The following is a 72,089-nucleotide window of genomic DNA, read 5'->3' as shown; positions in this document are numbered from 1 at the left end:
TGAAGGGCCCATGGGGGCACGGGCTGGTATCTTTCAACTAGGCCCAGGTTGGCAGGTTTAATTCTGAGGTGCATTAGCAAGTCCACTTACCCAGAGATCTATGCCAGGTCCTCTAATCTAAGTTTCTTTTGTTCTAATAATAGAGATGACTTTCTGATCTCCAACAGCCTGTTGTCCCCTTGTATTTCATTGTATCATGTGTCTCCCACCAGGATGTTCATTTCTGGGACATGCCAAGCTATTTCTTCCTCTGAGCCACCACATCTGCTAGCTCCTCTGCCTTCGCTGATTTAAACCATAGTCCCACAACTTTGTATGACTGGTGCCTCACTTTTTTGTTCTCAAACATTACCACCTCTGCGAGGCCTTCCTGGATTATTCTAACTAGAACAGGCCCATATCTGCTTGTTTTCTAAATCAATCACAGCTCCCTGTTTATTGTATTTATGGCACTAATCACAGTTTAAAGTCAGCTCTCTGTATCTGTGGGTGCATCCATGAATTCAACCCACTACAGAAAAGAAATATTTGGGAAAAAAATAAAAGAATATTTGCATCTGTACTGAACATGTACAGACATTATTTCCTTGTCATTATTCCCTAAACAATATAGTATAACACCTGTTTACATAGTATTTACGTTGCATTAGATATTATAAGTAATATAGAGGTAATTTAAAATATACAGGAGGATGTGCATAGGTATATGCAAATACTACATCATTTTATATAAGTGACTTGAGCATCCACAGATTTTGGTGTCCAAAGGGGTCCTGAAACCAATTAAACACAGATCATGAGGGCCAATCACATATTCTCATCTATTTACTAGTTTATTGTATTATATCTTCCTTCTTTAATGGAAGTTACAAGGGAGCAAATACTTTATCTTGTTCTTTATTTCCAGCACCTACCAGAATGTCTTGCACACAGTAAGTATGCAATAAATATTTATCAACTCAATTAGTGAAGTTAAAGTTTTCTTTTATTTATTTATTTATTTAAAGTTCTGGGGTACATGTGCAGAACGTGCAGGTTTGTTGCATACGTATACACGTGCCATGGTGGTTTGCTGCGTCCATCACCCCATCATCTACATTAGGTATTTCACCTAAGGCTAACCCTCCCCTAGCCCCCCACTTCCTGCTGTCCTTCCACTTGCTCCCCCATCCCCCAACAGGCCCCAGTGTGTGATATTCCCCTCCCTGTGTCCATGTGTTCTCATTGTTCACCCACTTATGAGGATGAGTTCATGTCCTTTGCAGGGATATGGATAAAGCTGGAAACTGTCATTCTCAGCAAACTGACACAAGAACAGAAGTTAATGTTTTCTACAAAAGAAACTTAATTCAGGTTTTATTTATTTGTTTGTTTGTTTATTTTGGGACAGGGTCTTGCTCTATCACCTAGGCTGACGTGCAGTGCTGTAATCTCGGCTCACTGCAACCTCCTTCTCCCAGGCTCAAGCAGCGCTCCTACCTCAGCCTCCTGGAACTACAGCAGTGTGCCACAACTCCTTGCTCATTTTTATACCTTTTTATAGGGATGAGTTTTTGCCATGTTGGCCAGTCTGGTTTCAAACTGCTGAGCTCAAGTGATCCGCCTGCCTTGGTCTTCCAAAGTGCTGGGATTACAGGTGTGAATCACAGCAACTGGCTTAATTCAGGTTTTGAAGTATGGAATAGTTCACCAGTTGACTCCTGGTCAACAGTAAACTGACAGCACTGGGGCTTCCCTTACCAGCCTGGCAGGTGTACCTGGTTCTTACTTGGGATATTCTGCATTATCTCCCTCCTCCTAAGTCCTCATTGCAGACCATATTTAGCTTCTGGATGCTTCTGCACCCAGCCAGCATTTTGGTTGTTATTTGCTGTTTCATTCCATTAAAGTCTATCTTTTGGATTTTTTTCCTATTTCACTCCTTCCCCCCGCCCCCATTTTCACTCTACATTCAGTCTTGCTTTGTAATACTCTGTCTCAAGAGAATCTATACCATTGCCTTTCAACTTCTCCTCCAATCTGGAGATCATTTTTCCCTTAGTGTTTCTCCTTCATGGCTTCACAGCACTTTATATTTAAAAATTAATATCTATATACCTTTAAAGATTTTAAAAAGTCATGAAGACGCTACATGAAATCATGAAGCTACTACATTTATATTTTATTAGAAATAATCTTCATCTGCAGTCTAAGTGGCATCCCTGGAATTTCTAACAATAGTTCTAGAAAGATTCTATGCTATCCCTTGAAGGGCTTTTGAGTCAAATTCTGTAGTTGGAAGCTAGAAAATGGGTCGAAGGGCTCCCTCTGGAACTAGAAGTCTCTATAATCCTCCACCTTAGATGTTCCAGTCAGGACAAGGACAAGGCAAATCACAGCAGATTTTGTTTATATGAGATTTTGAATTCAGCCCAACTAAATGTGACCTATAAGGCTCCTAGGTAGTTAACAGTCATTTTTAGACTTTTTTGAAACTACTGTGAGATGTACAGTTTATAGAGATTTACTCATCATGACTCATATATATATATATATATATATATATATATATATATGACTGAGTATGTGTGTGTTTGTGTGTACGCACATGGGTGTGTAAAACTGACTTAAGGCAGAGTTGTAAATGCCCTTGAAAATAGAAAATTGGATATTCAACTGAAAGCAGGGCTCCAAATTAGAATATACTTCATTGTGGGTGTTTTCTTTTGTCTTTCTTTCCTAAGAGGAGTGGTCTAGGGATATCAGTAAACTTTCAGGTTAACAGTAGACTTTCTTGGATTTCAGAAAAATCTCATTCTTCTTACCCTTAGCTGCCTTGGATGGACATGGGCAACCCAGAAATTTAACTGGGTGCTTGTATGGAATATTCTGATTTGAAATGCAAATGGGCCCACATGGGATAGCTAGTAATGCTTAGAAAGTTCTAAACTACTTGTTGAGTTCATGCCCTACACCTGGAGAAAATGTGCCGCAAGGCAAATATGAAGATTTTTGTATATGTGTTGTTCAGAAAGCAAAGTACACAGAGATTGGCTGTGTTGTCTTTTCCTATTCTGCCTTGATTTTAATCTCTTTATCCTGATATCTTGTGAACTGAGCGTAGTTCTGTTATGTCCTATATTACAAATAGGCAAAAACAATATACATACACACATATATATTGTCTTGTGTATTTATGCATACTATATGCACATATGCATATATATGTATAACATATATGTATATGTATGTGGGTATATATGTATGAATATATGAGATAATATATGTTGAGAGATTATCTTATAATAAATGCCTAGATTCAATAAAATGTCCCTATTGTGACAATTTGATCTGAAAAAAATACTTTAAATCTCCCATTTATTAAGACTTACTCTACTGGTTATAAATGTTTAAAAATGTTCTGTCATAAGAGATACAAGCCTTATGGAAAACAATTATTGAAAAGAGAATGTATGTCTGATGATATGCATAAACTAAAGCTGTTGCTACAGGCGACCTGAGCCACTGATTGCAAATAAAGTATTGATCAGAAAGAAAGAAATTGGAAGGACTTCTCAAGAAAAAAAAAATGGATGGCAGAGAAAACTGTTGTAATTGCAGGGGAAGTGGTCTTGAGACTCAGTTATATGACTTTTTCTGCTCCCTCTGTGTCATCCTAGCTTATAAGAGAAAAGACACAGGGCTTTCAGAAAGAACAGAGCTGAGACTCAGGGATTTAAACGACAAATGAAATCTGTTCCTCTAATTCAAAAGGAAGTTGGGTTTCTGGTAATACATAACTAGAGATACAATCAGGACTCAAGATTCTGACATTCAACCACTCTTCTCTGGAAAACTTCCAAGGAACGAGATCCTAAGTACCCCTGTGTCTAAAATAGAAGTTGGGTAAGCCATGTACTCCAGGCCTTCTCAGAGCAGTCCTAGGCCTCTTTAACTGAAATCATGTGAAAGAGAGGACCTCAAAGGAAATATCATCCCTAGAGACATAAAGAAAATATCTCAGCATCTGAACACAATAAATCCCCTGGACTTTGGTCCATTAATAGCATCTCTTCTTCACTATGAGATGGGGTGGGGTAAGTGTGGGTAAGAAGGAGCAGAGAGAACATTTGGATGTCCCTGAGCCTTGCATCCCATAGCTCAAAGCTCCAAATGGGGCATGTGGATTAGTGACAATTGGGATGAAGGAAAAGAAGATTCTGGATCCCTGGCGAGGAAGGAAAACCCCCAGAGTGGCTGCTGTGGCAAAAAGTCTCCAAAGTGATGTGACAGTGCAGTGGAGCCATGCAAAGATGGATTTGGAGTTCATAACAAAGGAGGAGGTAATTTTAATCAAGGCATGAGGATAAGATGAGAATTATATTAGCATAATTTGTGAGAAATGTTCTATAATAGCTAGTAATTTCTGATTAGGTGCATCGTCAATGAATTAGGAGTTGATAATATAAGGTTTCTGCATAAAAGTAGCAATAAATATATGCTTACTTTCATCTAAGGAAAAATTACTAAGGTGTAAGTAGTGTTTTCAAAGTTTCTGGCACATGGTAGTTCTACTAAATATATGTCGAATTAATTAATTATTGAATAAGCTATGGGCCACATTTTTTAACTTCATGGCTGTATCTTGCATACTGCCATCTAGTGGCAGCTTCCCTAATTGTAAGCAAAGTACCAAATGAAAAGAAACTCAATTTTGCAGTATTAGTACATATCATTGAGAAGGGGTTTGTCTGTTTTGTTTTGTTTTCATTTGCGTAAGATTTTTTTTTACCAAGGAATATACCAACAATAGATTGTATATGTGTTTTTATTGTTATCCTAGATGATTCAGGGGAGCCACAAACTTTTCAGAAGTCTTAACTTTTTCACTTGGAATTTATCTTAACCTTTGGAGCATTTTCTGAGTTAAACTGTGAAACAGTAGAACTCTTCTATTGTTTCCAATGTCTCTTGACTCATAAGTCACAGGAGAACTGATGAGTTAACATTCTAAACATTTCAAAAGAGTTTAAGGAAATGTTCTTTCTACAGCAGCAGGAGATGAATGCAAAGGTCCAGTGGGCTTTGTGAGCCACCTCCTCACTGACAATGATGGACTCTGTTTCTATCTAGGAAGAGAACATAGTGGGCTGACACAGACTTCCTAGTTTTTACTCTAATGAATGCTATTTTCATTTGCTTTAGAGAGCAGTCCCCAAGAAGACTAGTGACAAGATGTTCACTGGCTTCCTTTGTCCCTGACAGGTTCAAAAGTGCTGTGCAGGTGGCAAATTAGACTTGGCTTCCCATTAATTTATAGGAAGAGACTTTCTTTCCTGCTGTTCAGATTTTCTTTGGATCCTTTAGCACACATGAGGTTTCTTGGAATTATTTTTATATTTATTATTGCTGCTGCCAATGCTGTAGGCAATATCTTTGAGAAAATGATGAAAGGCTAATATCAATTAGAAGCCTCTCTGAATAAATGTCTTAAAATAGCAAGAAACTTGAGATTACTCTTGGTGGGCTGAGAAGCACATCAATTGATATAAATTCTGATTTGGGGTAGCTCTGGGTCTGGGTAAAAAAATTTTCTGTGATTATCTTTAAAGATAATAGAGAAAACAATACTATTGATGATAATTATGATATGCTATCACTTTTCAAACTCCTACAGTGTGCAGGCAGCATGCACAGTGTTTCACATACATTTGGTCATTTAACCTACAGACCAACCCTAAGAGGTGATTATTGTTTGAGCACTGGAGAAGTAAGGGATTGGCCCAACTTCACACAGCTTGCAAGTGGTAGAAACATCATTCCTCTTCAGTTTATAATGGAAGAACTACAACCAAGGAAACCACAAGCATAAGAGTGTATATTTTTTCCTTCCTATGACATCCAAGCAAACAGAAACGAAGACTGATATGGTAAAACAAGGATTTAAACCCAAGGAGGACTACTAAAGGGAGAAAAAGAAAATGTGTCTTCTCGAAAGCCTGGCAGTCTTTTCCAAGAAAGTCGGGAAGTAGTTTTTTTTTTTTTTATTTTAATAAGTCAGCCCTAAATGTTTTGTGGAATAAAAGCATGAGAGTGAAGCAGAATGATATATGTAAGTGTTGAACATTATGATGGCTTTGTGATGTGTTAGCAAGGCTAAGCAAACCTATATTCCCCAGAATCTCCTTTCTGGCATGCTTCTGGTTAAGGCAGGCTACAGGGGAGATTCTTTCAAGAGACTTGAAGTATCAAAGGGGGACAGCAGCCAATCGGTAACACATACAACCTTCTCCCAGTTATTCAATCAAATGCTATTCTAGGTGCTACTACAAAGAAATTTCATGGGTACAATTAAAGTCCCAAATCAGTTGAGTTTGAGTTGATCAAAAGAAAGATTATTGTGGGTGGTCCTGACTCAATCAGGTAGACACCCTTTCAAGAGTGACTAAGACTTCTTTGAGTATGAAAGATTCCAAGCAACAGAGGAGAAAGAAATTATAAAGTATTTCTACATTCTGGGCTTCCACACTCACTTCGTTGTCACAGATCTGCTGATTGACCTCATTGGCATGATGCAACAGTCGGAGCTGTAATTGTTCTCTTTTCTCTCAGGATCCTTCCTTCATGACTGTTTACCCTGTGGGCCTGGGGCTTACACACACACACACACACACACACACACACACACACTTCCCATTGGTTCTGCTCCTCTGGTTGTACTCTGATACAAACGCTGTAGGAGGGTGAAACCACCACGCATTTAAAAATCAGCCTGTCTTCCAGCCAAGTGAGCTTATATAAGAGATTGTTTTTTTTTTTTTTTTTTTAACAGTAGGAGGGGGCACCAACTGGTACAGCATTCTAGGCAAAATCACATGCAAGAAAATTTAATATGAAGTCATATCCAACTGTGAAGAAGAGAGAGCTCTTTTAATGGAGAAACACATTTTATTAGTCAGCTTGGGCTTCTATGACAAAATACCACAGGCTGGATAGCTTAAACAACATAAATTTATTTTCTCACAGTTCTGAAGGCTGGAAGTTCAAGATCAAGGTGCCGGCAGAGTTGGTTTCTGCTGAGGCCTCTCTTCCTGGCTTGCAGATAGCTGCCTTCTCACTGTATCTTTATATGGCCTTTTTCCCTGTGTGTGAGTGGAAAGCGAAAGAGGTCTGGAATCTCTCCCTCTTCTTATAAGGACACCAGTCCTGTTGGATTAGAGCTCCATCCTCATGATCTCATTTGTCCCTAATTTCCTCTCTAGTGGTCCTATTTCCAAATATAATCACATTGGGGATTACAGCTTCAATCTATGAATTGGAGTGACAGGACATAATTCATTTTGTAACACATACCTAGTAAACCAAAGGAAGAAAATTATTCCTAAAATTAGGGAAGTTGAAGGGTGGACCATTTCTACCAAGAATTAGCTAGTTACTGGTAGAAAGAAATCTTCTGCCCTTCAGGTGGCCACTGGATACTGCAGCACGTTTTTGACCCACTCTCCCTCCTGCTGTCTGCTTCCCACCAACCACGTAGAATGTCCTTGTCTTCTCTTGACCAGATTATACATCAATATTGACCTCTTCATTGTTTTTTAAAGAAAAAAGTTTATGCTTTGTTAATAGATTTTACTGAAGAATCATAAAAAAAATAGAAAAGAGAGTTTACATTGCACATCCCACAGCAAAGTATTTCACACTTTTGCAACCCATATAGCTTCTCGTATTTCCACTACAGTCTCCCTCCAGAATCCTACACCCCAAGTCTGTCTTTGGCTCTTTTATTGTCCCAAGTAATTCTGCCCCTAACCTGAATACTCCGTCAGGCTACTGCTATTTAGTGTAACATACATTTGTCGTCCCATCCCACAAACCCAGGTGATATATCAAACCACACACAGTGGTCTTCCTCAGAGGAGTTCTAGTGAGGCATGCCTTTCTTCATCTTGCTGCAAGAAAAGCGGAACTACTAGAGGAATCTGATGCCCATGCAAGACAAGCAGGTGCACCAGCCAACAGCACACTGCCAAGAGGATGACCATGGCACACCGGCTCTTTAGTCATCGGCGGACGGTGGGCTGATTTGGGTAGGGGACGAAGACAGAGGGAGAGGTAGGCTTCAAGTCACTATAGACAAGCAGATATTATTTCCCAAAGACCAAACTGAATTCCTCAAGAAAGAAGAAATGGAGCAAACCAACTTTCATTATGGTCTCCTGCTCCTAATCATGAAAGAAAAACAGGCACCCTCTCGCAGCCTGTTGGGACAGTTGGGCTCACGGAAGGTAGTGCAGGTCCCTCTGAAGGAACTCTCCCTGCTGCTCATAAAATGGCTAATTTAACACAGCATCAAATTAATAATGGAACATAGCTTTGCCACAGCCTTGAAGGCCTCACATTCATCAGCTGCTCTGTTGGAATGTGACCTCCCTGTGCTCTTCTCTCATCTCATTACATAAGCACCTCTTTCTGGGACTCACCTGTGCAACTCTTATACTCGGGTGCCTGAAAAATGTGTTTGTGATTCGGTTTGGGGAGGCAACATGGTGCAACAGGGAGAGTTTGGGGATAATATGTGTGAATATGCTTTGTTAAGGGTGAAGATTACACATAAAGGTAAACATTTCTTTAAGAGTCAGGAGACCAGAGTATTAGTGCCTTCTGCATGCGTGACTTTCAGCAAGTAATTTTACCTCTTGAGAATTTAGTTTTCCTCTTTATACAATTATACTGTTCAACTAGATGCCTTCTAACATCCAATCTGGATCGATAACGGCCATCTTTATAATGATGACTGGATATTTATCACATGCTCAATATCCCTTATAACTCTTCTACAGGCACCATCTTGTATTTTTCACAACAATCCTATGGAAGTATTTTTTTCATCCTAATCTCTACTTTTCTAACCCAGGTAATTGCCTCTAGTGCCTACACCCAGCCACTATGCTGTATTGCCACTTTGAGTGTATTTTAATAATGTGTTCTATAAGGAACAAAAACAAACAAACGACCCCCCCGAGATTGCCAACAAAATATGCAGTATTCAGCTGTTGATTTTTTTCAGTGGTGATGGCAGATTTCTCCTACTTCATTTATGTTCTTATCCAGGAGTCTTATGACCAGCATGGAAGAGCTGGCCCAGAATTAGCAGAACAAACCAAGGGAGAAACAGACGAAGTTGACTGACTGTGCCGGGATTGAACCTATGACCTTGGGCTCTTTGTCAGTTGGAAATATTTCACTTCCCAAGTTTTTGACAGGTATTTACATGTGCTGTGGCTAGAGAACAAGGTTTTAACATCACTGGCAGGGTCTATATTGACTGCCTGTGCATGGGCAAGTGCCATTTTGCCACCTTGGGAGCCTTCAGAGGGGGAAACGCAAGATTTAAAAGCGGTAACCTTTCCCTTAGTATTTAGAGATGGCTCAGAGCATCAGCTTTAGGTTAGTTCTGATTTCTACTGCCCAGAAAAGTCACCATGCCACAAGTGGCCTTCCCCTTCTCCCTGCTAACCCCAAACCTACTCAGCCTTCCAGAACAGCTATCTACCTTGGGCTCCCTGACCTCATGTAGCATTATCAACTCTGCCCTAAAGTTCAGTGCCCAGTTATGAGTTTGTCCTGCTGTTTCATGACTGCTTCACATGCCTTTAAGTCTTATGTGTACCAACAGGGACCCTGGAGAAAATGAAGGATTCTTTTTTAGTTCTTCTAAAGTACTCAGGTCAGTGGTAAACTGAACTCATGTTTCTGTTACCACTAGCCAAAGTCTTGCTGAATTGGGTTGAAAGAAGGAATTGCATGTAGGGTCCCCCTCCTGAAGAAAAGCCCTCAGGATCCAGGGATCTTTGTAGAAATGAGAACCCCTGACCATGATTTGCATGTGGACTCTTTTGGGCCTAACCTCTTATCTGGCATGTCCACCATTGACATTCTTCTGACTGTGAACATCAACAAAAGTTTCTAAGGAATACATTTCTGGGAAGGACACCATGAACTGCTATCGACAGCCTTCAATACCTCAATTCCAATTAGACTGGTGGAAAGCCAAGCAGAAAGTCAGGTTTCCATGGGAATCGTGCTAGGGAATCAGGTCTAAGGAGGGAGAGTCAGTTCTTAGAGAACGAGAACACAGGAGGTGAGGATGGCAGAGTAAGGAAGGCAGGAAGACCATGAAAAGGGCAGCAAGGCAGCCCATGGAGATGTCCTGTGATGAGGCCAGCCTTTTGGGAGGCCTCCCAAGTGTATTTCTGTGAATACAAGAAAGCAGGAAGGATACCTGCACAAATAATATCGCATCAATTTTCAGTCTAAGGAAGCTCAGGACTCTCCTAGTGTTGCCCTTATCTGATTTAACATTCTAGGAAGCAATAGAGTAAGGATGATTTTTATTGATATCTTATTTTGAAGAAACTGCCTTTGAATTATCTATCTCTTTCTGTAAAATATTATAACCATGGTTCTCAATAAAGACTTACTGGGTTGAAGGGGCGTGTGAGCATCTCCCCTTCATGAGGCTTCTTATGGGGGTAGTGGAATGTCTAATTTGCCTAACCAACTATGTATACTCAGACTCTCTCCTGAGTATGTATGTTCTCAGGTCAGGGTAGGACGGAAGAGAGAGCCTTTATTGTTTCCATCAGAGCATGTGCGAGGTTGACTGTGAAACAAATAGAGGCAATTCTGAGCCAAAGGGCCATCACTGGCCAAGGCGTCTGCAAATCACATTTGTTTTTTTGGCTGCAAGGGAAAGGGTTTGGCTATCTCTGCCTTGTCTTCCTCTACTACCTTGATCCCCGGGGCCAGAGGAAGGTGTTGCTATTGATGTGTTTCCCAGACATGGCTTGTTGTTTCTTTCTGTAGATTTTTATGCATTGGCAGCCAAAAACCTTGAGTGAGGAAATGATGCTTTAGGAACAAAAAAAGCTCTTTTGTGTGTGACATTTAGGACATCAGACAAAAGGATCTTTCCAGACAAAGTTGGCTGGCGATGGGAAGAGTGGTGTCTATGGGTCAAAAAGCACAGTGTCTGTACATATTTCCTGCCGACAAGCACTTACTCTGCATGCCAACCCCACGTGCTGATGTCATTCCATCCATCTCCACTGGGGTTTAGGTCTTTGCTGAATAACTAATTGCATCATGAAGGTCCTTTGGTAAAGCTAGGAAGAAAGAGTACACTGGCCTCAACACCTTCTCAAATGATTTTATGTTTTTTGTTGGCTGTTTCATTTTTTTTTCTACAAAGTAAAAAAGAAAGAACCAAAGTAAACAAACACCAACTAGCTGTCCATTTTTGACTGGATTCAAAACTTAGAATTTGTTTGCATATTGAATCTAGTCCTACTGCATTAAGTTTAATAAACTTTCAACAAGGCAACAATTTCCCTCTAGAGCCAAGACTCCCAGTCCCCTATAGTACCAGAAGTGTCACAGAATAAGGGAGCAAATATTAGCCAAGTCCTAAGAGAGGAGCACCTTGTCAAAGTGGCTTGACTGTGTTCAGAGACCTTTGCTTCTTTCTGTTAACACTGTCATATCTCCCACACTATTTCATTTTGTTTTTTTTCTATGGACATTCTATGATTTTTTTTTATATCAAGAGAAAGTATACACATGAATCATCTCCTTAGGCCCAAACTGGAATTACCTTTGAGGGATTTGGAAGAAGAAACACAATTTTGTGGGGATGGGAAGCGAAGGTCAGAGGAGAAAGCAGTTTTCTCCCCTCTACTGAGTCTTTCTTATAAAGTCGGGGAGGGGTGGGTAGAAGCTGCAAACAGGTGAAAAAAATGTGAACTTGTGTAACCAACCCTCTTCCCCAACATACTAGGCAGCTATAAATCCTGATTGACTAATGAGTCAAAGGAGTCAATCGCTTTCATTGATTTGCATAAATAGAATATCATTACGATTGGTGATTTTTTTAAATATCCTTTTAGTTTTTATGTGCTTCATAACTTTAGATTTGTAAAAAACTGAAATGTAGGGCAGCAAGAGGAAATTGAAAATATGTTTCCATTTTTAAGTGAAATCAATGTGAATCTTTAATAATATTTATTCCAATATGTCACACGGGAACAAAAGAATCTCTTTAGAGTTCCTCTGTGATGCTGTCCTCGGGATCCGTAACTCAGAACTGCTTCAGCCTAAAAATATTTCATAACTCTGATGCTAAAAGGACAGAGAATAGTCTGAGGTAGCTAATTCTAAAGAAAGATATGTGAATTTCTTTCAATTATAGAGACTGTTATTACATGAGGGAAAGTGGTGATTGCATGTTCTCTATTCCTAATTATAATAAAATGAAAAAAAAAAACTAAAGAAATGCTGTAGTTAGATATAAGGAAGAACTTCCTAACAGTGAGGCTTGTTAAGAATGAGAGTATTTTCTAATCTCTCTTTGAGAACAGATTTTTAGCTTGGAAGATACCAATTGACTAGAGGTTGCTTATGGGAAGTTTCAACTTAGTGTAAGGGAAATAGCTCTTCCAACCTACAAAGTCTAAGTAACACACACACACACACACACACACACACACACACACACATAAAATAGCACAAGTGTTCACAAACTTTGATGTCAGGAGAGTTTTTCAAAAATATAGATCCCACGGCCCATTTCCAGAAATAGTTATACGGTAGATTTGGGGTGATATCTGGAAATCTGCATTAATTTTTGAAGTATGTCAAACCTTGCAAAGCACAAATGTCATGTTAAGGCCTCTGACCAAGGTGCCAGCAGGCTGGGCTCCTCCCCGTCTCTGTCACTAATTCATTAAAGGATCTTGTCAAGCTGCAGCTTCCTTGCCTAAAAAATCGATGTAAAACCTCTTGCTCTGCCTACTCCGCTTGGTCCTTCTATCCTATTAGATAAATCTGTGAAAGGTTCTTCAAAGTAGAAAAGCACTTTGCAAATCTGATGGCATATTCTTTTTATCAAATTTTACATCCCTCATTAATCATTCTCCCAAATTAATCAGAGAAGGTCTTTTCTTCTTCCAGCTAAATTTGCCCATGGAATTTCAAATCCACAGATATTACTTAGGAGCCTGCCCTATGTGCAGACCTGCAGGACCTAGTTCTGCTACTTTCCACCTCTGTGATCCTGGGCAAATGATTCAAATTACCTGAGTTTCTGCATCCTCATTTATGAAATGGGGATGCTTTTATCTGCCTCCCGGTTGAGTGATGATAGAACCTGCAAAGTCCCTGCTGCTTTTCATGAGCCTGATTCTTCTAACCCCCAAATTCCTTTCTCTTCTTCAGGCACAGTTTTCTTCCCCTACAATTGAAAATGATCACCTTGCAATGGACAGTATTTGGAAAAAGTCAAGTTAGTAGTTTGCCCAGAATGAAAAGAAGTAAGTTTCTGACTTTCTCCAAAAGCTCAACAGAGTTCTCATTAAAAAAAATAACATACATATTTACAGAAATGAGACAGCCAGGCCTGCCCCTGGGTGTTTGGTGAGGGCCACAGAATTCCCTTGGGGCTTCTGCAAATTCAGCTTTACTGAGAACTCAAGGCCCCTCAGCAAACAGAACTCATGGAATTTCTGGAGGAAAGCATAGTGATGATAAAAAAGCAAACAAAGACCTATTCAGTGGGGTCTTTTCTGGCCTCAGCTCTGGCATGTTTTTTGCACTCATTCTGCTAACAAGAGACTGAGGAGAGTAATAGCTTGTTGGATCTGCAGAGTACATGAGAGAACAACTGCCTCATGTTTTGGGTAGGACTTTAAGAAAGAAAGATATGGAACATTTCACCTACGAAAATCTCTGACATCAATAGAAAGTAGTTATGGCAGGTGCCTTTGGGAACATAGGTTTTCTTTTTTTCTTGGCAAGTCCTTGTTTAAAACATGTCAGTGTATCTGTAACCTGGTACCTAACTTCAGTTCTCAAAGAGTATATAACACCCAATCAGAAATTTCCAACGACTTCTCTTTTATTGCAGACAAGTTCAACACAATGGGGGAAATGTCCTTGAACCCTCAACCAAAGAGAGTCTTCATTGGAAATGGTGGCATGGGCACCTGACAATCAGCTGAGTGTCTGCACTATTGTTTTAGTGCCATCCTCATACCCCAAATGCTTAGTGGCAGAAGTGATGCTGTGGCAGAGGCTGGCCAGTCACTTCCCTAAGTCTGGGGTGTGACACGTCATCAGACTCAAGTCCCAACTCCCAAGAGTATCTCATAAGGCCTTTCCTGATGTGCTACTGGCCGGCCTCCCCATCATGTCCTCTTGCTCTCCCCACCCCCACAACTCACTGCATCAGATGCGGCTCTGTGTGCTCACAGGAGGGGCCCTGCACTGTCCTCTGCACACACTCCCCTGGTCAATGCTTACCTTCCTTTCAAATCTAACCTCTCACTTCACTTTCTTCCAGAAACCCCTGATTCCTTTCCCTCCAACAGGATAGGAACCTTCCCTCTGTGCTCCATCGAAGCACTTAACTCACAGATGTGTTTGTTTATATACATGTCTTCTCCCTTATGAAACTGGGGTCTCTTGAAGGTAAAATTTATGCCCTATCCATCTCTATTTCTAGCTCTAGCACTTATTCAAAAGGACTCAATAAATGTTAACTGATTAATTAAATGGATGAATTAATGGATGGATGAATGAATGAACGAATCCTTTTAAATTGCTCCAAGAAAGGAAAGATCCTAGCCTCTCTACTCCCATCTTCTCACAACTCTACATTTTGGGAGGTGGAGCTGTTTCATTTTGTTATTTTTAGATCTAAGATCATTGAAGTGAGGAGTATTGCTAAGAAATAATCCTTTGTGTTGATCTGAGCTAAATACTCTAATCCCATTCCCCACTGGCCTGGCCATCTTCCTTTGAAGGCTTTTAAATCTGCTAAGAACCTGACTTCAGCTGCCTGGGCAAAGTGGAAGGGCAGAAGGCTGGATCCTGCTCAGGCTGGTGGCAAAGCCCGGTTTCTAGGTTTCAGCATTGAAAGGAGGGAATGCCAACCTGGTATCTGTTGGCAGTTTACAAAATGGTCATTAAAATGGAGAGAAAAATGTCATAGGGAAAAGAATCCCGTAGGAGATTAAAGTGGAAAACATTGAGAGACAGTGAAAGTCAAGGAGCTTGTTTGAGGTTTACAGGAGAGGCATTCTCTTGGGTAGTGTCTTCAAGAGTTGTCAGGGAAAATGACTCTGGCCCACAGCCATTGGTTGAGGGGCCGGAAACCCCTTCACTAGCCTTCCCTGACACCAAACCCACCCTCCAACTTGTTCTAATACTTGCAGCAATCCAACAAACACTTTATGGTGCATTTGGCATTGTGTAAGCATTATGGGCCACATAGAAAAAGTAAGATACACAGTTGTGTACCCAAGTGGTTTACGATCTCACAGAGGAAACAAGGTTGATTCGTGTGCAAGCAAGCACGAAAACAAAAGAACATAATACAAGATGGCACAGCTTAGGAAGGACTCTAGACGGTGGTTCTTTGCTGCCTATTAGAATTGTTTGGGGGAACTTTTAAAAGTCTTGAGCCCAGGCCATACCCATATCAATGAAATCAGCATCTGTAGAAGTGGGACCCAGATATTAATATGCTTTAGTTTCCCGGATGATTTCAATGTACAAGTTTGAGAAACTATGCTAAAGAAAGAGCATTTAGCTCTAACCGAAAAAATCTGGGCTGTCTACTCATTAACTCTGTGACCTTGGGTTAGCCAATGAACACCTCTGGGACTGGCTACTCCAGAGATTTTTGCAAGGCCTGTGAAGACAATTTATATCCCAATGCTCAGCATAATGATGGACACAAATAAGGTATCCCTTAAAAATGCATTTATTTGAATAATATGTAGAAAGTTATTTAATAAGCCTGTAAATGTAGTTATTAATAATGGCACTATTTGTAAAAACATGCTAATATCAGTAATTATGGCCATGGTGATCCAAGCAAGTGCCAAGGTATACAGCAAAGACAGTGCTGGTGTTTAACTTGGTGGCTGTACATAATGGTGCTCCATACATATTTGTTAAATCTGTAAGCGCCTTGCGTGGATTGGAAGAATCAAGAACAGAGCTTTTTAGCTCACCTACTCTATTGCTGTGGTCTCTGTCCATCTGTCCATGCACCACTGAGATGCCAAGCCAATAAGCCCTATGGCAGAGGTTCAGAAAACTGCAAAGGAAGCAAGAGAGAGAGAGAGAGGGAGAAATAGAAAGAGGAGGGAGAAGAGGAGGAGGGAGTGTGGAAGGAGGAGGTAAGAAGTAGTCTTAGAAGGGAAGGAAGAGGAGGGTTTTGACGATGATGGGGAAGAGATATGGGAGTGGTTGGGGGTGTGGAGAGTGAAGAGTTGGTGAAACACTGGATGGGCCCAACAGTTCAGGGAAATGAGATGACAATAAACGTTTTGTCTTATGGTAATTCGGAAATCCCAGCAGATAAGGGCAGAGGAGAGAGTGGGTTGGACTTGTAAAAGGGGGCCGCTCAACAGTAAGAATGCAGAGAACAGGAATATATAGCCCACCAAAAGCATGTCAGGTTTTACTTTTCTGACACTTTGAAAGTCTGAAGGTTGTTAAATTGCCTCCCATTCCTGAAAAAGCCCAGGCAAGCAGCTCCCTCTGGGACTTGCATTAACCCTAGTGCTCCACTGCCAGAAACACGAGCTCATTCCACTCGTGCGTCTGCAGTCCTAGCAAGCACGATCAAACTTTATGAGGCTTGTTACAAGCAAATTACATGGGAAACTGCAAAGGATTAGAGGGAGGGAGATGGCAGTTGGGGGGCCGCGTACACTGCTGAGAAAGGGGAGCTGGGTAGCGATGCTGGGCACAGCCCAGACTTGGAATGCATGAGAGCCCATCACTGAGCAGCTGGCAGCTCCTGCCTCCAGGGCCCAATTTTCCAAGTGATGACTTGAGTGTTTACACCTGCACTGGCTGCTACCGACTCCCTCCCTCCACAGAGTTAATGGGGCAGACAGAACCCAGGAACGCTTTTGGCCACAGCAACAATTTCTCTTCTCCTTGGCCCCACCTTCTCTACTGGCAGAGAAGGTTCCTCTCCAGCTCTGGTGTGGGCTTCGCCTCCCAGGCAGCCCTGTTGCTGAGGTGTGCAGCTGCTCCAGGCAAGGTAGCCTCACAGAGGACGGCTCCGAGGTACAAAAGAATCCCAGCACTTTTTTGCCTTAGGTGAGTAGCTAACCTCCTTCCCCCTTACCTTCCTCCTTCCTTTCCCAATGTATAGACCTCAAAACTATTTAAGATTTAGCTTTTTTTCCTATGAAACCCAGTCTTGGATGATTTTCATTATTACAGTATTATTATTATTTTGCATTCCCCAGTGCTTTCTACTGGAAACAAACTGGTGATGGAGTAACTGGGAATATTCCAGGATCTGGGATTCCCGTGGCTTGGGGTAGCTCCTACAGAGAGAAGCAAAAAACGCATACAGATTATTTTCCTTGAACAGCTACTTTCCCATAGCAATTGCTGCTGGGTGGGCTCATAACCAGGATTCCCCTCTCATTTGTGTATGCACAAGCATGCGCGTGCACACACACACACACACACACACGTGAATCTTGCTGAAACAGAACCAAATTACAGTGCCCAGATAGGTCTCATGCTTTGGGGACAATTTGAGAGACAGATGCAGGCTGAGTTCTACCTGAGCTGAGGTTTGGACAGATGCCTTAGACCAATTGGAATGCAGGAAACCAAAGAAGCAAAGGAAAGATGCTGTGTGAATGTTATTATATAAATTTTCTCTCCCAGCATAGCTCGGGGTGGTTAGATGCTGTTTCCATCCAATGGGAGCCCTGTAAGCTCTCCCATTAATGCTGGAAAAACATTCACTTAACAGGCTTGTCCAAACAATTCCCTTTTAAATTCAGACATGATGAACTCCAGGGGGAAAGCAGAGCCCCAGGGCTGTCTGCCTCAATACCATCACTCCCGACAGGGCACAGAGCCACATGGTTCACCTCAATAGTCCATAAAAAAGCCCGATGGAGAAACTGTGTTTATGGTCAGGTTACCGAACAGGCGGTGAGCCATTAATGCCTTCCCAGTCTCCCTGTCCTTCAATTTTCCATCCCTCCCAACACTCACACAGGACACACACACAAACCCAACTCTATCCCCTGCCTTCTCTTAAATGCTCTTCCACAAGCTCCTTCCATGACACCCACTTGGCTCCCTGCTGATGCTCCCCTGCCTTTCCAATGACCCCCTCAGAGTGCAACTTGCAGGAGAAACCAGCCTCCCACACCTATCCACCACTCACACCCCCTGTCAGATCATGGCGGCACCCACAGCCTCTTTCTTCTTTCCATTCACATTCTTTCTAAACACATTGATTTTCCATGTTATCTCTCCAGTCTTGAACCTGATCCCATCTTCCTTCAAAAAAAGAAAAAAAAAAAAAAAAGAAAACATCCCTGCTTCTGTCCCTTCTCCTGATCCTAGCCTCCACCATTGCTCACATCTCTCTCCACCCTCAGTGGCCAAATCAGTGGCCCCCATCCTTTCTGGCACTCAAAGAAAGCTTGTTCATGAGGCTTTCTTATAACTACTTTCTTGTTCTGTCTCTCAATATATTCCCGTCCTTCCAACTGAACTAGATTCCCCTGAGTTAAAACCTGACTTTGGATTATGTAACAAGTTCCTTTGGGAATATATGAGGACTCAGCCAGTCACTTAGAAGTAAAGCAAACTGCCAAAATAAAAATATACATATATTTCAAAAAGTGGCTAGTTTACACAGGAATCTAATTAAGGAAGGAGCTAGCTGGTAGAAAGTTGTGGGGAGAAAGACAGTTCTAGCCTGGGCAACGTTAGTTTCTTGTCAAACAGTCATTTTGCAAGCGCTAATGGAATAGAAAATGTCATTGGGGAAAACACACATCTGTGAATACCTACTATGTGCTTCAGGTGGCAGAGGGCTGTGTGAAATATGGTAATATTCACTGTAGCTATACAAAACATATTTCACAGTGTAATTAATTAGCCAGTCTATCGATACCATATGATACAAAATACTGACTATTATGATCAAGTTTAAAAGCATTGCATATCACACTGATTAATACAAATTTAATTATTCAAATATGGCTGTGCTGATAGTTCCTTTGTCAAATATGGAAATCAGTGCAACATATTTTATAAATATTTCCATCTATAACTTTTTTTGTGATATTTCAAAAAGTTGGATGTAATCCTCATGTGATGGTGCACATAAAAATCTTGTGTACTTTGAGTTCAACTAGGGTAGACTGGCTTCCAAAGAGAGCAGCAAAAGACGTGCATGGAGTTGTGCAGGTGGCTGAGGGGCAAAACAGGGCAGGGGAGAAAATGGGAAAGGTCTTTCTCTACCTGCCTTTGCAGCTGTGGCCCTGGATTTATCAGAAAACAGACACAATAACAAATAATTGCTAAGTGCTTCTGGTTGGGGTGGTTTAGACTGCTAACCCAAATTTACAGGCCAGTGTTTAAAACGCTATCTAGAGCAGGGGTCAGCAGATAGTAAATCTGTCAGGAAGGGGCAGACAGTAAATATTTTTGGCTTTGTGGGCCATATGGTCTGTGTTGCAATTGCTCAACTTGGCTGCAGCAGCATGAAAGCAGCCATAGGCAATCACCAGTGGGCGTGGCTGTGTTCCAATAAAACTTTATTTATGGACACTGACGTTTGAATTTCATATAATTTTCACATGCCACAACATAGTCTTCTTTAGATTTTTTTCAGCATTTTAAAAGCAAAACCCATTCTTAGCTCATCGACCATACAAGAACAGGCCGTGGGCTGAATTTAACTCATGAGCTGTAGTTGGCTGACCCCCGATTCTGTTTTACTGTAGGCATCTACTGATTCTATGAATTCTTTCTTGACCTGCTTTTCCCTCTTTGCCCCCTCCACCTCCTTTCTCTCTTTCCTTTCTGCACCTCCCAGCTTCTACCTGTGAACGCCTCCAATAGATTTCGAAGGCTTACCGATATACCAGATGCACCCTCTCTGTGGTTAGAGTCCATGGTTTTTGCGTGTGTTGTTTTGTTGTTGTTTAGAGTGGGAATTTCTGTTACTGCCTCAAGAAAATGCCATTACGAAAATGCCTTTCTAGACACCCTCATCAAAGAAGCTGCCTCTTGCATCCAGAAAAATTCTTTGTTCCTATTCGGAAACAACAGTCCCAACCAGCAAAGTAGGAAAAGAGAAACTTCACGTAACTGATGTTTTAGCATTGGTGACGTTTCTTACCTTTTTCTACAATACAATCAGAGCCAACATTCTGAGGAGTTTGTGGATGGAGAAAGAGACCGGGTTAGGAATTTGAAGCCCTGAATAGGGTATCACAAAACATAGGGACTAACAACCACCTTCCTTCACATACCCATTCCCTGCTGGGGCCCCCCAGAATTTGCTTCAACATCCACTCTGTGCTTGGGAGTGGGAGGTGTCTTAGTTTCATGCGGCTACAACAGAATACCTGAGACTAGGTAATGTATAAAGAACAGAAATTATCGGCTCACAGTTTTGAAGTCTGGGAACTCTAAGATCAAGGTGCTGACACCAGGTGGAGGCCTTCTTGCTGCATCATCCCATGGCAGAAGGGCAACAGTACCAGAAAGGGAACCCACTCCTGTGAGTCCTTTCCATAATGACATTACTCTGTTCACTACCTAAACAGTTTCCGTTAGTTCCCACCTTCCAACACTTCCACATTGAGTATTAAGTTTCCAAGACGTGAATGCGGGGGGACACATTCAAATCACAGCGGGAGGCAACAGGCAGTCATTCAGAGGTTAGCTATATTTCCATCTCTATGTTTCTCCCCCCACAGCTCAGAGTCAGATTTGGAAGTGGATCTCTAAGTGTGTTAAATAAGAACATTGCATGGAGTTTAATTTTGCCTCAGGTCAGCCCTGACTTCTATAGGCTATCAACATTTACGAAAGCTAAATGACATCCAAGAGGCCAAGCAAAGTGTTATATGATCCCCAATTTACCGACAGGGACACTGAGGTTCAAAATCAGTGAGTAGTATACCCACAACTGGAACGTGAGATCCAGCTGCAGCAGAAAATCAAAATGACTCCTCTGTATTTATCAGTCTTTTTTCTCTATTACAACAGTCTGGTACGAGTATGTGTGATTTCATTTGTCCTTGGTGGATATTCTTAGGCTTCTACAGCCATAATACTTGCCAAAATGAAACTGCTTTGGCTAACTTAACATCATACTCTAAGCATCACCCACACTGACCCCCAGATCCTAGGGGTGGGAGAAATTAGACTAGATCTAAAACAACCAAAGCTGTAAACTACAAATAAGGGCATATTGTACGCGAAAAATGCAAAGTGTTATTTTCTGTGCTCTTCTTCTCCCTGTGAACCATGATCCCTGCTTGCACAGAAACCAATCAGCAAGGGGAGGTTTATGAGAGCTGGTGAAAGTTTGAACAGGTCCGTGCATTTTAAATTTATCTGCATAGTCTAATATGCAACCCCACACTCTATCTCCAACTAGTTATTTTTAACCATGACAGCAGTATAGCTACAGTAATGGGGAGCCTGAAAGGGCTAGACCAATCACCTATTTCCTCTTTTCCCGGCAAGCAGACAAGCAAAGCATCTTTTCTTTTCCTAGAGAACTTAATTCCTCTGGGGGCCTAGAATCCATATCAGTGTTAAATAAATTGGTCAGGTCTACGAGAACAGTTGGAAAACAACAGTACCATGCTACTTTGCATTGTAATAGGAAAAGGGTCAGCATGGATTTTCTAAAAGTTCACATTACATGGGCAAAAGGCAGGAGTCAAGATAGAAGGTAAAATTGATATATGGAAAGGGATTATGAGCAGCCAGTGTCTAGTTACTCTGAATCAAAACAACGTGTTCATGCAAAGAGTAGCTTGGACTGCTGAGGACTCCATTTAGAGTATGTAATTATATTTCTCCAAAGCATGATTTATATGTTAAGCAAAGGTTCTAAATGTTCCATGAATCAAGCTATCAAAAGCCAACTGTTGACCTTGTGTGTTATCCTTTAGAAAGAGCCAGAACATATGGTTGGTGTGGAAGCCCAGAATCTAGGACACTGGAAAAGAGGGATGGATACACTCATCACGGCTTGAAAGACAGACCTTGCAAGGTAACCTGAACAAAACTGTGCCTAACCAACTCTTTAAAGATATAGCTGTTACATTTAAGTCCCAAAGGAAAATACTTCATAAGCTCCTCCTGGTAACTATTTCAATTGATTCCAACTTTCAGAGCCAGTAATAAAGAATATGTTGCAGTCAGAGTCATCCAGCACCCTGACCCCAGGAGGAATGTATTATTGATTACTGCAGATGTGCCCACTTTCATAAATTCACGTATTCTTTCAGCAAACATTTGTTTTAATATCCACTCTGTGCTGGGCTCTATAATAGGGACTAGGAAACAAAAATAACAACCAAAAAAAGAAAACATGATTCCTGCTATTCCTGTAAGTTAGCTTACAACCTCATAAAGAAACAGATATAAAAAGAAACAATTAAGAAATGCATCTAGTTCAGCTAACAAGGCAAAAAAAGCACAAGTGCAGCCTGGACAACAAAGTGATACCCCACCTCTGTTCTCTTATAAGGACACATGCACATGAATGTTCATTGTAGCACTGTTTACAATAGCAAAGACTTGGAACCAATCCAAATGCCCATCCATGATAGACCGGACAGGGAAAATGTGGCACATATACACCATGGAATACTACGCAGCCATAAAAAACCATGAGTTCATGTCCTTTGTAGGGACATGGATAAACCTGGAAACCATCATTCTCAGCAAACTGACACAAGAACAGAAAATCAAACACCACATGTTCTCACTCATAGGCAGGTGTTGAACAATGAGAACACATGGACACAGGGAGGGGATCATCACACACTGGGGTCTGTAGGGGTGGACTAGGGGAGGGACAGCAGGGGGTAGGAAGTTGGGGAGGGATAACATGGGGAGAAATGCCAGATATAGGTGATGGGGATGGAGGCAGCAAACCACATTTCCATATATGTACCTATGCAACAATCCTGCATGTTCTTCACTTGTACCCCAGAACCTAAAATGCAATAAAATATATAATATATATATATATTTAAAAAATTTAAAAAAAACAATTATAGTACAATTAGTTAACATCTTAAAAAGAAAAGATGTATGACAGATACAGTTACTATTTTCGGCAAGCATCTAGGTGGTTTGGGGCCATATTAGTTACATTATTTACATGCAATAAAGACAAAGTGAGAGCCAGGGACAAGTGTCTTAATATTTCTGAGAAGCTCAGGGAAGAATCCTTAGAGGGGATGACATTTAACTTCTCAGAGGAGATGGCATGCAGGGCTGGGAGTATCTCATACAGAGGAGAGTGCATATCCGAAGGCATGGAGACATGAAAAAATATGGGGCATACAAGCAAATGCTAGTAAATAAGAGGCTTCTTGAGGAACTCAGCAAAATGAGACACCCAATAAATAGCACCTCCCACTAAGGAGATGACAAGTGATTCTACAGCCCTCTGCCCTGATTGCTCTTCTCCATCGGGAGGCATTGACAGCCCCGTCCACCTTGAGCCGATCTGTGTGCCACCTCCCCACACCGTGTTCTGCATTCTTCCCACACTGATCATCCCAGTAGGAGTGACAGCCTGCACTCCAGTTTTCCAGCCAGTGACCAGACCCAGGCCAAGCAGCACTGCCATATCGGCCTCCAGGGTAGACCCTGCCCCACAGCCAGCCAGGAGAAAAGACCCTCCAAGGTCCAAAGTTCCGAGCATGTTTCACTGCACAATTTTGTTCAAGTTACCTTACAAGGTCTGTCTTTTAAGCTGTCTGCCTTACTCCTAGATACTTATGATTTCTGCTGACTAGAAACATAGCATTTTGAGATATGGTCTGTCACAGTGGAAATAACACTGGATTAGAAGAAAGAAGATCTGGAGATCTCTGAGGGTCTACGGTCAGCCATGGTACTTCCATCAGGTTTCTTAATCTCTCTGGACCTCAGTTTCCACATCGTTAGGATTCGAGTAGGTGACTTCTGAGGTCCTTTCCAGCTGTTTCTCTGAATTATTGCTACTCAGGGGACATAATGGGTAGAAGCTGCTACCAAAACTACGATTCAGCCAGACTGTGTGTCATGGAAGATTATTCTAGAATATGAGCTGGCAAACTGCAGCCCGTGGGCTGCATCCAGCCTGCAGGCCATTTCTATATAGCCCACAAGCTAAAAATGGTTTCTACATTTTTAAAAGGATTATAAATAAAACAACATGTGACAGACTTTATGTAGCTCACAAAGTCGAGCATGTTTACTATCTGGCCCTTTACAGAAGAAAAATTGCTAACCCCTGTTCTTGAACACTCGGAAACTGATCAGATTGGAGGCCTTAGCTATTTGATACTCTGCCACAAAACATTGTTTACTAATTCTGCTTAGGCAGACTAAAGAAGCTTGTCACATTCTTCTCATTGAGAGGTGAGCCTGTATCTCTTCCTCTTAGCGCTGGGTAGGCTCCGAGACTGCTTTGCTCTATGGAATACTGGGAAGTGGTATTCAACCAGCTTGGAGGCTCAGGCCTTGAGAAATGGGCAGTTTCTCCACCCTGTCTCCTGGAATACTCTGTCTGAGAGCCTTGAGTTGCATTCCCAAAATGGAGATAGACATGTAATGTGAAGCCTTCTTGGATGCTTCCAGACCAGCTTGTCTGCCAGCTGAATACCTCAAAGGACCTCAGTCAGCACCACTGGTGGAACAGAAGAATTGTCCGGTTAAGTTCTGTACAAATTTCTGACCACAAAATGTTTGTTGGTTTGAGCCTTTAAGTTTTGGGTAGTTTGTTACACAGTAATGGATAACTGGGCAGGATCAGAGTGTGAGGCGCATGTGAAATAGATGCTAGGCACTCCTCTGTCTGTCGTGGGTGGAGTCCTAGTTCTGGATTTTACTGTCTCTACATAATTCATATTATCAAACAAGATTGGGAATGCATCTTCATCCTGGCTTAGTTCTTATCGCATGATTTTCCAGGATGTGCAAGGGATTGTGGAAAAAGCACCTAAATTCTTCCATGGCACCTCCTAGGAAATCTAGGCACAGCCGGAATCTGCTCACAGCCCACGCCCTAGTGCTATTCACCCCCCAAATATGAAGCTGCTTCTTCAAAAAGAACACTCCCAGAGATACTGTAGAGGCCAGGTTGATAGTGAGATACTTGAAGACAAGGGTTTGGTGGCATTCATCATATCCCTAGTACCTAGCATAGCACATAGCCAGTCACAAAGTAGTTCCTCACTACATGTTTATGATTGCAAATAAATAATGATAATTGCCATAAATTTACTTCACACCAGCATAGTACTAAATGTTTTGTATGGATTTTCTCATTTACTCTTCACAATAATCCCAACAGGTAGATGCCATTAGCCTTATGTTAGAAATAGCAAAACCGAAGTTCAGGGAATGAATCTGTACAAGGTAGCTGCTAGAGTAGGTATTGTTTGACCTGAGTGCTCTTAACCACTCCAGCTGTGAGTGCTCTCACAGGTGAGGTATCCATAGTCCCTGCCTTTGAAGGGCTTGGAATCTGGGGGAGTTAGAGTGTAACCACACACCTGGAAACATTTTGCAGAGCAGATTATGTAAATGTTTCAGCTCTGTCAGCAGAGTTCTGTAGGGATCTTTGAGAGCTATATTAGTTTACTATTGCTGCATAGCAAATAACTATAGATTCAATGGCTTAAAATAAATCCATTTATTAGCTCAGTTTTTTAGGTCCAAAGTCCAAGCACAGTAGGACTGGATTCTTTGTTCACGGTCACCAAGGCTAAAATCGGGGTGTTGGTCAGGCTACTTTCTTATCTGGAGCTTAAGGTCTTCTTCCTAGCTCATGTGATTGTGGCAGAATTCTGTTCTTTGTGGTTGGAGAGCCAAGGCCTCTGTTTCCTTGTCAGCTCCAGCTGGGGGCTGCTGTCAGCCCCTAGAAGTCACCCATATCCCTCATCCAATGGGTCCTCTATCTTCAAAGCCAGCAATGGAGAACATCCCTGGGGTCAAATCCCTCTCACACTTCAGAAAGAACCCACTCTCATTTAAGGGCTCACCTGGTTAGGTCAGCCTCAGCCAGGATATTCTCCTTAAGGTCAACTGATCTCACAGGTTTATTATATTTGCAAAATTCCTTCGTGGCAGCACGTAGATTAGCATTTGCCTGGATAATTGGGAGAAGGTGCGTGTGCCCCAGGAGGTGGGAATCTCGCAGTCCATCTTAGAACTCTGCCTACCAGGAAAGCACAGAGCAAGGGCTGACTGATAAATAGAAGCTGCTCCACGGGTCTGTCCTCTTGCAGAGACTTTATCTGCTTCTCTATTCAGAGGCCCCAGTGGAGAGGGATTCGTTCTGGAACCTTAAGGCAGATGATTATACGATGCTTCTTAATCTGTGAGTGGGGTTTGGAGAGGAGGGGTGGGAGGCCCATAAAACAATGACTCTGCATGTTAATGTGCTCGTACAAAGGTAGAGAGGCTGCAAATTGTGATACCCCATGCTGATTCCCCATCTTTCTCCTCTTAATAAGGTCTCTGTGGAGAGGATTTGCCCCAGAGGGTGCGAGCTGGGCAGGGTCTGGGTCTGTCTTTCCCCACAGCCCTGGGTTCTCTGCAGAATCGGCTGCGTTTGCATTTGGAGTTGATTACTGAATAATGAATTATCATTCCTTTTTCATATTCTAGCCCTTTTCAGAAGTGTGCTTCTACTTTTCTACTTATTGGGTCTCAAAAATGGAAAGAAAAAAAGATTCTTCTCTTAGAGGGGGCGGGAAACAGCATCTAAACAATCCCGTTTTGGTCCTGCAGTTGATAGTAATAATTGTTTTAATTAATTCAGTTTCTGATTTGGAGTAATTTAACTTCTTCCATGACTGGACAATAACATGTCTAATGAAGTGAGCTTCACTAGGTAATACCAGGCAAGGCCACTTGGTCAGATCAAACACGTTCTTGCCCTCTCCAAGGGCTGCTTCGTCCCTGCTGGGCAATGGTGAAGACATGAAGGGGCATCTGGAAATGGGGGTTCAATTCAAGGAGAATAGAGCCAGCCCTATGTCAGAGAACAGAGGCTTGCTCCAAAGCCCTCGTGGGGTCGTGCTGGAGAGCTGCCCTGCACATTACAAGTTGTGGGAGTTCTAAAATACAAGATTGGTTTTCCTGGGAAGGAGACTGCGTCCAGGCTGCCTCTCACATCCACTGTGAAAGGGGAGGTCAGTGCATTAGGGCAGGTGGCTGCAGATGAGAAAGGACAATGTCGCTGTGTTAGTCAGCTGTATTCAGCTCACTAACAAAGTAGGGAAACAACAGAAATGTATCTTCTCACCATTCTGAAGGCTGGAAGTCTAAGATCAAGGTGCCAGACGTGTTGGTGTCTGGTGAGGTCTCTCCCTGGCTTGCAGAGGGCTGCCCTCTTCCTGCATCCTCACAGGTTGGCCCACGGTCTATGTGTTGTTTATTATTTCTGAATCTCTTCTTTTTGTAAGGACCCCAGCCGTATTGGATTGGGGCCCATCCATATCACTTCATTTTACCATAATCACCTCTTTACAGCCCCTGCCTCCAAATACAGTAACACTCTGTGGCAGAGGGTTCGGACTTCATGTGTGACTTTTTTGGGGGGCAGGCAGGGGGACACAGTTCAGCCCCTAGCAGTCATCCCCACAGGCACTGGAATGGGGAAACCTAGAGTTCTTGGATGGCAATGCAAGCAGAAACAGCCTGGAGGTGGCTTCATTAAAATTGACCCCTGGCCCAGTGTCAGGCCTTAAGTTACCACATTCCAAAGTGCCTGGGGGGAGAAACTTGGCAGCTGCGGACTCTGTGCTGTGGCAGCCTAAGCAGACCCTCGTCACCAGCTAATGACAAGTAGGAAAGGAGAGTGGAGCCTCTGCTGCTCGGATTTTAGTGTGTTTGTGGAAGGGTGTGTCTGTGTGTGTGAGTACATGTGTGAACAAGTGAGCATGCGTGTAGGAGAGTGTAAGGAAGAGAGTGTGTTGCATGTGCATAAGAGTGTGTGTGAAAGTCACTGTGTACATGAGTGTTGTGTGAGTGAGTGAATATAGGTGTTGTGTGAATGCGTGTGAATGTTGTGTGTGCTATGTGAGTGAGTGTGTTGTATGAATGTGTGAATGTGTATGTGCTATTCGAGTGAATGAGTGTGAGTGTTGTGTGTGGTATGTGAGTGAATAAGTGTGTGTGCATTGTGTCTACTATGTGAGTGTGAATATTGTGTGTGAATGTGTGTGTTGTATGAGCATGTGTGCTATGTGAGTTTGTGAGTGAATGAGTGTGTGTATCGTGTGAATGAATATGTGTGTGAGTGTTGTGAGTGAACGTGTGTGTTGTGCGAGTGTTGCATGAGTGAGTTTGTGTAAGTGTGTGAATGCGTGCTGTGTATGTGTGTGTTGTGTGGTTCACTGTGTGTGTGTGTGTTGCTAGAAGGAATCATGACAGTGACCAGGTTGCCTGAGTCACCTTTCCACCTTGACCACAGATTACTGGGGAGAGCAGGAGGCAGGGCGAGGCATCTGCAATTAGAAGAACCCAGGTATTCGTGTGAGAGAGAAACAGAAAAAAAAAAGCCTTCAGTCCCAGAGAGGGAAAGAAATGCACAAATCAGATGCTAATATTCAGGTAGAAGCTGCAGGAATTTGATATCGCAGGCAGTTTGCAAAATCATTTCTTTATTTTAGATAAACATTTGCTCAGACTCTACTGCTCACAGACCATAGGTTCTTCTGAATCCCTCTCACTGGAGGGCCATTACCAGGTTTTTCAAACATTAATGAGTACTTTCTAGATCTCTTGCTTCTCTCAAATGTATTCATCTCAAGTGTATCCCTCTTTTCCCTTGTCCTGAAATTTTATAAAATTCCCCAGGAGAAGGAATGGCTTTTACTCAACACATAATTCTTTTTTTTTTTTTTTTGAGACGGAGTTTCGCTCTTGTTACCCAGGCTGGAGTGCAATGGCGCGATCTCGGCTCACCGCAACCTCTGCCTCCTGGGTTCAGGCAATTCTCCTGCCTCAGCCTCCTAAGTAGCTGGGATTACAGGCACGTGCCACCATGCCCAGCTAATTTTTTGTAGTTTTAGTAGAGACGGGGTTTCACCGTGTTGACCAGGATGGTCTCGATCTCTTGACCTCGTGATCCACCCACCTCGGCCTCCCAAAGTGCTGGGATTACAGGCTTGAGCCACCGCGCCCGGCCCACATAATTCTTTAGATTCCTCCTCCAGGTGGGCTTGGGTTTTCACCTTGGCACTCATCACTGGGTAACATAGCATGTTTCTAGCATTCACCTTGTTTACTCTCTGGCTCCTCTACCACCATGCATGCTCCATAAGGACAGATAATTATCCCCCACAGTGTTTCACTGGTATATCTCTAGGGCCTTAAATACTGCCTGACACAGAATAGATGATTTAGAAATATTTGTTCAGTGAATGAGTGCATTTCATGAAAATCTAATGTGCTCTAGATATTCTGCTAAGGGCTACAGAGAAGAAAATAAATGAGATCTAGACACTTTCTTCAATTCCCTGGTGGGTAGTAGGATCAGACCTGCATGCAAATTATGAGAGTCCAGGTGATAAAGGGCCCACAGAGGTCTATGAGGTCTATGGAGAGTGATGTGGGAAGGGGAGGGGTGTGCTTTGCATTGAGCCAAGTAGAGAGGAACTTAGGGAAGATGTCACAGTAAGCTGGTACTTTCAGGACAAGTTGAGCTTTCCTGGCAAACAGCACTTGCAGGTGCAGGAGTGAAGGAAGGGGCAGTCCAGGTAAGGGCATGGGTGTGTGAAGGTGCAGATGTGGAAACAGCATGGCATCAGCAAGAAGCTGAGCAATCTAGTGTGCAGGACTTTTAGTGTATAGATCAAAAAGGAGAAGAGAGGAGACCAGAATATCAGGGGTGTGTGCCAGCTAGGGATTGGGAATTTTGTCTCATAGGAGCATTGGAAGATTTGTTCTTAATATTTCAAGCCTATTAGTAACATGATCAAATTGGCAATTGTGGTAGAATAAAGGAGAGATGGGAAGGGAAGAGACTAGAGGCTGAAATGAGTTCGGAAAGCCCTGCAATTGGCTTGGAAGGGCAGGGAGGGGAGAAGTGGGCATGAAGCCAACACTGAAAAAGCAGAAGTGACTGATCCAGTGACTAAAAAAGGCAACGGAGAGAAGAAGCCAGTGGGGGTCAGGAGGAATCGGCACCTCCAGCTTGGGCAACTGGGCTAACAGTGGCACCATCCATTCACATTCAGAATAGACAAAAATGGGAGGTGTAACAGGATGTAATTCCAAGGAAATGTGAACCATGTGGGCCTTTAAGAAGTAGTTCCTGTCCTTGGAGTCTGCAGAAGCCTTGGGATTGTCATCATCCTCAAAATGAACCAGCAAGAATATCATTTTCTACCTCAGTCATCCTTTCCTGCCTCTCAGTCCACCTTCCTCTGTGCACACCAAACTGCTCCTTCTGCGCTGCCTTTTCAAGCTGTGCTTGTTTTCCTGTGGATCATGTGTACCCTTACTATAAAGCTTGCATTATCTCCACATTTTGTTGCCTCAAAACTGAACACAAGCCTAGCCAAGGCACCAAGGAGATACCGCTAGTTGTCTATTGACTTGAACTGCACAGAGTAAAAGACTCAAAGGAGAGAAAGCCTTTTTGTAGTTTTTGTATATTTTTAGAACTTTCTTAGCTTGATAGCTGTTGGGAAGTTTAGAAACACCAAACAAAAAACAAACAAAAAAACCAGAAATAAATAAAAGCAGGGCTTCTTCTGCTTGGAAGAGACCTTGCCCCTCTCTTTTTTTTGGCATACTTAGCTGTCATTATTAGAACCCTGCTTTTCAGGAAAATGGTAGTACCCAGAGGTTTAAAAATTATTGGGAAGGTGGGGAGATGAGATGAGGTGGGGAGATCACTCTTCTGTGTCAGACAGGGGCTCTGGGAAAGCACAAGTAACAATGAGACCTTGAGATCAGGGGACAGGGTTGGGCAGCTTCTTTGAAGAGTGGGCAGGCAAGCTCAGCCCTGGCAACACCTGGGCACATGACTCTTTCCTAAGTCATAGGAAGCTCCCACTGAGAGAGAGACTGTCTTCTCAGATGGTCCATTACTGCAGGATTACAACTGTAAGAATTAGCCAGACCCCTTATGAGAGGGACCAGATTGAAGACAATATGCTGCTTAGTTTCCCTAGTTCTCTTCCGTTGCAAACAAGGCTCTAAAAATGCTCTGCAGAACTAAGTCATGAATCATGCAGGAGAGGGCAGGAAAGTCCAGGATGAAGGAGAAGCTGCTGTCAATTAGTACATGAGAAGTTGCTACCAAAGGAAAAAACACCACAGAATGGGGACTCAATAAAAGGTCCTGTAGCAGGAGCATGGATGTGTACAGAGAGATGAGGGAAAGAAGTCTAAGGACTGAAAACATTAGGGAAGGAGCAATAAAGGTTGCCAGAACATTGTCCTGTGAATTGTGAAGTAGTCCTAACAAAGGTCCGGGAACATGGTGGATTCACGTACCTGGGTGGGCACATGGAGAGTTATTTGCAGACATAGATCGAGCTAGTTTCCAGCGTCACCACCCCCCACCGCCCTCCCTTCTGGCACTGAGGTCATTGGCATCCCAGAGATAAGCAGTGGTCTTAGTCTTCTGACTTGGTGTCACAAAGGCAAAACTCTAGAGGCCTCATGCAGGCTATGTAAGTGAGTGAACCCAACTAGGTACAGGAAAAATCATCCACCTGAATCTCACTACTGATAGAAACATGGATACAGACAAATATGTCTTGACCATCGGGGAATCTGCAGGGTGAGGGAATGATAAAAGGCACTGACAATCAACCATAGTGTCAGAAGACAATGGGGTGTGGTGGGCGAGGTGATAAACAAGGCTGTTCGTGCCAGGGTAATCGTAGGATCACTCTCCTACAACACATCATCAGCATTGGAGGCTGCATGTCCAGTGCCTGTTACATCTGATTTTCGACAGAAGCTACACTAATTTTTATATGATGGCTGCCAACTTACAAACATTCAGATTTTTAAATGATACAATTGATATACTTAGGCACGTTGCATTCAGCCTGCAAATAGTCAACTTAAAATCCCTGCTCCGGTCCAATCTTCTCATTTTGTATATGGGGAAACAGGCCCATAGAGATATCTTGCCCTCTGTTACATTGTGAATTGGGGCAAGACCTAGAGCCCTGATCTCCCCAAACCCAGGCCTCCTGCATCTCCTACTGTTCCAGGTTGTTTCTCTGGGTTCCTCAGCCTTACTTCCCACTCTCAGAATCTGTTTTGGCCTCATATGCTGCCCCCTGGCCGTCAATAACATCACTGTGTTACCCCACTCAGCATTTTGTACACCACACATGTTTTTCACCTGCCCCCCAAAAATCAACAAAAAACTTATTTAATCCTTCAGGACCTGTAGTGGGTTGAGTTATTCACATTCCCATAAACATGTTCACATCCTAATCGCAGGACCTGTGAACGCTATTTTTTTTTTTTTAAAGTCATTGCAGATGTAAGTAAGTTAAAGATGTCGAGATGAGGACATCATTCTGATTTAAATGAGTGGGTCCTAAACGAGTGGTGTCCTTACAAGAGGAAGGCAGAGGAAGGGCACACAGACAGAAGAGGAGGAAGTAATGTGACCCTGGACACAGAGATTGCAGTGATGTGAGCATAAGTCAAGTCAGCAGCCACCAAATGTGGAATAGGAAAATAATGGATTTTCCCTTAGGGCCTCCAGAGGAGGCACAAACCTGCCAACATGTTGATTTCGACTTCTGGCCTCCAAAACTGTGTAAGAACTAACTGTGGAGTTTTAAGCCACCAGGTTTGTTGTGATTTGTTACGGAAGCCACAGGAAACTAATACAGAACCCTTTCTTCTGCTAAGGGATAGAAATTTCCTGTGTGAGTAGTAACAGTGGTAACTACCAGGCATTTAATCTATACCAGGTCCTTATGTTTTCTACAATCCTCATACCATTTGTTAAAAATAAATGTTATCTCCGTCCTCACCCCTCTGTCCACCTGTTACAAAAACAGGGAAACAGATACCTAGAAGCCACATAGCTCGTAAGCAGTAGAGTCAAGATTTGAACCCCGGATTCTTTATTCTCATTACATTACCCATAGGGAACTCCCTCAAGTAGGCTTATATAACATAACAGTGAACTTACAAAGCTCCAAGAGTGGCTGTTGTGGTAGAAGTTTCCATTCTAACAGGTCAATGTAGACATTTTTGTTTGACAATGATTGTATTTCTAAGATGTAATATGTTAAACTAAATTATGCCAATTAATATTAACAGAAAGAGACAGTCATGGTTGGTGCACAGCTCTGTGTCTGGGGTTTGTGGCTGAGGCAGTGCTCTGCTAATGCACATGACTTTCAGGTGCAGGCCTTGCTGGGCTGTGTCCTAAGGTGAATCAACGTGAAAAAAAGCCCTGACTGCTCATGCACTGATATCTTTATCTTTTCAGATGCCTGGGAACCACCACCATCACATCTGGAAAAAAGTGACTTCACACTACAGCAGAGGAAAACCATGGGTTGGCCAAAAACGGAACAGAATTTATAAGGGAAAAGGAAGGTTCTGGAGTAATATGGTAAGTAGTTTCTAACCCAGAAAAATAAGACTTAAGCATGGATTTTAAATGTTAAGCTTGAGTAGGTAGATAATTAAAGTTAATCTCTTTAAGCCTCAATTTGCAAATCTGTAAAATGTAAGAACAGAAATAATGTGTACATATTATATGGAACAGTTTCGGGCACATATCTGGTTCTCAGTGAATAGTGCATATTAAATTATTGATGCCGTTGCTATTGTCTTGGGCTTATTCTCTGCCTTATTATACAAAATTTTGACTAAAATATTCTGTAAGAGAATATCACCAAAACCATCCCATCACCAATTTAATTTTTCTTTTTATAGTTATATAAAGAATTGCAGTCCCACACCAGAAATAAGCACCCTTTCAAGTTATCCTTTAAAATAACTTGTTGCAAGCATATATAAATTCACTCCACGTATAATATTTTTTCAATTGACTTAGAGTCTGTGAAATGAGACTTGTTAGAGGAAAAAAAATCTATAAAGGCTGCACTCATTCATCCCCCAGATATTTATGGAGGAACATCTCCAGAATCAATGCAAAGTGCATAATTGCCTTAAGAGCTATGGGTAAAATGCCATGGGATTATAAATGGAAAAACACAGAGAAGTTGGTTAATTAAAAAAATTAAGTGTAAATTCAGAAGGGAGAGAATCACCTCAATACATGAGGTTGGGGAGGGAACAAGACAAATAACAGCCGGAAAAGCACAACACACAGGGAGGCTCTGTGAAGGCAGCTGACTTCTGGTTGGATCCTATAGGAGAGGTCATGTTTCAGTGTGCTGAACAAGAGCTTTCTAATCAAAACAGATAGAGACAACAAAATTCTAGATGTCTGGGGGAAGCAGCAAAGGAGTCTGCTTAATGGGGTAAAGGGTAAATAAAAGTGAGTGTTTGATTTGATATTGGAAAGGTAAGTAGGAGAGGCTTCAAATATAACCTGAGCGTTGTGACCCTTAGTTGTTAGATTATGGGTGTCCTTAACAACCTAAGTCAATGAGAGATGTGGTCAGAAATGGGCATTTTGCAATTTAAGTGTGTAGTCTATGTTGGTGGGAATGGAGGCAGAGAGGATGGCTAGGGGACCATTTTAACAACCCAGGTGAGAAGAGGATGAACGTTTAAGTTGGGCCGATAAGAAGGGAGTGAAAGAAAGGGAGTTAGCTGAGAGACCACCAAATGATTAGATGTGCCAGGCCAAGGGGGAGAAAGTCAAGGATGACTCAAAAGTTTTAAGTCTAAATGTCTGAGAAAATCTTCCCATGGCAACCTGAAAAAAGAGCATAGAACAAAGGCAAACTTTTCGGGAATAACTGATATGCTTAGTTTGGGATGCGTGAAGATGCTTATCATGGAAATTAAAAAAAAGTTGAATGTAGAGAAAGTTTGGCCCTGAAGATTGAGAAGGATAAAGCTCTACATAAGATAATAGTAAATAGCCTTGAGTAAGCTTGAGATTACTAAGGAAGAACATAAAGTAAAAGAAAAGAAGGAGACATAGACAGATTCTTGAGGGCAGCATCTAATTTCATGTGGGTAGAAGTAAAATGTCATGCTGAGAAAGGAAGAACATAAAATCATTCCAAGGGCTATGTATTAGTCAAGGTTCTCCAGTGAAACAGAACCAATAGAAAAAGAAAGAAAATGAAAGAGAGAGAGAAAGAAAGAAAGACAAAAAAGAAAGGAGAGAGAAGAAGGGAGGGAGGGAGAGAAGGATAAAGGAGAAAGGTAGGAAGGAGAGAAGAAAGGGGGAAAAGGAGGAAGGAAGACAGGAAGAAAGGGAAGAAAAGAAAGGAGAAAAGAAGGAAGGGGAGAAGGAAGGAAGGGAAGGAGGAAGGAAAAGATAAGAAAGGGGGGAAGGAAGGAAGGAAGTTAGTTATTAGGGGAAATAACATACAGGATTATGAGGCCGAGAAGTCTCACACAGCCCATCTGCAAGCTGGAGACCCAGGGAAGCCACTAGGATGGCTCAGTCCAAGTCCAAAGGCCTGAGAACCAGGAGAGAAGACAGTGTAACTTCAGTCTGAGGCTGAAAGCATGAGAACTGGGGGCACTGCTCATATAAATCGCAGAGTCCAAAGACCATAGAACCTGGAGTTCTGGTGTCCAAAGACAGGAGAAGAAGGGTGTCTTAGTTCCAGAAGCGAAAGAGATCATTCATCTTCCTCTCCCTTTCTGTTCTATCTGGGTCCTCAGCTCATTGGATGGTACCTACCAAGCTGGGTAAGAGTGGATCTTTCTTACTCAGTTCATTGATTCAAATGCCAGTCTCTTCCAGAAACACCCTCACAGACAAACTCAGAAATAATGCTTTAACAGCATTTATGATGTTTCAGATACAGGATATGACTTGCTGTTAATTAGTTGCTCCTAGATGGCAACTTCCAGCCTATAGCAAATCTATATGCTCAGTGTTGTTGTCTTAATAAAACACATTAACAGAGTAACATTAACATGGCTGCCAGAAGATGCAATGCCTTGATGAAGTCCTCAGAAGATTTTATGGAGTGAAGCAATCAGATAAAGAGAAGTAGTGCCTTTGCCCTTAAAAAAATTTCAGTGGAATGTTTACATTAATTTCATGTTTAAAAATTATTAAAAATGGAACTACATGCACAAAATATAATCTCATTTATGAAAATGACTGCCTAAAATCCTATTTCAGAAGCATTTTTCAATACATGGAAGTTGTTTGTGAGCATCTGAGTCACATTAGGATATTCTTGTTAAAATTACCATAGTCTGTAGAGAAAATTAACTTTCTGAAATATTACATAGGTACAAAAATTACAGGCTTTTTTAAAGTGAACATTCAATTTTCTAAAATATATTGTTGGGTTTTCCTAAAACTGTATTGTGTATTTAAATAAAATGTGCATTATACATATAATATATATAAATTTAAACTACACATTTTATTTAAGACATGGTATAATAATTGTATATTACATATCTGACATATCAATTTCCTTACATATGCATCTTTCTCTCTGGCTCTTTGAAATGAAAACGTTCAATAGTGTTTTATTAACATGTCTCTAAGAAGAGAGAGGCAGAGGCAACTGTCTTCCCTGACAATCAGCTACCCTCACAGTATCTTTTCATCATGAAATTGCATTTAGGAAAAGAAGAAGCCATTGGGGTAGGTGAGTGAATGTTACAAGAAACCAAGTGAGGAGGCAAAATAAAGTCAGAACCCAATTATCATTTTGAGGAGCAAGTATAAGGCCAGCTTCAATTTTTGTTAATAATCAAGTATTATTTAAACCTCATGCATTATTCTGGATATATAGATGTGGCTTGGAATTCTCCCTTTCCTTATGCCTCACCAAAGAATCGAAAATATATGTCAGCTTCCCCAAACCACAGTGGGGTTGGCAAAGAGGCAGCAATCCTGCAGAAGGACCCCAAGAGAGTCAGGTTGACAGTGAGTCATTGTGCCATCTGCATTTGAATGGTCCTCTCTGCAGACTTCCATATTGTAGAACTATTAACAGTCAACAGCCTATGTAAAAGGTACTTACTGTGCCTTTAAAACTTTTTAAACTGCTAAGAACCACTTACACATTTGGGAAGAATTCCATTTGCAGAGACCAAGCTATTACATTAGCTGAGTGAACAATGCATTTTAAGGATTAGATGTTAATGAGACCAGGTAAAATTTGGTCATTTGAGTAGCTGACCAGGCTTGTGAATGCTGGGACTCTGTACAAAAGGAAATTCCTAACTGGGTCATTGATTTGCATAATTGAAGTAATTACCTTGGTCCTCTGCTTCACTCTTGTCTAGAAAACTCACCAGACCAGGAGGAGTGTCTGTTTGTCAATCAGAATGATGACTCACCTTCACCCTTCCTGTGCCCTGGCAGCACTCCCTGGTTATCTGGCTACCTACATGGTAGTAAGAGTGTGCCCGGTATGTTTGATCATTGAGGACTTTTCTCTTAGGTTCAGTTGAGGGAAAGATAGCATCAGACTCATTATTTTTCACAGTCTGGATTTCTTGAATTTAGCTCAGAGAGAGTATGATGAGAAGGCCAAGAAAGTGGATGAGGCAGAAGTTAGGAGAACAGGTATCTGATCTCAGCCTTGTGGTTAACTACTTGCATAACTCTGATCAATCATGTCATCTCTCCAGCCCTCAGAACACCCCCAGTTAGAATGACAAAGGAACCAGGGTCATTCTAGAGAAAGGGGTCTGGGTCAGGTTAGGCAAAATCACTTCCTCACTGTCACCTAGGTACACTATGAGCTCACTAGCCCCAAAACATGCATATAATTACTTCGATGTTCCATGTTATTTGTGCCCTAGGCCTTTCCCTTCTGGGTGGGAAGAAATATTAAAATCATGAGTTCCAGGCAAAAAGCAAATATAAACTTCCCTATGGCTGTGTGGCCCTTGGTGGCTGGATTGGGGAACTAATCAAGAGGGATGCTTTTGTACAGGTTACTTTGGGGCAACCAGACTTTAAACCAAACTTTGCAACACTAAATAAATAGGAGACCCCAAGAAATTTCAAGGAAGAGTAGAAAACTCTGCAGAGGAAAATGAATATGGCCCAAAGTTCTCAATCTGCTATAATTTCTAACTTTTTTTTTTAAGTCTCAAGACAAAGAAAGTGATGCATAGCAACTGTCAAAAAAAAAAAAAAAAAAAACACACCCTCCATTTTCTTCTCCATTTCTTCTTTCTGAGCATAGGCGGCGGTTCAAATTACTAATTTTAGAGTAGGCTGATGAGGAAAATAATGTAAGTTAACTCAATTAACTAGATGTTATAACATAGTGCAAATGTGACCATGGACACAGTGGAGAAAGAGTGATCACCATGGAGATGCTAGCATCCTCAGGTTCCAGAAATTTGTTGTAAAATTGTTATCAGCATGTACAATGCATAAAAAGATTTAAGGAGAGATTAAGTCAGTGGACATAAGGGCTAAGTGTACTGATGTGTAGTTAGAACAATGACATGTATGTTGTCAAAACCATGTATGTTCAAGTAATGATATGGCCTTTATACCCTAGCACGTTATTACCAGTGAAGAATAAATCACACAGGTTCCAAGAAAGGAAAACAAGGAGAACATACCAGGCAGGCTTGGGCTTAAGCATTTTTCTCTGATAATTACTATGTTATTTAACTTTTAAGTTTCAATTTCTTTATCTCTATAAAATGGGAATTCAGTATAATGTCTACCTCATAAGTTGTGAGGATTTAATGAAATAATGCATGGAAAGCACTTAGCTTTAGTAAACTTTAGTAAGAGCTCAATTACTCATAGCTTTCATTAGTATTACCATTCTGTTTTCATGGAAATACGTATCAAGAAATCAAGTCAAGCTATGGGCAGTGCGATTGGTTTAGGCAAACTTATACTTCTTAACCCAGAGTCATGAACACATAAGTGGAACATAGATGTTGGTAAATGTTGTTCTGTGGGTTGGTAATAACTTTAGTAGAATCCATAGCTCTTTTGTGCAAAGCACAATAATTTAGTGTGTTTGAGCAGCCTACAGCACATTTTGGCAAATTAGTATCCATTTTGGCCTATTACATTGCTAAATGTTCTAATGAAAGTGTGTTGGTTGTTAGTCCTATGCGTTGGGTGAGTCTCTTTTGAGACAGAGAGCTTTGTTTAGTGTACAGCCAGAATTAGTTTTCTCCAACATCTTCCATATGAATGCAAATGCTTTCCAAGGAGAAGAGAACAGGATAAATACCTCAACACAATCTACTGGAGCTGCTAGAAAGGCAATTCAGTGTCCAAACTGTGTACATGGAGTTCTGAAAAGAAGAAAAAAGGGAGGTTCCTCTCCTGTTTTCCTTCTAGTAAGATGGAAGGAATGGCGAATTCTCTTCTCAGGGACAGTGTTGTGACACCAAAATGTTGTTCAGCCAACACTGTGAGCAGAGGTCTTGGAGGGGAGACCATAATACTCAAGTATTTCATAAAAAGGAGGCTTATGACAAGTTAAAGAACATTTTGCAGATTCTAAATGCATTTAGACTATTATTACTTATTTCAGAGATCAGAATTCATTAAAGTTAAATGAGTAGTTAACGGGCTACTTTGTGGCTTATCCTTGTATCATCATTAAATTTGAGTGGGTACGTGCATTCCCTTAAGTAAGCTGGAAGGCAAGATGGTTTCAGTTGTTTTTGTATTTATTGTTGTTTCATTAGTAGCTGATAAATTATTCCTAATGAATTATCAAAGGCACTAATTACATCTAGGCTCCTCTTTTCCACTAACTAGAACAAGTGTAGAAGATTTCACATTTTCTAGAAAGCTTGTTTCATTTTTGTTTTTTAAATCATTTCTTCTGTCCTAACTTTACCTCTCCTATCTCCAATGGAGGTTAGATGAGAATGGAGCTGGTGAATGAGCAGAAGAGAAGGTTGGAAGAGTACAGTGGTGATGACAGCCCTCTGCTCCTCTTTCTCCAGCAGAAAAAGCCCCAGTAAGTAAATCAAATCAACACCACACCTCCTGTTCCTTTGTCCTTTCATATACAGCTGTTTAAATTAGCTTTAAGTTCCCTGAGGGTAGGAATAGGTTTATTTTCAAACTGTGTTCAGGATCTAGCACCTTGCTTAATCAATGTTAAATAGTAACAGTGAATTTTAATTGGCCTACTTTCAGAGCATCAGATTAAATTATTGTGCTAATTAATTGGTTGATCTCATATTTCACTTATATTGTCAGGTTATTATTTTTTCCTTTAGGGCTCAAGATGCCACTGACAGTTCAAATACTTCTTCATTAATTACCACATCTTAGATCTCACATAATTTTATTATAATTATTTTGATATCATATTTATTGAGCACCAGCTTGTATTCAGAGCAGTTACGAACAGAGGATTGGTTGTAGTTCCTTCCACTATATGCACATCAGTTCATTGCTTAAAATCCGATGGAAGGTGTACTTGGCTTGGCAGAGCAGAGACTTCAATTAGGTTTAATTGGTCAGACATTAAACTAGTTTCATGTAAGTGATCAATAGACATTTTACAACATTGGATCAAGTTTCTTTTTCACCAGCCAAATGTTTCCTGTTAATTGACTCATCTTGTCTTCCCTAGATAGCTGTGATGTATAACTAAACCAATCCCTACATTTTAAGGGGAAACTAGGCAAACTGGTAGTTTTCAAGAGAAAAGGAAACAAGAGAGAGAATAATTTAAAAATCAGCACAGGTCAAAAGGTTAAAGCAACTGTTAGTGTTTAACTTGGAAAAAAAATGTAGTTAGGCATAGAAGCTCCATTTAACATCTAAAGAGCTTACATAAATAGGAAATGGGTTTATTTCATGTAAGTGGAGAGAACATTTTACACAATATATGAGAAAACTAAACTCTTAATACATACTTTGGGGACCTTTATAAAGTAGATAGTTCTTGTCACTAAAAGAGGCATTAAAATGCCGGATTTTTAAAAATGTAACAAATAATTAGGAATGCCCTACTCTGCAATACTTTTTTTAAATAAGTCTTGCAGAGTAGAAATAAACTAAATCAGACAAAGCAATGGCTGCCAAGGAGCTAAGATTTTAGTGTGTGTTTTGGGGTGGGGGGTTTGTGTGTGTGTGTGTGTGTGTGTGTGTGTGGTGGTTGGGGGCAGCAACGGAATCAGTGAAGCAATTATGCCCCAGATAGTAATGAGTGCTGCCCTGGGATGGCAGGCATGTGAGGTCAGAGAGGTGGGTGGAGACCTAAGCATGTCAGGGGCTTATGGGGAGGGTGGAAAGTTAAAATTTTAATCTAAATGCAGCCTTAGAACCTTCGGAGGGTTTTAAGAAGAGAAGACATTTTCTGATTTGCATTTTTAAAAGTTCACTCTGTCAGCTGTGTAGAAAATGGATTTTGAAGGAGGAAAAGAATGGAAGCAGAGAGACCAGCTAGGAGACCTTTAGACTTAGTCAGAAAACAGATGTGGACAGATAGATTTGGGAAATGTTCTTTAAGTAAAGTCGCTGCTAGATAAGGAGAGGTGGGCCAGGCACGGTGGCTCACGCCTGTAATCCCAGCACTTTGGGAGGCGCAGGCATGAGGATCACGAGGTCAGGAAATCAAGACCATCCTGGCTAACACGGTGAAACCCTGTCTCTACTAAAAATACAAAAAATTAGCTGGGTGTGATGGCATGCGCCTGTAGCTCTGGCTACTCAGAAGGCTGAGAAAGGAGAATTGCTTGAATGTGGTAGGTGGAGGTGGCAGTGAGCTGAGATCGTGCCACTACACTCCAGCCTAGGAGACAGAGCGAGACTCCATCTAATTTTTGTTTAAAAAGTGAGAGATGAAGGAATAGGTGGAAAGTGGTAAGCACCTTAGGGGATGCTTGAAACAAATTTTTGCTTTAAATAGGAGGTTGGAGATAATGGTCTCTGAAGACTCTTTCTATTCTGAAGCTGTATAATTTTTTGGTAAACTTTGGGGGTGGCAACTTTATATCCTACATCAAATTTCTGCTAATACTGGAAGCACATATGTGAACATCAACACTGATTATGGGACTGAAAGAGATTACCGCTTCTGCAAAGGCAGAGATGTTCTACTGTTTTCTTCACTACTATACTCCTAGTGCCTTGTATCGTAGGCAGATAATCAGAATCCAATAATTATGTGATGAATGCATGAATACAAGGTGAAAAAAACTACATATGTACACTTTTTCTACCTGTAGTTGATATTCAAACCGATTTATCCCCGCTCAGTCCACCTTGCTCTTGTTGTAATGTAAGAGTTGTACTTGGTGACAGCACAAAGAATTAAGTGACTTACATATGCAGGTTTCAAAGCGTAGCAGTTGAAATGGGTTAGAATGCTCCTCTTTCTCAAACTCACAAGTCTTGAAGTTGTCTTTTTTGACGCAACTATGCCAAGTCTTCCAAATTAAGAAAAACAAAAATAAGGATATATACTATGCTAATGTTAAGTAAAACCATTTGAATATACTTGTGCTTTAAGGATGCATGTGATCTGTGGACCCTAAGGAAGGTTTTTGCCAAATTGTACTGTTAATCATAGGGCCTTGCTCTGAGTAGTCCCTTAGTAAATGCTGTGGATCCATGACATCTAAGTTCATTGAGGATGAGGAAAACATAGGAAATGTGGTTGGTTGTACAGTTGAAATCCCTGGAGAGATTTTCAGTACTTCTCTGGAGTCCCCTGTTAGGATTTTCATAGGAATTGGTCTGTCATGTCAAAGTCTTTATTTACTTGCCTTTAAGTTATTCTAGATAAAGTGCTTCCTGGTTTTAATAGCTTCTGTTAAATGCATAACTACTCTGTAGCCCCCAAAGACCCAGCAGAGGCCTTTCTACAGGTTTTCTGTTCTTCCTCTTCTCTCTTCCTGTCACCCACCAGATGGCCCCCTTTGTTTCGCCAAATCCACAGAGTTTATTCACCCCTCTTGTACTATAAGGCAGAGGGAAAAATAATGACAAACACACAGTAAACTTTGTTATCAACAAACAGAAGTCGTTGCCAAGGAAACAGAACAAGAGCATCCCTGCATCCAGCCATCACAGTGTGAAGTGAGTTTCAGATGAGGAGATGCCTTGAGGGGCAAGGAGACCCTTCAGGAAAAGGCTAACCTGATAAAGGAACCAATGAGTTGCCATTCCAACTGATGTCTTTTTTCCCTTTCTCAATAAAGAGAAGAGCTTGCAAGAGCCCTTAAAGACAGGCAGGCTGGGTAAACTAGTTGGGATTTCAAAGAGTCCTGTTCAATTAATCTCACTACAGATAGATCAGAACGGTTGTACTTCTGGGCACAACCAGAGGTGAGACTTTTGGGTGAAAAGACACAAGGAGAGGGGACAGGTCATTAAATCCTTCTGAACTGCTGTGTACGCTATAAATAGGAGTGAGTTCCTTTATTTATACAATGTCTTTTGTCCAGGAACCTGCACGCACAGCACAGACATCACCTCCCTAGGCTTCCAAACACCCCTGTGAGTTGAGGATCAAGGACAGGGATTATTTTACAGATGGGAAAACTGGCACTTAGAAGCAGCATATGTGCCAAGGCCCTTCAGAAGGCAGCAGCACAGCCAGAAACAGGATGCGGGTAAAAATACCAACAATAAATTTTTTTTATTGGTTCTTAACATCTTCCCTGCTGGATCAAGATCTTTTTCACAAAATGACATTAAACAGTCAAAGTGTTCCTTCCTCCCCAACAACAGGGAGCTTGCACAATCTGAATGTGGTTGTTGCATCACTTGACATTATGGATAGAAGGGGATCAAGGGTGGGCTTGTGAATTAAACGTATCAAATTGAAATACTCTAGGGGAGCATTGTAGCTGCTCTTGAATTCACCTTCTTGGTTTAATGCAAGTACTTTTAGGAGATTCATTTTGATACCTCTCAGCCATGTGGATTCTTAATCTGGGGACCTCAGTCAATTAAACAAATGTTTATTGATTGCCTACCATGTTCAGGTCTAGTGATACGAATTAATAATAAATATTACCTATGGTACTCATCTGATGAAGCTACTGTGTGTCTACCACAATGTTCTCTACAGAAGTACTGAAAGCATATAGTAAACAATGAACAAACAAAATAAATATACCATAGATGGTGACAGAAGAGAGAGTGTGTTCGGGTTCTAAAAACAACAGGGTATGGTAGCCTGAAGTCAGAGGAGCCTTGACCAACGAGAGGGGTCTTGAACCACTTGTCAAAGGTTTAATCTGTGAATGGAATGAGATGGTGCCATCTCCAAATAAAATAAAGCTAGATACAAACCATATAATCTAAAATAGAGTATATGAGTCTCTAAAATAGAGCTAGACATAAACCATTTCACAGCATTTCTTCATTAATGCTTCAGAGATGGGATGCTTAGCATACTATATTGTAAATACTTTCCAATTGCAGCTTCCTTCAGTAGACTGTGTCCTTCTGGGTAGGGACTGTGCTTTATTCATTGCTGTATTCCCAATGCATACCACGTAATAGTTGATCAGTAAATGTATGATGAACAAGTGCATAAAAGAATAAAGAAGTGACCTGAGACAATCATAATAGTATAATGATAAAGACTAATGCAATCCTCCACGCAGCAAGAATTCACAGCTGATGATAAATAAGTGAGACCTTTAAGTTCCCACCTATTAGAGAAAGCCAAGATTTTGGAAGGTTTGAGTCTTGGCTCTGCCACTTACTTCCCTGCAGCCTTAGGATATGGCTCGAAGTCTCTGTTTCCTCATTTGTAAAATATGGATGAAATATTTATATTTATTTCAGTGGTTTGGGTTAAGATCAAATTAAATAATACATGCAAAATAACTCTGCGAAGTGTAAAGTGTACAAATCTCAGTCCTTATTGCCATCAATGGTATAATTTAGTATATCATTAATTTATGTTACCCAACACATACATTTCTCACCAAAGTACTATTGTAAATCATAGACCATTTAAGGCTGGAACAGCCTCTTCTTAAGATAAATAAGCTAAGGTTGAAGTAAACTGATTTTTCTTAAGTTCCAGCCGCCAGGAGAGGAGTCATGTATCAGATGCCTGGCTAGTGTTTCTTCTACTAAACAGCTGCTGGATGCCCCTTTAGGAGACTAGTCTTGTGAGGATGAGAACTGCATGGTTGCCTTCATCCCCCTCTATCTTCATTACTCAGTTTCACCACATCAAAGCGACTTGAAATCATCTGTTTAGTCGTTTCTTGTCTCTTCCCTCACCCAAAGTCAGATGCTACCCTCTTTCCCGAGGACGGTGGCAGCACATGGCCAGTTCCCAGTTCAACTACTTTCTTCTCCAATCCAATCTGGATTCCACAGTTAAGCTGTTCTTCTCACACATCATGCAAGCAGGTGACTGCCCTTTCAGATAACACAAGAAGTTTCTGTCAAAGATCAGATGCTTGTATGTGTGTGATCTTATTTCTGTACTCTCTATTCTGTTCCATTGGTCTGTGTGTCTTTTTTTGTGCCAGTACCAAGCTGTTTTGGTTACTGTAGCCCTGTAGCATAGTTTGAAGTTGGGTAATGTGATGCATCCAGCTTTGTTCTTTTTGCTTAGGATTATCTTGGCTATTTGGGCTCATCTTTGGTTCCATATGAATTTTAAAACAGTTTTTTTTTTCTGGTTCTGTGAAGAATGTCATTGATAGTTTGATAGGAATAGCACTGAATCTTTAATTTGCTTTGGGCAGTATGGCCATTTTAATAATAGGGATTTTTCCTATCCATGAGCATGGGATGTTTTCCATGTGTCTTTTCTGATTTTTTTGAGCAGTGTTTTGTAATTCTCATTTTCGAGAGGTTTCATCTCCCTGGTTAGCTGTATTCCTAGGTATTTTATTCTTTTTGTGGCAATCATGAGTGGTATTGCCTTCCTGATTTGGCTCTCAGTTTAGCTATTGTTGATGTATAGGAATGCTAGTAATTTTTATACAATGATTGTATGTCCTGAAACTATGCTGAAGTTGTTTATCAGCTCAAGGAGCTTTTTGACCAAAACTATGGGATTTTCTAGATATAAAATCATGTTGTCTGCAAACAGAGGTAGTTTGATTGCATCTATTCCTATTTAAATGACCATTATCTCTTTCTCTTGCTTGTGTGCTCTGGCTAGGACTTCCCATACTACGTTGAATAGAAGTGGTAAGAGTGGGCATCCTTGTCTGGTGGTAGTTTTCAAGGGGAATGCTTCTAGCTTTTGCCTATTCAGTATGATACTCGCTGTTGGCTTGTCATATATGGCTCTTATTATTTTGAGGTATGTTCCTTTAATACGTAGTTTATTGAGAGTTTTTAACATGATGGAGTGTTGAATTTTAGGCATCTATTGAGATAATCATGTCGTTTTTGTATTTAGTTCTGTTTATGTGATGAATCACATTTATTGATTTGTTGAACACACTTGCATCCTGGAGATGAAACCTACTTGATCACGGTGAATTAGCTTTTTGATGTGCTGCTGGATTCAGTTTGCCAGTATACTTTCTGAGAATTCTTGCATTGATATTCATCAAAGATATTGACCTGAACTTTTCTTTTGTTGTTGTATTTCTGCCCTGCCAGGTTTTGGTATCAGGATGATGCTAACCTCACATAATGAGCTGGGGAGGAGTCCTTTCTCTTCAGTTTTTTGGACTAATTCAGTAGGAATGGTAGCAGCTCTTCTTCATACATCTGGTAGAATTTGGCTGTGAATGCACTGGGTCCTGGGCTTTTTTGGGTTGGTAGGCTATTTATTACTGATTCAAAATCAAAGTTTGTTATGGGTTTGTTCAGATAAACAATTTTTTTCTGCTTCAGTCTTGGGATGGTATATTTATCCAGAAATTTATATATTTCTTCTATATTTTCTAGTTTATAAATCACAGAGGTGTTCATAATATTCTCTGATGCTTGTTTATATTTCTGTGGGGTCACAGGTAATATCCCCCTTGTCATTTCTAATTGCACTTATTTGAATCTTCTTTTTTCTTATAAATAGATAAAAGTTTTCTTTTTTAAATTTACTTATGCTTTAAGTTCTGGGGTATATGTGCAGAACATGCAGGTTTGTTACATAGGTATACACATGCCATGGTGGTTTGCTGCATCCATTACCCCATCATCTACATTAGGTATTTCTCCTAATGCTATCCCTCCCCATTCCCCCCATCCCCTGCTATCCCTCCCCTAGCTCCGCACTCTGCCACAGTCCCCAGTGTGTGATGTTCCCCTCCCTGTGTGCATGTGTTCTCAGTGTTCAACATCCACTTACGAGTGAGAACATGCAGTGTTTGGTTTTCTGTTCTTGTGTCAGTTTGCTGAGAATGATGGTTTCCAGTTTTATCCATGTCCCTGCAAAGGATGTGAACTCATTCTTTTTTATGGCTGCTTAGTATTCCATGGTGTATATGTGCCACATTTTCTTTATCCAGTCTATCTTTGATGGGCATTTGGGTTGGTTCCAAGTCTTTGCTATTGTGAACAGTGCCAAAATAAACATGCGTGTGCATGTGTCTTTATAAAAGAATGATTTCTAATCCTTTGGGTATATACCCAGTAATGGGATTGCTGGAGCAAATGGTATTTCTATTTCTAGATCTTTGAGGAATTGTCACACTGTCTTCCACAATGGTTGACTTGTTTACACTCCCAATAACAAGTAAGTGTTCCTATTTCTACACATCCTTTCCAGCACCTGTTGTCTCCTGATTTTTTTAATGATTGCCATTCTAACTGGCATGAGATGGTATCTCAATGTGGTTTTGATTTGCATTTCTCTAATGACCAATGATGATGAGCTTTTTATCATATGTTTGTTGGCTGCATAAATGTCTTCTTTTGAGAAGCATCTGTTCATGTCATTCGCCCACTTTTTGATGGAGTTGTTTGGGTTTTTTTTTTTTTTTTTGTAAATTTGTTTAAGTTCTTTGTAGATTCTGGATATTAGCCCTTTGTCTGATGGGTAGATTGCAAAAATTTTTTCCATTCTGTTGGTTGCTGGTTCACTCTATTGGTAGTTTCTTTTGCTGCGCAGAAGGTCTTTAGTTCAATTAGATACAATTTGTCTACTTTGGCTTATGGTGTTTTAGTCATAAAGTCCTTGCCCTAGTCCATGCCTGTGTCCTGAATGGTATTGCCTAGGTTTTCTTCTAGGGTTTTTATGGTGTTACATCTTATGTTTACATCTTTAATCTATCCGGAGATAACTTTTGTATAAGGTATAAGGAAGGAATCCATATGGCTTTTTTTCTGTATATGGCCAGCCAGTTTTCCCAACACCATTTATTAAATAGGGAATCATTTCCCCATTACTTGTTTTTGTCAGGTTTGTCAAAGATCAGATGGCTGTAGATGTGTGATATTATTTCTGAGGCCTCTGTTCTGTTCCATTGGTCTATATATCTGTTTTGGTACCAGTACCATGCTGTTTTGATTACTGTAGCCTTGTAGTATAGTTTGAAGTCGGGTAGCATGACACCTCCTGCTTTGTGGTTTTGTTTGTTTGTTTATTTTTTGTTTTGTTTTTCCTTAGGATGTCTTGGCTATCTGGGCACTTTTTTGGTTTCATATGAAGTTTAAGATGTTTTTTTCCAGTTCTGTTAAGAAAGTCATTGGTAGCTTGATGGGGATAGCATTGAATCTATAAATTACTTTGGGCAGTATGGCAATTTTCACAATATTGATTTTTCCTAACCATGAGCATGGAATGTTTTTTCATCTACTTGTGTCCTCTCTCATTTCCTTGAGCAGTGGTATGTAGTTCTCCTTGAAGAGGTCCTTCACATCTCTTGTTAGTTATATTCCTAGGTATTTATAAATGAGAAAAAAACCTGCACACCTATGACTATCTGATCTTCCACAAAGCTAACAAAAAACAAGCAATAATGGGGAAAAGACTCCCAATTCAAATCATGCTGGGATAACTGGCTAGCCTTGTCCATAAGATTGAAGCCAGACCCCTTCCTTACACTATATAAAAATCAACCCAGGATGAATTAAAGACTTAAATGTAAATCCTCAAACTATAAAAACCCAGAAGACAATCTAGGCAAGGCCATTCTGGACATAGGAACTGGCAAATATTTCATGGCAAAGACACCAAAAGCAATCTCAACAAAAGCAAAAATTGACAAGTGAGATCTAATTAAACTTAAGACCTCTGCACAGCAAAAATAAATTATCAACAGAGTAAACAGACAACCCACAGAATGGGAGAAGATATGTGCAAATTATGCATCTGACAAAGATCTGATATCCAGCATCTATAAGGAACTTAAATTTACAAGAGAAAAACAACCCCATTAAAAAGAGGGCAAAGAATATGAATAGACACTTTTCAAAAGAAGACGTACATGCAGTGGCAAGCATATGAACAAAAGCTCAATATCACTGATCATTAGAGAAGTGTAAATCAAAACCACATTGAGATACCATCTCACACTAGCCAGAATGGCTATTAATAAAAAGTCAAAAAATAAGAGATGCTGACGATGTTGTGAAGAAAAGGGAACACTTATGCACTGTTGGTGGGAGTGTTAGTTCAACCATTGTGGAAAGCAGTATGGCAATTCCTCATAGAGCTGAAAGCAGAACTATCTTTCGACCATGCAGTCCTGTTACTGTGCATATACTCAGAGGAATATGAATCATTCTACCTTAATGACACATGCACACAAATGTTCATTGCATTCACAATAGAAAAACGTGAAATCAACCCAAATGCCTATCAATGACAGATTGGATAAAGAAATGTGGAATATATATACCATGGAATACTATACAGCCATAAAAAAGAATGATATCATGTCTTCTGTGAGAATATGGATGGAGCTGGAGGCTATTATCCTTAGTAAACTAACGCAGGAAGAGAAAACCAAATACTGAATGTTCTCTCTCATAAGTGGGAGTTGAATGATGAGAATTCATGAACACAAGGGAACACTAGACACTGGGGTCTACTTAAGGGTTAAGGGTGGAAGGAGGGAGAGGAGCATAAAAGATAACTATCGGGCACTGGGCTTAATACCTGGGTGATGAAATCAACTGCACAGTAAACTTCTGTGACACAAGTTTACCTACATAACAAACATTCACATGTACCCTTGATACTAAAATAAAAGTTTTTTTTTTTTTTTAAAGCTGCTTCTCCTAAAACCTTCTTCATGAAGTTTGAGCCTCTTAATGTATCCCTTTCTACTCTTGCAGAGCTCAGGTTAGGTGGCAAGTAAAACTATGTCAGCATTACAATTGTGTCTACTAGCTCTTTGCATGGTACCACGCTACAGATCCATAATACAATTTTATTAAATTAGAGGAACTATATTGAAGCCTACTAAGCAACCACCCTTCCAACCTTGACCCTCAGTTGTTACATACAAGCCCATAACTTCTTAGCTAAATATTACCTCCACAAACTAAGTAAAATATATTCTATGATACAGGAGTACTTCCAATAGTGGGTAGTTATTTGCGATGTTTCTCTGTCTTCTTCTTGTCCTCTGGCAGCTGTCTTCTTATTAACCACCCCCATTCACCTTTTTTGACTTGATAGTAGGAATCCCTTTACCTACAACCCTTCTGACCATATACCCTGCACACAGTATCACCACCTTTTATACTTTACACAGCATACTTGCAACTATCCCCACAGTATGACTCTCCCCAGTCTTCTCCAAAAACCAGATCCTTCTCCCACTTAGAACTGTGACCTGTGTCCCCTCAGCCTGTGTCTTACCAGGTGTCCTCACTGTGTTCTCTCCATTTGGTCTATTTTGAAATGGAATTCTCTTCTATAGCAGGCAACAAGTATTGAGTGTCTATTATAGACAGGACTCAGTACTCAGTATCAAGGAAACTGCATGGTGTATAAGTTTTAGCTCCTGCCTTCTGGGACCTTACAGTGTAGTTGGTGATAAAAAGAAATATCCATAAAATAGTACCATGGCCTAAGTTGAGATCCTTACACCTCCAGGCATGTCTCTCCCTCCCTTTCATGTAATCTGTTATACAGTGGAGACAGCTACTCACTGGTTGTTTTCATGTCTGTGTTCCTTTTACACTGTGCTTGTTTGTGAATGTTTCTCAGAGTTACACTCAGGAATATTTCTGCACACATTTCTTTATGTGTGTTCAGGCTCCCACACCAGAACGTAAGCTGGACAGTCATGGCAGTTAGAGTCTTTCTCTCCACAGACTGCTATATGCAGTGGCTTTTAGGAAGTGGTAGTGATGGAGCTGAAAGTGGTCATCTGGTCCAGTTGTCACTGTCACACACACACACACAGCCAGAGAAAGGGAAATGGGGGCTGGAGGTATTTAGCTCAGTTAGAATTGCAATGCCATCTCTTCCAGAGGAATGTTCATAAACTCATATCAACTAACTTTTGACCAAGGGACTCCACACCTAAACCTTAACATGACACTAGATGAGACATGAATGTGTATATACCAGGTGGGTAGGATCACAAAAACGTGCCAGACCATTCCCACTTCATCAGTTCCACTTCTGTTATAGTACCTTCATACCCGTTTGTCCCATTCCCTTCTAAATTTCTTTGGAAATTGCTGTCTCTTTTTTTGCTTTTTGCATGTTACATATGCACCTCTTATTGTTAATTAATTGATTCTTTATTTAAGATATGTTTGAAGAGCATGTTTCTATGATGTACTGAATAATAGTAATAGTATACTACTCAGTCTCTACTTTTAACTATCTTATTGTCAAATGAGGGAAATAGTGTAACAGAAAATCATGAAGTGCAAAGGTAAAGATCAGAAAAGACTGGTGAAAGCTGGTAAGAGGGCTAGCTCACCCCAGGGAGGATTTTCTTGAGAAAGTAGCCTCAAAATTTGACCTGCAGTGTTTAGTGAGACAAAGGAGGGAGGAGGAGAAACTCCTGGAGATGTAAGAGCCTTGTAAGCTACATTATTATCTCATACATATTTCTCCTGTCACCAATTACATTGTAAGGTCCCCAAAGGCAAAGGCTAAAATTCATGCACCACGTGGTTCCCTTGGCACTTGATACTAAGATCTGCATATAACAAACACTCAAAACTGAGTGGCTGTTGCTAAAGAGAGTCCCATTTCCAAGTGGTGTGGTTGTCAAACTCTGAAGAAAAACACAAGCCCTCAAGTGGGATATTTCACAAGTCCACCTAACTTAGATGACAAAAAGGCAGTGCTAATGTGCACATAAGAGGGAATTCCCCCATCCTGTTTTTCTGCCAGTAGTCTAGTTATGAATTAATCCTCTTTATCTCCAACGACATTTTACACACTGTGGATTTTGTGAGGTCAGGAGGTGGTGAGGGCCAGGAACCAGCCATATCAGAAAGTGAGGGGAACCACAGATTTTGCCCTTCTGGCAGGCCTCTACTGCCAGCTATAAGGCCTGACAGTTTGAAAGAAGCCCCTAACAGGGGTGCATCTGCTCCTGTCCAGAAACACTGTTCATAGTCACCTCTGCTATAGACAGTTTCTCCGTATTCTCATGACAAGGGAAAAAAGTGGGGTGGTAGAGATCACATGCAGATAAGCTACTCCTATGATCATCTTCAGGAAGGTCAGAGATACTGCTCATTGAGAAGCAAATAGATGTAAATGTGGTGACAGAATTCTGCTCCTGTTATCTCCATTCAACCCTTACCACCATTGGGCCAGAGGAAATGCCTGGGAGGCATCTCTGTTCCATTCCCAAGCTACCCAGTGCTAACCACTCCAATGAGTTACTTAAAAGCTAATGGTGTAAACTTTGGAGACAATCAACTTAAAACGTGACTTTTCCAAAGGTGCCCAGGTAGCATGTGCTGTAAATGACTAATACTCAACAAGTGCAGCCTGCTATGTAAACAACCGGGATTTTGGCTTTTATTTGTACTTTTTCACGCTGCTAATAAAGACTACCTAAGACTGGGCAATGTACAAAATAAAGAGGTTTAATTGGATTTACAGTTCCACATGGCTGGGGAAGCCTCACAATCATAGTGGAAGGCAAGGAAGAGCAAGTCACATCTTACATGGATGGCAGCAGGTAAATAAAGAAATTAGGAAGATGCAGAGGCAGAAACCCCGGATAAAACTGTCAGATCTCATGAGACATTCACTACCATGAGAACAGTATGGAGGAAAACGCTCCCATGATCCAATTATCTCCCATCAGGTCCCTCCTACAACATGTGGGGATTATGGAAATACAAATCAAGATGTGATTTGGGTGGGGACACAGAGCCAAACTATATCATTCCCCCCTGGCCCCTACCAAATCTCATGTCCTCATATTTCGAAACCAATCATGCCTTCCCAACAGTCCTCCAAAGTCTTAACTCATTTTGGCATTAACTCAAAAGTCCACAGTCCAAAATCATATCTGAGACAAGGCAAGTCCCTTCCACCTATGAGACTGTAAAATAAAAAGTAAGGTAGTTATTTTCTATATACAGTGGGTATACAGGCACGGGATAAATACAGCCATTCCAAATGGCAGAAATTGAGCAAAACAAAGGTGCTACAGGCCCCGTGCAAGTCTGAAATCCGGTGGCACTGTCAAATCTTAAAGCTCCAAAGTGATCTCTCTTGACTCCATGTCTCACAACCAGGTCACACTGATACAAGAGGTGGGTTCCCTCGGTCTTGGGCAGCACCGCCCCTGTGGCTTTGCAGGGTACAGCCTCCCTTCCACCTGCTTTCATGGGCTGGTGTTGAGTGTCTGTGGCTTTTCCAGCACACAGTGTAAGCTGTTGATAGATCTACCATTCTGGGGTCTAGAGGATAGTGGCCCTCTTCTCACAGCTCCACTAGGCAGTGGCCCAGGAGGGGTTCTGTGTTGGGGGCTCTGACCCTACATTTCCCTTCCACACTGTGCTAGCAGAAGTTCTCCACGAGAGCCCCCCCTCTGGAGCAAACTTCTGCCTGGGCATCCAGGAGTTTTCATACATCTTCTGAAATCTAGGTGGAGATTCCTAAACCTCAGTTCTTGACTTCTGTGCACCCACAGGCTCAACACAGCATGGAAGCTGCCAAGGTTTGGAGCTTTTGCCCTCTGAAGCCATATCCCAAGCTCTACATTGGCCCTTTCAGCCACGGCTGAAGTGGCTGGGATGCAGGGCACCAAGTTCCTAGGCTCTACACAGCATGGGGACCCTGGATCCAATTCACACAATCACTTTTTACTTCTAGGTCTCATGGCCTATGATGGGAGGAGCTGCCGTGAAGACCTCTGACAGGCCCTGGAGACATTTTCCCTATTGTCTTGGGGATTAACATTTGGCTTCTCCTTACGCAAATTTCTGTAGCCAGCTTAAATTTCTCCTAGGAAAATAGGATTTTATTTTCTGTCACATTGTCAGGCTGCAAATTTTTCAAACGTTTATGCTCTGTTTCCCTTTTAAAACTAACTGCTTTTAATAGCACCCAAGTCACCTCTTGAATGTTTTACTGCTTAGAAATTTCTTCTGCCAGATACCCTAAATCATCTCTCTCAAGTTCAAAGTTCCATAAATCTCCAGGGCAGGGGCAAAATGCTTCCAGTCTCTTTGCTAAAACATAACAAGAGTCACCTTTGCTCCAGTTCCCAACAAGTTTCTCATCTCTATCTGACACCGCCTCAGCCTGGACCTTATTGTTCATATTGCTACCAGCATTTTGGGCAAAGTCGTTCAACAAGACTCTAGGAAGTTCCAAACTTTCCCACATTTTCCTGTCTTCTTTGGAGCCCTCCAAACTCTTCCAGCCTTGGCCGTTACCAAGTTCCAGAGTCGCTTTCACATTTTCAGGTTCTTCTCAGCAGTACCACACTCTACTGGTACCAATTTACTGTATCAGTCCATTTTCATGCTGCTGATAAAGACATACCCAAGATTGGGCAACTTACAAAAGAAAGAGGTTTAATTGTACTTACAATTCCATGTGGCTGGGGAAGCCTCACAATTATGTTGGAAGACAAAGGGCAGCAAGTCCCATCTTACATGGATGGCAGTAGACAAAGAGAGAAATGAGGAAGACGCTAAGGTGGAAACCCCAATCAAACCATCAGATATCATGAGACTTATTTGCTACCACGAAAACAGTGTGGGGGAAACTACCCCAATCATTCAGTTATCTCCCACCAGGTTTCTCCCACAACATGTGGGAATTATGAGACTAACAACTTAAGATGAGATTTGGGTGGGGACACAAAGCCAAACCACATCATGGTTCTTAGGAGATTCTGCTCAAAAGTCTCCCAAGTCTCGTAGGGTGAAATCTTTGCAAAGTCATCTTCAACTAAGCTAGAAAATCTATTTGAGGGAAATGGAAAACACATATATAGTGGCATCTGGGATAAGAAAGCCCTGCATTTTTCTTTTGTTAATGTGGATTCTTAACATTATACCTGCCCCCAGGCTGATATTTTGTTTCATCATCTCAGAACATGGCAAATGGTGAGATGGAAATTAAAAGAGAAAAAGGAAAAAAGAGAGCAAAGGGAATTTCTAAACAGATAGACTAGAAAATAAAATAAAAAGCCAGAAGTCTTTAAAATGAGTTACAGATGACTAAAAATAATTACACAAGGAAAAGGGTTAAGTTGGGGCTTAGCATTTTACATCATCAAGAGTTTAAAAACAAGGCAGAAAAACAAAAAGTAGAGTAAAACAACTTGTTAGAAAGCAAAGAGAAGCTCAGAGCTATCAAGGTAAGAAGTTGAAACATGGAAGTCAAAAGATATAAGACTGGCCAGACATGGTGGCTCATGCCTGAAATTCCAGCACTTTGGGAGGCTGAAGCAGGCAGATCAGGAGGTCAGGAGTTAATCTTCCTGGCTAACATGGTGAAAACCCATCTCTACTAAAATACAAAAAATTAGCTGGGTGTGGTGGCACACATCTGTAATCACAGCTGCTCAGGAGGTTGAGGCAGGAGAATTGCTTGAACCTAGGAGGCAGATGTTGCAGTGAGCTGAGATCGCACCACTGCACTATAGCCTGGGTGACAGAGCAAGACTCTATATCAAAAAAATATGTAAGATTATGATGAAGCTAAACCAAAAGATAAACTTAGAGCTCTGGGGAACTGGGGCTAAGAATCAATAGCAAGAAAGATCAAGGGTGTGTATAGAGGGGTGGGTAGAAGAAAGAGAGAAAAGGAAAATGCTGGTAGAAGAAGACAAGAAGAGAGGGTCTAATAGAAGAGTCTAGAACCCTTTGGCTTCTGAGCACGGAGGGGCCTGCTTGGATCATAAGCATTCCTGTTTTATAGCGAAGACAAAGGCACCCACAGACATGTGCAGCCATTTGTATCTTGGCTCTTGAGAGCATTTCTGGAGATTTCTGCTCCCAAATCAGGCTTTATTTTCACTCTGTCTCTGAGAAGGGGAAAAGAGGGATAGATCTTCCAGGGCTGGACCCCTCAATTCCCACAGATCTCAAAAGATTGGATGTTACCTTTCCTAGAGTATCTGCTCTCAGGCCCCCATCAGTCCTATGGAAGAACACTGGAGTGAGAGTCAGGAATCTGGTGTTCATGACCCAACACTGCTAGTAGAGAGCTGAGTGTTTACAATGACTCCCTTAAGCACTCTGGCTTTCACTGTCACCTCTGATGTTTAAAACAAAAAAAAACGATTGATAGCCATGATGGCTGAGTGTCAACCTGATTGGATTGAAGGATACAAAGTATTGGTCCTGGGGGTGTCTGTGAGGGTGTTGCCAAAGGAGATTAACATTTGAGTCAGTGGGCTGGGAAAGGCAGATCTACCCTTAATCTGGGTGGGCACAATCTAATCAGCTGCCAGCATGGCTAGAGTATAAGCAGGCAGAAAAATGTGAAAAGAGAGACTGGCCTAGTCTCCCAGCCTACATCTTTCTCCCATGCTGGATGCTTTCTGCCCTTGAACATCAGACTCCAAGTTCTTCAGTTTTAGAACTTGGACTGGGTTTCATTCCTCCTCAGCCTGCAGATGGCCTATGGTGGGACCCTATGATCGTGTTAGTTAATATTTAATAAACTCCTCTTTACATACATATATATTCCATTAGTTCTGTTCCTCTAGACAACCCTGACTAATACAATAACGAAATGGTTCCCAACCCATCAAAAATTGCACTGGGCCATGCAGATGTCACTGGGTAGAACAATCTGAATTTACCTAGATCCTGTGTCCCAGAGTCCCAGGTTTTTTTCCCCTGTGTTCTCCTCCTCCTTGCTCCTGTTTACCTCTGGAAGCTGATTTGGACTCTTATCCTCTCCCAGTGTCCCTCTCCAGTCCTTCCATCTGACTCTGGCTTTTGGATCATTGACTGAACTCAATGTCTTTCTGATTCTCTGGCACAAACCTTGATGTCCCCATGGTGTTGATCTCACTTCTCTGTAATGCTGAGCATGACAGCTTCTGTTTTATCCAGTGATAACATACTCTGATTCTAATTCCAAGCAGCTATCTTACAGCACTGGTCACAAGGGAGATCAAGAGAAAGTCAGTGTTTGATTCCATATAAACCCATCCTGATTGCTAGAAAAACAAAGCAAAACACATGCTGTGTAGAAAGTGGGTGAGAGCATCATGTTCCTGCATGAGGGGCAACTGGATTCATTTTCCAAAATCAAGAAACTTTGGGGGAGGCAAATATCTTATATTTCTCTTGTTCTTTTTTGTACCTTTATCACTTTCATTTTATTCTATTTTTTAAATTTAATTTTAAGTTCTGGGATACATGTGCAGGACGTACAGGTTTGTTACATAGATAAACGTGTGCTATGGTGGTTTACTGCACCTACTAACCCAACACCTAGGTATTAAGCCCCACATGCATTAGCTATTTATACTTCCCTCTCCCATCCCCCTCCCCTGACAGGTACTGGTGTGTGCTTTCTCCCTGTGTCCATGGGTTCTCATTATTCAGCTCTCACTTATAGGTGAGAACATGCAGTGTAAATGGTTTACTGTTCCTGCATTAGTTTGTTGAGGATAATGGCTTCCAGTTCCATCCATATACCTCCAAAATACATGATCTCATTCCTTTCTATGGCTGAATAGTATTCCATGGTGTATATGTACCACATTTTCTTTTTCCTGTCTATCATTAATGAGCATTTGGGTTGATTCCATGTCTTTGCTATTGTGAATCATGCTGCAGTGAACATATGCATGCACTTATCTTTATAATAGAATGATTTATGTTCTTTTGGATATACACCCAGTAATGGGATTGCTAGGTCAAACGGTATTTCTGGTTCTGGATCCTCGAGGACTCACCACACTGTCTTCCATGTGGTTGAACGAATTGACATTCCCACCAACAGCGTGTAAGTGATCCTATTTCTCCACAGCCTCGCCACCATGTGTTGTTTCTTGACTTTTTAATAATTGTCATTCTGACTGATTCATTGTGGTTTTGATTTGCATTTCTCTAATGATCAATGATGTCGAGCTTTTTTTCATGTTTGTTGGCCACATAAATGTCTTCTTTTGAGGAGTGTCTGTTCATGTTCTTTGCCCAATTTTTAATGGGGTTGTTTTTTCTTGTAAATTAGTTTAAGTTCCTTTTTGATACTGGTCTTTTGTCAGATGGTTAGATTGCAAAACTTCTTTCCCATTCTGTAGGATGTCTGTTCACTCTGATAATAGTTTCTTTTGTGATGCAGAAACCCTTTAGCTTAATTAGATACTATTTGTCAATTTTTGCTTTTGTTGCAATTGCTTTTGATCTTTTCATCATGAAATATTTTCCTGTGCCTATGTCCTGAATGGTATTGCCTAGATTTCCTTCTAGAGGTTTTATAGTTTGGGGTTTTACATTTAAGTCTATAAACCATCTTGAGTTAATTTTTGTATAAGCTGTCAGGAAGGGGTCCAGTTTCTGTTTTCTGCATATGGCTAGCTAGTTTTCCCAGTACCATTTATTGAATGGGGAATCATTTCCCTGTTGCTTGTTTCTGTCAGGTTTGTCAAATAATAGATGGTTATACATGTGCAATCTTATTTCTGAGATCTCTATTCTGTTCCATTGGTCTATATAGCTATTTTGGTACCAGTACCATGCTGTTTTGCTTACTGTAGTCTTGTAGTATAGTTTGAAGTAAGGTAGCATGATGTATCCAGCTTTGTTCTTTTTGCTTAGGATTGTCTTATTTATACAAGCTTTTTTTTTGGTTTCATATGAATTTTAAAGTATTTTTTTTCTAATTCTAGTGAAGAATGTCAATTGGTAGATTAATGGAATGGCATTGGATCTATAAATTACTTTGGGCAGTATAGCCATTTTCACAATATTGATTCTTCCTATCCATGAGCATGAAATGTTTTTTCATTTGTTTGTGTCCTCTCTGGTTTCCTTGAGCAGTGGTTTGTAGTTCTCTTTGAAGAGGTCCATCACTTCCCTTGTTAGCTGTATTCCAAGGTATTTTATTCTCTTTGCGGAAATTGTGAGTGGGAGTTCCTTTATGATTTGGCTTTCTGCTTGTCTATTGTTGTTGTATAGAAACACTTGTGATTCGTGCCCATTGAGTTTGTATCCTGAGACTTTGCTGAAGTTGCTTATCAGCTTAAGAAGGTTTTAAGTTGAGATGATGGGATTTTCTACATATAGGATGATGTCATCTCCAGAGACAGTTTGACTTCCTCTCTTCCTATTTGAATATGCTTTATTTCTTTCTCTTGCCTTATTGCTTTTGTGAGAAATTCTAGTACTATGTTGAATGGGAGTATTGAGAGAGGACATCTTTGTCTTGTGCCAATTTTCAAGGAGAATGCCTCTAGCTTTTGCTCACTCAGTATGATATTGGCTATGGGTTTGACATAAATGGCTCTTATTATTTTGAGGTATGTTCCATTAATGCCTAGTTTATTGATAGTTTTTAACATGAAAGGATGTTGAATTTTATTGAAGGTCTTTTCTGTGTGAATTGACATAATTATGTGTTTTTTGTCTTTGGTTTTCTTTATATGATGAATTACATTTATTGATTTGTGTATATTGAACTAGTCTTGCATCCTGGGGATGAAGCTGACTTGATTGTGGTTTTTAAGCTTTTTGATGTGCTGCTGCATCAGTTTTCCAGCATTTTATTGAGGATTTTTGCATCAATGTTTATCAGGGATATTGGCCTTAAATTTTCTTTTTTTGTTGTGTATCTGCCAGGTTTTGGTATCAGCATGATGCTGGCTTCATAAAATGAGTAAGGGAGGAGTTCCTCTTTTTCAATTGTTTGGAATAGTTTCAGAAGAAATGGTACCAGCTCCTCTTTGTACCTCTGGTAGAGTTCAGCTGGAAATCCATCTAGTCCTGGGCTTTTTCTGGTTAGTAGGCTATTAATTACTGCCTCAATTTCAGAAATTGTTGTTTCTCTATTCAGAGTTTCAACTTCTTCCTGGTTCAGTCTTGGGAGGGTGTATGGGTCCAGGAATGTACCCATTTCTTCTAGATTTTCTAGTTTATTTGCATAGGGGTGTTTATAGTATTCTCTGATGGTTGTTTGTTATTTCTGTGGGGTAAGTGGTGATATCCCCTTCATCATTTTTCACTGTATCTATTTGATTTTTCTCTCTTTTCTTCTTTGTTAGTCTAGTTAATGGTTTATTTTATTAATTTTTTTCAAAAAACAAGCTCCTGGATACATTGATTTTTTTTAATGGTTTTTCATGTCCCTATCTCATTCAGTTCCACTCTGATCTTGGTTATTTCTTGTCTTCTGCTAGCTTTGGGGTTTGCTCTTGATTCTCAACTTCTTCTACTTGTGATGTTAGGATGTTGACTTGAGATCTTTCTAGCTTTTCAATGTGGGCATTTAGTGCTATAAATTTCCCTCTTAGCACTGCTGTAGCTGTGTCTCAGTGATTCTTGTACATTGTGTCTTTGTTCTCATTGGCTTCAAAGAACTTCTTGATTTTTGCCTTAATTTTATTATTTACCCAAATGTCATTCAGGAACAGGTTGTTCAATTTCCACGTAGCTGTGTTGTTTTGAGTGAGTTTCTTAATCTTGAGTTCTAATTTGATTGCACTGTGGTCTGGCAAATTGTTATGATTTCTATTATTTTGCATTTGCTGATAAGTGTCTTACTTCCAATGATGTGATTGATTTTAGAGTAAGTGCCAAGTGTCACCAAGAAGAATGTATATTCTGTTGTTTTTGAATGGAGAGTTCTGTGTATAATGATCAGATCCACTTGATCTAGAGCTGAGTTCAAGTCTTGAATATCCTTGTTAATTTTCTGCCTCACTGATCTGTCTACTATTGACAGTGGGGTGTTAAGGTCTCCCATTATTATTGTGTGGGAATCTAAGTCTCTTTGTAGGTCTCTAAGAAACTCTTTTATGATTCTGGGGCTCCTGTATTGGGTACATATATATTTTGGATAGTTAGCTCTTCTCATTGAATTGATCCCTTTACTATTATGTAATAACCTTCTTTGTCTTTTTTGATCTTTGTTAGTTCAAAGCCTCTTCTGTCAGAAACTAGGATTGTAACCTTTGCTTTTTTCTGCTTTCCATTTGCTTGGTAAATTTTCCTTCATCCCTTTATTTTGAGCCTAGGTATGTCTTCGCACGTGAGATGGGTCTCTTGAATACAGCACACTGATGGGTCTTGACTTTTTATCTGGCTTGCCATTCTGTGTCTTTTAATTGAGGCATTTAGCCCATTTACATTTAAGGTTCATATTTGTTATATGTGAATTTGCTCCTGTCATCATGAAGCTAGCTGGATATTTTGCAGACTTGTCGATGTGGTTGCTTCATAGTGTCATTGGTCATTGTAGTTCAGTATGTTTTTGCAGTAGCTGGTAACAGTTTTTTCTTTCCATATTTAATGCTTCCTTAAGGAGCTCTTGCAAGACAAACCTGGTGGTGACAAATTCCCTCAGCATTTGCTTGTCTGAAAAAATTTGTATTTCTACTATGCTTATGAAGCTTAGTTTGGCTGGATATGAAATTTGGGGTTAGAAATTATTTTCTTTAAGAATATTGAATATTGGCTCCCAATGTCTTCTGGCTTGTAAGGTCTGTCCTGACAGGTCTGCTGTAAGTCTGATGGGCTTCCCATTGTAGGTGACCTGGCCTTTCTCTCTGGCTTCCTTTAACATTTTTTCTTTAATTTCAGTCCTGGAGAATCTGAAGATTATGTGTCTTGAGGTTGATCTTCTCATGGGGTATCTTACTGGGGTTCTCTGGATTTCCTAAATTTGACTGCTGGCCTGTATTGTTAGATTAGGGAAGTTCTGCTGGATGGCATCCTGATGTATGTTTTCCAGCTTGGTTCTCTTCTCCCTGTCTCTTTCAGGTACCCCAATCAGTCAAAGGTTCACTCTTTTTTACATAGTCCCATAGTTCTCAAACTTTTGTTAGTTCATTTTAATTTTTTTTTTCCCTAATCTTGTCTGCCTGTCTTATTTTAGCAAGATAGTCTTCGAGCTCTGAAATTATTTTCTCTGCTTGGTCAATTCGGCTATTGATACCTGTGGTTGCATTGTGAAGTTCCTGTGTTGTGTTTTTCAGTTCTATCAGGTCATATATGTTCCTCTCTAAACTGGTTAATCTGGTTAATGGCTCCTGTAATGTTTTATCATGGTTCCTAGCTTCTTTGCATTGGGTTAGAACATGCTCCTTTAACTCAGGAAAGTTCATTATTACCCACCTTCTGAAGCCTACTTCTGTCAATTCATCCATCTTAGCCTCCATCCAGTTCTATGGTCTTGCTGGAGAGGTGTTGCAATCATTTGGAGGAGAAGAGACACTCTGGCTTTTTAAGCTTTTAGTGGGTTTTTGTTGATTCTTTCTCATCTTTGTGAGTCTATCTAGCTTTGATCTTTGAGACTGCTGGCCTTTGGATGGTTTTTTTTGTGAGAACTTTTTTGTTGATTCTGTTGTTGTTGCTTCTGGTTGTTTTTCTTTTAACAGTCAATCCGCTCTTCCATAGGGCTTCTGTGGTTTCCTAGAGGTCCATTCAAGACCCTATTCAGCTGGGTCCCTCCCACACCAGGAGGTGTCAGTGGTGGAGGCTGCAGAACAGCAAAGCTTGCTGCCTGCACCTTCCTCTGGGATTTCCATCTGAGAGGGGCACCGACCTGATGCCAATGGTAATGCTCCTGTATAAAGTGTCTGGTGATGACTGTTCATTGGTCTCACCCAGTCAGGAGGTGTGGGATCCAGGGCCTGCTTAATGAAGCCCCTTGTTGGAAGGGGTGTGCTGCACTGGGGGCAATCCCACTTGTACAGACTGTCTGGATTCCTCAGAGCCAGCAGGGGAAGGACTAAGTTTGCTGATCTGTGGACACTACGGCCACTCCTCCCTTTAGGGGCCCAGTCCCAGGGAGATCAAAGTTCTGTCTCTAAGCCCCTGGCTGGAGTTGCTGAAATTCCTGCAGGGAAGCCCTCCCTGGTGAGGAGGGATGAGTCAGGGCCTGGCCTAAAGAGGCAGTCTCCCCATGATCTGTCGCAGCCACTGAGCTGAACTTTCGGGAATTCCTCCTGGATCCAAACCTTCCAGTCTCCCCAGCACGGGCAGGGGATAAAATGGTAAACTGGAGCTACAGTGATGTCTGCTGCCCCTCCCCCTGGGAAGGCAGTAGTCTGACAGTCTCCAGCCCAGTAGCCACTGAGAAAATCTGTACAGCTCTGTGCTTGAGGCCCAAGGCGCTGGTGGCATGGGTTCACGTGAATGATCTGATCTGTGGGTTGCACAGATCCATGGAAAAAGCATGGTTTCCTGGGCAGGGTAGCATGATCACTCACCATCTCCCTTGGTTGGGGATGGGCCATCGCACCACCCTGCTTTTCTTCACTCTCCATGGGTCGCGCCAACTGCCTGGTCAGGGCCAGTGAGAGAACCTGGATACCTCAGTCGTGAGTGAAGGGTTCACTCGCTCTGTTGATTCTTCTTGATGGGAGCTTTCTAAGACAGCGGTTTCTAGCTGGCTATCTTGGCCCCTCCCCATTCCTTTTGTTTTTTCCCTTCAACTGATTCTTTGAAATGTAAAGACAGCACCATGAGAACAATCATCCTGGTGTCATTAACACAGAAATCCTGAGAAACAGGAGAGGTTTTTGTTAACATTGAGGCGATGTCCATTCAGAGCTGTGGTGCCTGACACTGCTTCTTGTCTCTTCATCTTAATAATGAGTTTCCAGATATCAAATGAAGGCTCCCTGAGTAATGCAGCAGGAGAAGCTGTACGTCTGTGGTGCTGCCAGTGACAACACAGACCGATGATGTTCGTGTTGCTTAAAATACACAATATGACATTCTTACAGCACAGCAGCTCATAAGCCTGCACATGAAAATGATGCTGGAAGAGGATATTAACCAGAAAGTATTGAATTTTCCTCTTGATAAACTAAACTTGCAGATAGAGCAATTAATTAGGTCCCATGTGCTGGATCCAGAGGGACTTTAATTTTTTTTTTTTCCTGGGTAACCTGAGGCTGGAGAAAGAAAAGTGGAACTTAATGCAAACAATTGTGAAGTGTTGTCCTGGGGCAAGGAATCCATGGAATGAGCCCAGTGTGTGAGAGCCAACAGCTCACAGAGGGAGCCAGGCAAACCATGCCAGTGCTTTGCTCTGCTAGCTAGGACACCATCCTCTTGATAAATGCTGACCTCCTCTGGAGATCTAGGTCAAGGTAGAGGAGGGAATATCTTTTGTTCTTTAATCCCAGGGTGGTGCATTTCCCCTCGGGGATTAGTGTCCTTTCAAAGAAAGAACCAGAAGAACAGTAATCGGTGTGTCAAGTTATCCATTGAGGGCTCACAGCTCTACAATTCAACAAAAAGCAGTCACCCAAGGGAAGACTTAGGGATGCAGCCTCTTCTAAAATCTTCACTTTCCTTTACCCAGTAGCATGTGGTCCCACGCTGAGGACAGCACATACACACACTCAGAAATTCAGGGGGTATGCACTGTTGTCCTCTGTGGAGCTTATTTGGGGCCCAACTATATCTAAGTCCATAATTATAAGAGTTTAATTATTCAACTGAGTTTAGTACCCATGAAGGTGATACCTAAGGTGGGTTCTTGCCAACACTTCCATTTCTCATTTCAGATTCTTCTCCAGATAGCACAAGAGCTGTTCTCTCAGCCTTAGTGACCAAGGAAGTGAACTCCTTTCTGTTTTGTTTTTATAAAACCAGTACTTTCAAAGCTTCAACATGACTCACCTCCTGTGTTCTCAAAACTCACCATGGCCATGCCGCTGAATTCTGTCCACAAAATTTCTTTGAACCTTCTTTTTGTGGGTACAAGAAAAGTCAATACCTCTTCCATGGCTGTGTTTTCAGGCTTTTGTGAACATACTCAACATTTGCATCTTCTTCTGTTACAAGAAGATACATTTTGACTTCTGTTGCCTTTTGATTCCGTTTTTCAAAAAAGCAACTGAATTTGTTTTCTTTATACATCTTCTCTCCACTGGAAACACTAAATGAGACTTTACACTTCTCCCCATAGGTCTGAGCACGTTCCCTTTATATACAGGGATTTTCTTTTTAAAACATTTCTAGGCTGGGCACACTGGCTCATGCCTGTAATCCCAGCACTTTGGGAGGCCAAGGCAGGTGGATCACCTGAGGTCAGGAGTTTGAGACCAGCCTGGCCAACATGGTGAAATCCCGTCTCTCCTAAAAATACAAAAATTAGCTGGGCACAGTGGCGCATGCCTGTAATCCCAGCTACTCGTGAGGATGAGGCAGGAGAATCACTTGAACCCAGTAGGCAGAGGTTGCAGTGAGCTGAGATCATGCCATTGCACTCCACTCCAGGCCTGGGTGACAGAGCAAGACTCTGCCTCAAAAAAAAAAATTGTCTTTATATATATAAATGTGTATATATATGTGTGTGTGTGTGTGTATATATATACATACACACATACATATATTTCAGATGAGGTCTTGCTGTGTGCTATGTTGCCCAGGGCAGTCTCAAACTCCTGGGCTCAAGTGATCATCCTATGTCAGCTCCCGAAGTGCTAGGATTATAGGTATGAGCTACTATGCCCAGCCTGTACAGGGATTTTCTACTATCAGAAAGCAATCTGGTCTCTTCTCAACACAAATATTTTAGTAATTTAGTTTCTTTTTTATGGCTGCTGGCCCAAAAGGAGTGAGGTGAAGAGTGGGGATTCTTCATCCACAAAGGTAATTAGTGGTTGGAGAGACTCACTGAATATGATAAAATGGTAAAAATAACAACAACAACAGCATTTGTAATACAGGCATACAATGGGTAAGAATCAATTCTAGGTAACTGAGATATTCATTCATTATCTCAAACATTTATTATTTCTTTGTGTTGGAAACATTCCAAATCTCCTCTGCTAGCTATTTTGAAATATGCGATAAATTATTGCTGACTGTAGTCACCCTACTGTGCTATTGAACACTAGATCTTATTCCTTGTATCTAACTGTATTTGTGTACCCATTAACCAACCCATCTTCATCCCCGACTCACTATTACCCTTCTCAGTCTCTGAGAAGGGTAATATCATTCTATTCATGATCCACATGAGATCAATCTTCTTGGCTCCCACATATGAGAGAGAACATGTAATGTCTTTCTGTGCCTGGCTTATTTCCCTTAACATAATGTCCCCCAGTTCCATCCCTGTTGTTGCAAATGACAGGATTTTGTCTTTTTTTAAGGCTGACATATATTTCACTGTGTATATATACCACGTGTGTGTGTGTATACTTTATCCATTCATTCAGTCATTGGATGCATATATCAAAATATCATATATTTACCATAAATAAACTATTATGCATCCATAAAAATTAAAACAAAACCGAATATGGAGTAAACTACACAAACTTTGTAATCTCTAAATCAAACTCCACTTTTTAATTCTCCATATTTTCAATGTCACTTTTTTTTTTTTTTTTTTTTTTGAGATGGAGTTTTACTCCTGTCACCCAGGCTGGAGTGCAGTGGTGGTACGATCTCACCTCACTACAACTTCTGCCTTCTGGTTCAAGTGTTTCTCCTTCCTCAGCTGCCCAAGTAGCTGGGATTGCAGGTGCCCACCACCATACCTGGCTAATTTTTGTATTTTTAGTAGCAACAGGTTTCACAATGTTGGCCAGCCTGGTCTTGAACTCCTGACCTCAAGCAATCCACCTGCCTCAGCCTTCCAAAGTGCTAGGATTACAGGCATGAGCCACGTCGTCCAGCCTCAATGTCACTTTGATATGGACAAATAGAGGATGAGGTAGGTAGAATTAAAGATAGTGAATTTTTCAGTTTCCCACAAGCCTGACAAGAGTTGATCATTTTAGACAGCCACCCATTGGAATACATCAGCTGGAGGATGTTATTTTTAAGAAAAAGAAAGCAAATAAACCAAGTAATTTATCTAGCAAGAATTCAGCTTGGGTAGTTTTGCAGGACAGGGGAATTTATTTTATTTTGGAATGCATGCATTATGAAAAGATTGCATATGAAAGCCATGACTGTTACCCTGAGCACATAATTCTTAAAGGAGCCATTAGGGAATGAGCCATGGAGCTGAATAATGGATATGTATGTTCTTCTAATGGTACCAGTTATGGCCAATGTGACGAGGGTGAAAGTTATGCATACAGATTGCCTATACAAATGTTTGTATTCTAAATGTCTCTGTGCTCCAATATTGCCTGCCTGCTTTAAATCATCATTTCCTAGGTGTCCACCCTAAAGGCTTATCTCTCTTGCCCGACATCTAATAGGTATTCTGGAAAATGCAACACGTTGAGACTACTAGAATTGTAGAGCTGGAGGAAACTTTAGTGATGTTCTTACAACACAATTCTTATTCAATAACATTGCTTTTTCCCTCAAATTATAAAATTAACATATGTTCATTTTAAGAAATAAGAAACTGAAACAACCTATCAGTCAAATGTCAGAGTTCTGAATTTCTTTTCAGTATTTTTTGAGGGGAGGATGATGAGTATATATATATATCTGTGTGTGTGTGCATATGCACTTGTGTGTGTGTGTATACATAGATGCACAAATTCACATGTACATTTTTAATCGTTCAAAATTGAGATTATATTGTAAGTCCAGTTTTTAATAATAGGTATGTGGTGTGCATTTTCCCATGTCAGTAAATATTCTTTAAAAACCATGATTTAAAAAAATAATGTGAGGTGAAATTTATACAACATAAAATTAACTATTTGAAAGTGAACAGTTTAGTGGCATTTGGTACACTCACAATGTTGTGCAGCCACCATCTCTGCCTGGTGTCAAAACATTCCTATCACGCCAAGGTAAAATCCTATACCCATTAGGCAGTTTTTCCTCATTCTTCTTTCTTGTAGCACTTGGAAACCACCAGTTCGCATCTGGTCTTTGGATTTACCTATTCTGGATATTTTATATACACGAAACCATACAATATGTGAACCTTTTGTGTCTGGCTTCTTTTGCTTGGAATAATGTTTTTGAGTTCATCCACTTTGTAGATGTATCAGTACCTCATTCTTTTTTATGGTGGGAAACTATTCCATTGTATGTGTATACCACTATTTATTTATTCATTCATCCACCAGTGGACATTTGGGCTGTTCCTTCTGACTGTTGTGAAAATATGTATACATGTTCAACATACAGTGTTGAACATATGTACACGTGTTCTTGTTTGTCTGTTTTCAGTTTGTTTGGGTATACACCTAGAGTGGAATATGTAGGATCATATGGTAATTCTATTTTTAACTTTTTGAGGAAACACCAAAGTGTTTCCACAGCTAATCTATCTTTCAACTTCCCTACCAGCAATGCATGAGGGTTCCCGTTTCTCCACATCCTCACCAGAACTTGTTAATTTCCATTTGTTTGCTTGTGTTTTCATCATAGCCATTCATTATATCCATTGCAGTGGGTGTGAAGTGGTTTTTACTGGTTCTGTGATTCATCTGGTTTCTCTGTAACATATCTACCAGTCGCTACCCTATTGTTGACATTTAGGTTGTTCTGAAATTGCTCCTATTGTTACTAAACATAGGATGAAATTTTTATACAGTATACAAATCTGTAATTAAATCTCATTATTTCCTTAGCAAAGTTCCTGAAAACAGTCATCTGGTTTTGCAGGTGAGGAAGCTGTGTTAACAAGAGCTGAAACAAAAGCTCAGGTTACCTACACCTTAGTAAGAGTTTTCCTTTGATATTTGTGATGGGGTTGCATCAATGTTTTAGATGTAAGATGGACACCAGGTTAGATGGAACTCGGCTAAAAACAGCGAAATTCTTTAGCTTTGGGTCTGATGCTCTGTGGAACCAATGGTTCCACCGTGATGTCTAGTACTATGTCCACTCACTCTATTTTGTCCTAAATGGAAAAAGGGCTGCAAACACAGCAAAGCTCTATGTGTTCATAAGCATTGTTGCACACTGTGTGTCATCAACAACTTTACAGGCATAGTCTCAACACAGCTTAACTTCATCAGTTCTGCATGGCCACAAAGTCTTGGTGAAGTAAGTTCAGCTCAGTTGCACTGGGTCAGTTGCCTCTCTGCAGCATTGCCTTTCCACCTCCATAGTATTTTGTGCTTGAGTAGGAGAATTACAACAGATTTGTTCTGTCATTGGTAGACCTCTATTTAAATGGTGTTTTCAATGAGGTTTGAGCTGGTAAAAGAGTGAGATCCAATGGTACATTTTGAAATTTTTAGTGAGATCCCAAAAAGAAATATATCCAGCCACATACAGTGCATAAAACTACAGTCTGTTTCCCCTCTAATTGGTAATAAATGTAAATGTTTAGTTATGCCTGACTAGGGAGCTATGAACAACACATCTGTCTGACTGCTTTTTCAGTCTTCCCAAGGACTGCAGCATTTATACCATCTGTAGCTTGTGCAAGAAGAAAGAGACAGAGAAAAAGTGAGACTGAAATTTAGAGAATGGATATTACTAGAAGTGCGTAGGGAATTGATTTAGTCAACAAATATTTATTGAGCACCTATTATAGCCTAGGCATGCCAGGCCAACAAAAAAAAAAAAAAAAAAAAAAAGAGGAAGCTGTTGAGTTTGAGGTTGATAATAAATGTCTCCCCTTCCTAAACTCTAAATCAATTGATGAGGTAGGGGACATTAAGCAAATGGAGATATAAATGTTAATGTCAAGTTGATTACTGAAAACAAATACTGGTGAATGAGGCTTAGGCTACAATAATAATGGGCTTCCTAAGAATGAACTCTGGAATCAAACAGGTCCACCTGCCATTACACAGAGACAGAGGATTGCAGGCCTGACTCATGAGGGCAGAGCACAGGCTCCTTATCGGGAGGCCTGGCTAGAAGAAGAACAGGCAGGCTTGCTGCAGGCCAGCAAGGCCCCAGTGAGGAAGAGGGAAAGGGGCTGGCTGCAGGCCAGTCTTATTCCTAAATGGGTCAGAGGAGCAAAAGGGAGAGGAGGCAGACATACACACAAATATTGTGGATCTCAGGCCTGTTTATATGTTAGGGTTACCTGGGACTCCATCCTCATGCCTAGAAAGTCTGATTTCATTAACTATGATTGGGCATGGGCTTGAATATGTATTTTTAAAAACTTCCTAGGTAATTGTAGATATGCATCCAGGGTTAAGAATCATTGCCCTGATAGATCATAGGTGGAAGGTGCCCCTGCCATCATCCCACGCACTCCATTAGATACAGTGATCGACGAGGAGTAGCTCCTACCTTCTAGAATCTCTCATTCTCCTGAAAAAGAAGGCATGATAACAACAGTGCTGTCTGCCAAGTGCCACAGGCACCCAGAGGATGGAGAGACCAAAGGCTTAGGGTTCCAGAGACCTTCCCGGCACCATGGGTGGCCTGGGTTCAGAAGGTCACCCTGGCAATTGTGGAAGAAGCAACATAGGAGAAAAGTGGACGTTTGAGAGGCCTATTTTGAAATTACAATAGATCAAGAGAGTATAAAATAAAAAGGAAGCAAGGTGGCTAGGGACACCGATTGCTCTTTAATTAGCATCCTTCAGGGTTCAGCCTTACAATAACAAACCTTCTTGAGAGCAGGCTGCCTGTGGTCTGCCTGGGCCATAAGTGCGGCCTCCACTGGAGGCCATGGTTCTGTGTGGAGGAGCTCAAGCTTCTTGAGGTTGTGCTGAGGATGAGAGGAGAGGATGAATATAAGACACACGGCTTGGCACCTGGCATAGAGTGCCTGCTTGCTAGGTGTTAGGTGCTGCCGCTGCTTTTTGTTCTGAGAAGCACAGGTCTCATCTTGGCTTGTTGGCCTGAGCTCTGATTCACCTGTGTGAAAGCAGAGCTTTTGATGATTTGTGATGGGCTCACAGTTTTGCAGAAATGCCACAGATATTTTACTCCACGTTTTAGTTTAATCATCAGTAGTTGGCAACAACAACGAAATGCTGAGGATACTTGAACATTCCATCTAAATGAGTCTTACTGATAACTGGACCAAACCAGGATTCAAAACCAAATAAGCGTTTTTTCATCTCCTTTAATCCTCAAAGCTACCTTGTGAGATACATTTTGTAATCCCATTTTATAGATAAGTAACTGAGGTTAAGAGAAGTTAAGTAATTTTTCTCATGTCAGCTTTTAAGTAACAAAGGAAGAAAACTCAAGGCTCTGGTTTCACATCAGGCTCTGTTTTGATTATACTACGGCAAGATTACTGAGCTTTTTGCTTTTAGAGAGACAAGGAGGAAGAAAAGCATAATTCGGAAGTCCCCCAGAGGAACATGCCTACAAGATATCTTTGTGGTATACAGAAATAGGGTTATACTAGTTTGAGAATTCTTACTGTGCTCTATTATCTAAAATTGTCACAATTTTTCTTTTATAAATGTGGAAAATCCCTTTTCTGAAGGTGAGAGTAAACGAACATTCACGCTCTGCAAATTTATTTTTTCAAGGGTCCTATAGGATACTCTGAAGACTGGGAAAAAATAAGAACTTTTGAACTCAGAGTCATGTTTTTCCCAATTTACTTGTGTGCCAT

General features: G+C 41.0%; 1 long non-coding RNA gene across 1 annotated transcript; it reads left to right on the top strand.

Annotated features, from left to right (window-relative positions):
- Positions 1-27,851: 27,851 nt before the first annotated feature.
- On the top strand, positions 27,852-43,379 carry LOC116559982. Its single transcript, XR_004272716.1, has 4 exons — positions 27,852-27,918; positions 33,469-33,682; positions 40,049-40,151; positions 43,089-43,379. It is a non-coding gene; the product is annotated as an uncharacterized LOC116559982 (long non-coding RNA).
- Positions 43,380-72,089: the final 28,710 nt, after the last annotated feature.

The sequence above is a fragment of the Sapajus apella genome, unplaced genomic scaffold (assembly GCF_009761245.1).
Source record: "Sapajus apella isolate SASKATOON/1434 unplaced genomic scaffold, GSC_monkey_1.0 scaffold25, whole genome shotgun sequence".
Lineage (NCBI taxonomy): Eukaryota > Metazoa > Chordata > Mammalia > Primates > Cebidae > Sapajus > Sapajus apella.
The sequence above is the reverse complement of the archived record's forward strand: the minus strand, read 5'-3'. Positions and strand labels throughout refer to the sequence as shown.